The sequence below is a fragment of the Homo sapiens genome, chromosome 14, assembly GCF_000001405.40.
Source record: "Homo sapiens chromosome 14, GRCh38.p14 Primary Assembly".
Taxonomy (NCBI): Eukaryota; Metazoa; Chordata; class Mammalia; order Primates; family Hominidae; genus Homo; species Homo sapiens.
Window position 1 is genome coordinate 85,147,796 of NC_000014.9, and position 72,089 is coordinate 85,219,884.

General features: G+C 36.8%; 1 long non-coding RNA gene across 6 annotated transcripts, besides 1 other annotated feature; it reads right to left on the bottom strand.

The window, feature by feature from the left end:
• Positions 1–849: 849 nt before the first annotated feature.
• LOC105370604 (uncharacterized) lies at positions 850–46,907 on the bottom strand. 6 transcript variants are annotated; one of them, XR_944102.1, is made up of 4 exons: positions 45,480–46,907; positions 44,425–44,468; positions 43,512–43,634; positions 850–1,161 (listed from the first exon to the last, which is right to left on the bottom strand). It is a non-coding gene; the product is annotated as an uncharacterized LOC105370604 (long non-coding RNA). The 6 variants fall into 6 exon arrangements; XR_944101.3 differs by lacking the exon at positions 850–1,161 and adding an exon at positions 24,302–24,807; XR_944100.2 differs by lacking the exon at positions 850–1,161 and adding an exon at positions 41,133–41,760.
• Positions 30,976–31,514: an enhancer, noted in NCBI's record as "OCT4-NANOG hESC enhancer chr14:85645115-85645653 (GRCh37/hg19 assembly coordinates)". NCBI's record gives its function as "activates a minimal SCP1, AML or CMV promoter by ChIP-STARR-seq in primed H9 embryonic stem cells {active_cell/tissue: H9 hESC(primed)}" and the evidence as "EXISTENCE:reporter gene assay evidence [ECO:0000049][PMID:30033119]".
• Positions 46,908–72,089: the final 25,182 nt, after the last annotated feature.

Here is a 72,089-nt window from a genome sequence, read left to right on the forward strand (position 1 = left end):
CAATCAGAGTCTCTTTAAACTTGAATCTGGATAAGACCACCAAGAAGGTGTAGAAGCTATGGAAGGTAGATAGAAAAAAAGGCCTGAAAAATGATCTGTAGGGTTTTAAAAATTCAAGATGTAAAATTCATAAGGAGGATCCAGCAAAAGAGATTGGAAAAGAGTAAGAGTGATGGTTGAATTTTTGTGTCAACTTGACTGGGCTAAGGGGTGCCCAGATAGCTGGTGAAACACTCCAGATGCCTTTGTGAGGGTGTCTTTGGAAGAGATTAGTATTTGTATCAGTAGGCTGAGTAAAGAAGATCAACCCTCGCCAAGGTGGGTGATCATCATTGTATCTGTTGAGGACCCTATTATAACAAAATGATGAAGAAAGAGTGAATTTCCTATCTCTATTTGAGTGGGACATCCATCTTTTCCTGCCCTCACACCTCAATGCCTGAGATTCTCAGGCATTTGGACTCTGGACATGAACCAGGACTTATATCACACCTCACCCCAGTATCTCAAGTTTTCTAACTTGGATTGAATGACACCACTGAATTTTTTCTGGTTCTCCAGCTTGCGGATGGCAGATCACACAGCTTCTCAGCTTCCATAGTTGTCAGAAACAATTCCTAGAATAAATCTATTTTAGTTTTGTTTCTCTGGAGAACCTTGATGAACACAGTCAGGTAGCATGAAAACAGGAGAGTGTGTTGCCCTGTAAGTCAATTTTGAAAGTATTTAAAGGAGGTAGTGATCACTATGTCAAAAAACATGGAGAGTTTAAATAATATGAGGACAGAGGTTAAAAAAGAGAACATACTGCGATTGTATTATGTACCACTTGAGTCACTACATGATCACAGAAACAAAGTAAAACTATAAAACACAATGTAAAGAAATAGTAATTTTGTTCGACTTTTCGGGTTTCTGCAATTACTTATGGCAAAGTGTCTTGCATTTCTGTCAACAGGTAAGCTGATTTTTCTTGTCTCCTGTCTCTCCCTGGAATGCTGTTTTCCTCTAGAATCGCCTTTTTTTTCCCCCTCTTTTAGGCAGAGAAGGGTATTTCCTTTCTTCCTCTTGCTTAACTGTCTGCCTTCTTGTCCAGGGAATAAAGCCAATGAGAACAGCACTATGTGATCCTGATCTTCATTTACTCAAAACCTGTGGTGTCTTGGAAAAAGTAAGGGCTCATTAGTTTTTATTATTTTTAGAAAGAGGGAAGAAGGGAGATAGAGGGGAGGGGTAAGATGAGAAAGCGGGGGGGAGATAATAGGGGAAGAAAAAAAGGAAATAAGAAAAACATAGATTTGTCTACTAAAATTGTCATTAAGCAAATTTACACAGCATTTAGACATCTGGAGAACTCTTCAGGGAAACAAGGAATGATACCAAGAGCAACCCACATATTTAAAAAACTGTCCTTATTCCCAGCAGACAGCCATTTGTTATCTACTTTATAAGAGTTCCCTGTTAGCACTGCAATTAGTCAAGGGTCAGTCTGTGAGGTCGTTTTAAAATCCCTTCAGCATTAGAAGCAGAATGTTTAATCTTAAACATGTAAGTATACCTGGCAAAAATGCTCTGACTTTACCTTGAACTTCTTCATTGCTTTCATTGTCAAAACAAAATTCAAAGTCTACCTAAAAGAACTATGAAGCTTGTGTTTTTAATGAAGTTACATAAATTAAGAAAAGTTATTACCAATGCTCAAGAATGAATAAAAAAGACAACAATTCTTTCTGAAATGAACTTTCTGAAAAAATTCTATAAATGATTTCACTTTTCTCTGTATCTCACCTCCCCAGTACCCTTCTCTTCTTTCCAACTAAATTTCTGAAGGAAAGTTTATCCATAAAACCAAATAAACTACTTTTCTATTTTTTTCTTATATAAATTAAAGAAAATTCTGTGCTGCCAGCCAAGGTGAGGCACCATATTCAAGATGTGAAATTATCCAAATTCTACACCATCTTGAAAAGTTTCCTTCAAAACGTAGACAATAGCATTTATGGGACTTCTACCCCAAATTAGTTTATAGGCATATTTCCAGATTACAGGCATGATTGTCTAGAGAGGTGAGAATAAAATACGAATGAGATTCTTAACTTTCTTAAACCTTCTCAGTACTCATTTAGCAAACATCTATTGAGCATACACTGTGTACTCAGCCTTGTTCTATGCAAAGGGAACTTTATGCTAGGAAAATAAATACAAATATATAGCTTATAAATTCATCACAATCATCATCAATTTTATTGTCGACATCATTGTTAAAACAGGTAGTATTTATTGATCATTTAATTTGTGTTAAGTAGCATGTAACATATATTAAATCACGTTTTATCTTCCCAAAATAAGAAAGCTAAAACTTGGACAGTTGGAGTAACTTGGACAAGGTCACATTTCTTGTACAAATGGTGCTAAAATTCAAATCCAGGCACTCTGCTACAGAACCAGGATTCTCATTCACAGTGTTCATTGCCTTCTAAGATAAAAGCTTGAAGTCACACAGACCTAGTTCTAAAGTATGTTCTGCCATTTATTAACGAGTACACTCTTGACAGAAAAAATGTAGCCTTTAACCCTAATTTTTTTCTGTAAATGAGGACAAAGTATCAACTTCTTGTGTTGTCTTGAGGGATAAGTGAAAATGGATTTTCAAAGGGCGCACCATAGCCTCTGAAACACAGGAGGTATTCAGTAAGTAGTAACTGTTGTTACCATCTTTAATGGTGGTACATCTCTCCTAATTGTCAAAGTGAGCTCGGTAGACGGTTCCTGCTTTTTTAAAAAACATAAATCAGTCCTCCCATAATTTCAGAGCTGAATCTGAAGTAAACACATTGAATTCCCACATTCCCCAGCAATCCATTCTCATCTACTTTTCCAAAACCTGCCATGTACTGTATTTATTTCATGAAGTTCTTCCTTCAGCACTAAAGTAACTAATTCAACTGCTTTAAATTTAAACTGGTTGACATATTGATTTATAATTGCTCCGGTACAATTTATCTGTGTAAAATTGTTTTCAACAAATAGATGTTAACAAGTCTATCTTAGAAAAATCACATCTAGATTTTCTTAAGTTGGCAAAGAGGGCAAATTCTTCAAACGAAGAGGGGCTTTATTATATACGCACATTACTGGGGCAGAAATTGTAAAGGAAGGAAACACGAGAATAACATACAATCTATTCTCCAAAAGGATTACAATTTATGATGAGGGAGTAAAATAAATATAACCTGAATTACATGTAAAGGCATTTGTTATAGGAGAGCTGAAATTAAAAAAAAAAAAACACTTTGTCATCATGAAATCAACACTCTGTAGCAGGAAGTGTCTGGATTTTAAAGCCATGTGGGTTTGAGTTCAAACTCTGACATAGGTATTATACGTGATATGATCTTGGCTGAGTCACTTATTTTCTCTGAACCTGTAACCGTGTCTGAAAGAGGAAAAGTGTGGAACTTTCCTCAGATTGATCTGTTGATGAAATGAGATCTAATAAGGTGGATTAGAAAATATCTTACCCATTATACCGGACACCTAGCAGTACTCTGCTCACAAAATCAGTTTTTTTCTTTCTTTTACAATTAAAAAATATTGACCCAATATATTCTTGCAGATTATTGGACTTAATAGGAATCATTTATCTGGGCTTTCTGAACTTTCTTCCAGACCTAAAAGCAATGCACAGATATTCTTTAGCTGAACTGCAATTTGCTCTCTCAGCTTTAGCACTTTTTGAGGCTCACCAAAACACAAAAGCAGCCATATGAAAAATACATTTATATCTTCTGCAAAATCTCTGTTGAAGACATTTTCTATTATGTCCCTCAAAGTACCTTTAGTTAATGTCCATCTATAAATTGTGTGTAGAATTCAATGCCAAGAAAGTGTCTACTCTGAAGGATTGAAATACTTCTCTTTGTCTATCAAGAGAATGATCTGAAAGAGATGATGCCACAATGGGTGGACAGGGAGTATCTTTACTTCCTTCTCCCCCTGCAAGAACCTCTATCTTCCCCTTAGAAAACCAACTCCATGGCCGGGCATGGTGGCTCACACCTGTGATCCCAGCACTTTGGGAGGCCGAGGCGGGCGGGTCATCTAAGGTCGGGAGTTTGAGACCAGCCTGACCAACATGATGAAACCCTGTCTCTACTAAAAACACAAAAATTAGCTGAGCGTGGTGGTGCATGCCTGTAATCCCAGCTACTCGGGATGCTGAGGCAGGAGAATCGCTAGAACCCAGGAGGTGGAGGTTGCAGTGAGCCCAGATCGTGCCATTGCACTCCAGCCTGGGCAACAAGAGCGAAACTCCATCCTCCCCGCAGCCAAAAAAAAAAGAAAGAAAAAAGAAAACCAACTCCATAAAAAAAATTATGATGATAGTTCTTAATATGGAAAATGTTTGTTTTCTCAACATTATTCAAAGACTAAAAAAAGTCTCTTTATAAATCTTGCTTAGCATATTGATGTGTAGCAAACAATTGAGGTAAAACAGTGTATTTCCCAGGCAAATACAATTTCTAAGGAAAGGTTTTTAACTGGGTAAAAGACATTTTACTACTTCTGGTTTGGTATATCCAGAACTGTTCCTCAAAAGATGACACACAAATGTCCAACAGGTATATGAAAAAAAATGTTTAACATCACTAATCATCAAAGAAATGCAAATAAAAGCCATAATGAGATATAATCTCACCCCAGTTAAAATGAATTTTATCCAAGAAATGTAATAATGGATGTTGGCAAAGATGTGGAGAAAGGGGAACCCTCCTACCCTGTTTTTGAGAATATGAATTAGTAAAGCCACTATGGAGAACAATATAGAGGTTCCTTAAAATAACTAAAAATAGAACCACCAAATGACCCAGCAATTCTACATCTGGGTATATATAAAAAAGAAAGAAAATCAGGATGTCAAAGAGACACATACACTTCCATGTTGATTGCAACACCTAGATAGATGGATAAATAAAACATGTTACATATATACAATGGAACATTATTCAGCCACAAAAAAAAAGAGTGAAATCTTGACCAGGCACAGTGGCTCACACCTGTAATCCCAGCACTTTGGGAGGCCGAGGCAAGTGGATCACCTGAGGTCAGGTGTTTGAGACCAGCCTGGCCAACATGGCGAAACCCCGTCTCTACTAAAAGCACAAAAAAATATTAGCCGGGTGTGGTGGTGGGTGCCTGTAATCCCAGCTACTCAGGAGGCTGAGACAGGAGAATCGCTTGAACCCCGGAGGCGGAGGTTGCAGTGAGCTGAGATCGTGCACTGCACTCCAGCCTGGGTGACAAGAGTGAGACTCTGTCTCAAAAAAAAGATCTAGTGTTTCGTAGCAAAATAGAGTGACTGTATAGTTAATCAATCAATCAATCAATCCATCTATCTATCTATCTATAGATCTATAATAATATAGTTTATTGTATATTTCAAAATAACTCAAACAGTGAAATTGAAATGTTCCTAACACAAAGACGTGATAAATGCTTGAGGTTATGGATACTCCAATTACCCTAATTTGATCCTTACACATTGTGTGCTTGTATCAAAATATCACATGTACACCATGAGTATATACAACTATTATGTAGCCATAATAATTAAAAATAATACAAATTTTAAAACTTTTAAGAAGAAATATTCTCCATTCTAACCTTTGCTGTTTAGCCCAACTGTCGTTCTGCATCTTGTCACACAAATGACAAAAATCTAGAGTCACAAGTCGTTATAAACATGTTTCTATTCTTCCCTCCAGTATTAACATGCTTACAAAACTTTTTTACTTGTAGAAAACATTTTTCTTTCCTGATTTAAGTCACAATCAAATTGCACAGAATGGCATAAGTTTCTCAACTATATTTCTCAAAACAATAACCAAGTTGGGCTTTAGTGAGAAAGTCTCAGAAAGCTCCTTTTTTTTTCTTCCTCCTGCCCTCAGTGTAGAGAATGTTAAGACTTTCAGATATTACTGCCATAAATAAAAGTACATCTAATTTAATGCCCAACTGAGGTAACTATCTTGTTTCAACTTCCTGTTACAATCACCTACTTACTTTTTAGTCTGCTAGACTAAATAAGTCCTTAGGACAAACCATATCAAATCATCTTTTTTTTGGCTAGGTGAAATTAAATTAGAATACATAAATGGAGGAAACTATAGAAGATTATTAGAGATTTAGGGTTGGAAAAAATGTTAAAAGTCATCTAATATAATCTTCAACTTGATTTATGAGTCCCTTCTAAAAACTCTTAAGTTTGTTGAGGGTAAAGGTCCCCATCATTTATTTTGTTTTGTGTGCCCCCACAGAGCATGACGTTCACAGATCTGCACACAATGGGGTCTCAATAAATATTTTTGACAATTGTTGAAACATATAATACATAACCTTGTTGGACCTAACCTGTCAGTGCCTATTGGTGGATATAAATTATTTCCCATGCGGAATGTCCACTTTGGTAAACCCTACATACTGCAAGCTGATGCTCAAACCAAGAATAGAAACTCCTTCCCAGAACTTACTAAATCATGGTGGATGTTAAGTCAAGAACCGTAATGTTACTTTAATGTAGTAGTTTGCATGTTAATATGATATATTTCTGCTATTAAATTTTAAGAGGCTTTAGGAGAAAAGGTTTTAGCTCTGGATAGAAGACATTTTACTACATCTGGTTTGGCCTTTCAAGAGATATTCCCCAGAAAGTCCTGCAGTCCTCTCATGAAAATCTAGAGAAAAATGTCTTGTTTTGTTCTGACCTCTATTAAGTGAGAAGTTTCACGTAAGGCTAAACTTGCCTGTCTCTGATTCAACTTTCTCACGGTAAAATGCATAGAAGAATGTGGAAGGAAATGAGGGAAGTGTAGTGGGGTTTAAAGATATAAAAACGAAAACCAAAGACTGGTCTGAAGAGAAATGTTTGTTATTAAAGATATTAAAAATGAAACAATGCATTTATTTCAGTGCATTTACAATTACTGTTTTCTGAAACAGCATCACCTTGACAAAAATCTCCACGAGCCCTAAGCTATAAACACCAATCTCCAAATTTGCAAGTGTGGTAAACTGGAACATACCCACATAAAGACAATATAGGTGGCTTGTGACCACACCTGTTACATCTTCAACCCCATGAACAAAACAGAAACTCATTGACCACAGAATTCTCATCCGGAGCAATATTTGCATCTCCAAAGTGCTTTGAGCAAAGTAGAATAGAATTTCACGGCTAAATTGATAGAATATCCATTTGTTTTCATTGCTGAGTATTGTTTCATTGTTGAGTATTTTTGTTTGTTGATCTCCTTGTTGCCCCAAGGAAAGTAGCCAACTATCGTACTAGAACCTCATTCTAAAGTTTCCCTCAGGGTCCATATGAAGGTCTCTATTATAGATTTAAATATATCAATAATGTTCAGTGCTTTCCTGTGGAGAAGTACCATAGAATCATAGAATAGTGGTTAATTTTTTTTTTTTTTTTTGAGATGGAGTTTCTCTCTTGTTGCCCAGGCTGGAGTACAATGGCATTATCTCAGCAGCTCACTGCAATGTCTGCCTCCCAGGTTCAAGTGATTCTCCTGCCTCAGCCTCCCGAGTAGCTGGTATTGCAGGCATGCGCCACCACGCCTGGCTAATTTTTGTATTTTTAGTAGAGATGGGGTTTTGCCATGTTGGTCAGGCTGGTCTCGAACTCCTGACCTCAGGTGATCCACCCTCCTTGGCCTCCCAAAATGCTGGGATTATAGGCGTGAGCCACTACACTCAGCCAATAGTGGTTAATTTTATTAGTTCAGAATTAGACAGGCAGTTCTTTATTAATTACATAAATTTGGACAAATTTAAACTCTCTGAGCTTCAGTTTCCTCACCTGTGAAGTACAAAAGATAACAGCCATGTAGTTGTTGTCAGGATTAAAACATATAATGCATATTAAATGGTTCATGTATTTATTGTCCCATTTTAGGAGCCTAACAAATGTTAACTAATTGCATTGCTATTATTAAAGTTTAAATGAGGTATACTTTTGAACTGTGCATTCTATACATGGTGTGCATGTACATATGTTTGCCATTGTTTCTGCTGTTATGAAATAGAACGGCTGACATTAATTAACTTGGACCCAGATGTGGAACTTTAAAATTTTTAATTTACAGTTTGTAATCCTTCCTCAATCTGACAAAATGACCTCTTATTCTGATATGTCGTTAGATACCCAAAGAAGAAGTTTAAACATCCGAGTTATGGTTCCAGATCCGCCACAGCAATCTTTATTTGTGGTCTCAGTTTCCTCATTTGTAAATGAGTACAGTAACATTTACTCTACAAACCAAATAGGGTAGTTTAAGATTACGATTGGACCAGATTATAAAGGTGAACTCACTCTGATACTTTCTGTCAGTGGAAAAGTCATGGGCCTGGAAATCAATGTGGTTTGGCCCCAACTTCTATCTAGTATTAATAGTATTCAATATCCAGGTTACCGGCTTCATGTTGCTAGGAATCCCTAAAATGAGAAATAAGATGGAGGACTGACAGCAAAATGTCTGAAATCATCTCATTCACTAATATCCTTATTTACTGGTGTGCACCTTATTGGAAGCACTATCTTTCAGTTATTCATTATCTTGACTTTTCCCCACCATGTTTCTAAACTGTTCTCATTAGCTGCTGAGCTAAGCTCTCTGCAGTAGATATTCAGGGGAAGGTGGTTTTCAGCAGATGATGGACATTTACTCCACACCATGACTTTCATCTTTCATTTTCTGCAACTTTGTTAGTGAAGTTCAGGGAAATCCCATTCACAGCATTGAACACTGACTTGTATGCAATAATTATGCAGTACATATTATTTTGATGAAAATGAATTCAGACTAAAAGATTCCAAAGACAAGACATAACTTTAAAAATTATACTTTTTTTTGGAAGGATTTTTGCTCTGCCACCCAGGCTGGAGTGTAGTGGTGTGACCTCGGCTCATTGAAACCTCCACCTCCTGGGTTCAAGGGATTCTCCTGCCTCAGCCTCCCAAGTAGCCAGGCCACTATGCCCAGATAATTTTTTTATTTTTAGTAGAGACAGGGTTTCATCATGTTGGCCAGGCTAGTCTCAAACTATCCTGACCTCAGATGATCTGCCCGCCTTGGCCTCCCAAAGTGCTGGGAATTTTACAATAACTATTAGTGTTGAAAATTTGCCATTCTACAAAAAGTCAGTAGATGTTTTTATTTTGATATATTTATGAATTCCTTTAAAAATTGCATTTTGGCATAACAATTATTTGTACTAAATCAAACTTCTGAGGTAGTATAGTGCCCTTGGTTACATGTTTATTTTTAAAAAATAAAACAACAAGTGTGATTCCTTTCTTTCTTTTTCCTCCCTGGTAAAATTATATGCAAGAAAATGCATAATTTGTTTTATGGTTTATTGCCAATCCAACCATAAGTATCTCTTCCTCTCACCCTCCTGGCCTCACCTTGCTTCAACCTGCTGAGTATTTTCTGTAATCTGTTTATTCATCATGTACAATTGGCAAATGAGATCACTAATTAGTTTATGCATTAATTACATTTCCATCTGTGTTCCTTTTAGAGAAACAGCAACAGCAATGGAAGCTAATTAAGACTAAAGCTGGCCCATTACCTATCCACTGCTTCATTCTCCTTTTAATCCACATGCTCTTTCTTGCCAGATATGTGTGGGAGAACCACACCTTGCAAGTAGTTTAAATGAATCCTTGTGAAGTAAACTTTCACTCTGATTCTCAGTTCCAGTTCACTTTAAGCAGCCAACTGTTAAATGTAGATATAGGTAAGGGTATAGATAGATGCAAATATAGATATCAAGCATTGAAAGTATATAATACAGTGTTATATATAGACAAAATATGTATATGCAAAAGCAATGAAAATTACTTATATGTTACAAATATATAATCTTTTATTGCTCATTTTAATAGTTTTCCTTTGAGAAAAAATACATTTCAAATTTAAATTAAATTAAAATTTATTTTAATTATTGAAAACAATTAAAGGAATAACTTCCTACGTCTAATTTCAAGGATCTGAACTCAATATGCTCAGCTTTCCAGAAAGAGGTATGTAAGTGTGTGGGGGGGGTGTGTGTGTGTGTGTGTGTGTGTGTAGAAAGAGAGAGATGTTGCTGAGATACATTAATTTTTAAAATTCATTTATTTCCTCCCTAAAAAAGCAAAAAAAAAAACCCAAAAACCCCAATAATACATAGTCCTTGTAAGCACTATAATTTGAAACTTTAATTTATCACTAAAAGTTCTCCTCACTCCATTTCTACTCACATATGGCAGAGTAACAACTGCTTAAATGTGATTTGTGCCTTAGAATTTTTTCTGCTTTACCCAACAGGATAATAGATAAGTAGGTATATAGGTAGATACATACCTACATACACTAATCCGTACACGTATATGCACATGTTGTTAAAACGGAATTGGCCAAAAACCACCAGCAATAAACTAGCGTTCTGAGAAAATCAAATTTCTTGACTGAAAGCATCGAGGGCAGACACTCTGGAGGAGCCATGATTTGCCATGTGACCAGAGGGGGAGAGGGAAGCCTCTAGCCATCAACCTGGGCTCCCACTGACCAATACTCAGAAGGCTCTAAAGGACGCTGCTATCGGTTCTAGACTGATTGCTGTCTCTGAGACAAGGTTAGAAGTGGGATTTACCAGATACTAGAAGCTATCGAGAGGCCAGATGAGTTTGCCACTGGGACTCCTCACTAGAAGGTCATCAGGCAGGTCTGAGGGCATCACGAGAAGGAATCAATGGACACTCAAAGAGGAGTCATTGTGGCATTTTCCACATGAATGCCAAGGCTGCATGATCTTAGGAGAAACAATGCTTCCTGGCAACTTGGCAGCAGATTCTATATGCACCTGTCCTTCCAGCCAGCCTGATGTAACAGCAGGGCTGCTTTTCTCTGTTTCATCCAAGTGGATTTTTACCACTCTCTCTCCTCAGTCCCAGATTTTTATTCTTGTAATATATATATCACAAGAGTATATAAATATTAAATATAAATATTTAATGGTCATTAATAATAACCAGAGGCCTTTTTGTACACCTTAGTGAATTCAGATTGCTAAATATAAAAAGTTGCACAAAATATGTATAATATGACCTAATTTCCTATTTTGTAAATTAATAATATAGAGTATGCCTTATATATACAAAGTATTAAAAAATATGTGTGTATGTGTATATATATCACGATTAAAAATCTTTATATAAAATGTATTTATAATATGTAGATATAGTTTTACTCTTGTGATATATATACACATACACATATATGTTTTTACACTTTGTATATACAAAGTATACTCTTTCTATATTATTAATTTACAAAATAGGAAATTAGGTCATATTATATATATTTAGTGTAACTTACTTTTTATATTTAACAATCTGAATTCACTAAGGTAGTACATAAATCCCTGTAGTTATTATTAATGGCTATTTAATATTCAAGAGTAAATTAAAACTGTTTTCCACATTTTCTCCAATTGATTTCTATTTAAAATCATACTGATATGTACACTAAATCATTCATATATATATACACATACATATATACACACATATATATATACACATATACAATACAAACACACGTACATATCCTTAAACACTTCAGTAAGTATTTTTAAGTTATAAATTTTTAGAAAGAAATTACTAAGTGAAAAGAGGCGTATTTAAGTTTTGATTACTCCTGAAAAGTTTTGTAGCCATTATGTTTCCCCTAAAAATGATGGAAAGACATGTTCGCAAAAATTGGATTTTATAAATCCTTTAATTTTTGGCAATCTGATGGGTGTAATTTGTATTTTATTATTATAATTTGGATTGACCTGATCACAAAAAGCTTAGCATCTTTTCATGCTTATTATACAATTATCTGCTTGTTTTCTTCAGCCACTTGCCTTTAATATTTCACTAAAGAAAATTAAGTTTCAAAGAAATAATTCAAGTAGCCTCATTATTACTTACAAAGAAATGTAAATGTTCAAGTAAGATGACCTCAGGTCAAATAGTAAAATCCTGCTTAAGTGATTTTTCTTTCAGTGGTCACAGTCCAAGGAGAAGTTTATTGTTTATAACCCATGCCAAGATCAACATGTTTTATGTTTAATCTTACCACTTATTCATGGTGCAAATTCAGTTTCTCCATTGCAAAGTGGACTTGATACAAATTGCTTTTATACAACAGATAATCATAGGATAAAATAAGATTAGAAATGTGAATTGCTTTGGTGGTGAAATATTGTAATTATTTTAATTTAATTGTAAATTCTATTTGTATACAGTTTTATAGAATATCATCCTATAAACCTAATAGAAGCCCTAAAGATCTCATCTCAAGCCAAGGCCATCTTATACAAATTGTCTTTAAACTTTCAATACAACTATTGGCCATGCTTTTCTTTGTGTTTCTTATGGCTTTAGATTATGTCTTCCTTCTTCCATTTGTTAATTCATATCAAAGTATCTAAAACACTCTAATATATGTAGTAGATACCCTCTAAAGAGATATAAACTAAACAAAATCTTCTCCTTTCCAGAGGTAAAAAACTATTTCCATTATTTGACACTTATAATTGAGAATAACTATTGTCAGATTTTTTTTATTTTATTATTCTTATTCTATTTTTCAAATCTCATCTAAAATCAACTTTTAAAATACAACTTATTACTCTTAATTTACATTCTTTTCAAGTAATATATTTCACTTAATTTATTATCTGAGTTTTTTTTTATTTGGCCCACATTTATTAAAATTGGCAAATTTTAAAATGTTACAAAATAAAATTTAGCTCTGCTCAATATTTTGGGATGCAATGTGTCTCCCATCTCAGACTGTGAGTATGCTGGATTTTCTTCAAAACTTTCTGTGTTTTTTTACTTTACTTTACATTGGTCTACTATCTCATTTAAATGTTAGATGATCCTTTTAACCTTAAGATAGTTAGAGGTTAATTAAATTTAACAAACTCTAAATGATCTTTAACTGCATTGAGAAGAAGGATAGATATGAAAGAAATATTAGTTCTCAAAGATCCTAGATTGTAGATGACAAAATATTAAACTAAGAATAGTTAAAAGTTAAATACTGAAACCCAGGTATTCACTGAAGTGATGTATGTGGCACATTATTGCAGTTGATCAAAATTAAGAGGAGACCTGCCCAAGGAGAATCTGAGCTCAGATGCACCTAGCCCGGCCTCCACCCAGTGGTCCTTCCCTACCCAACCTGGTAGCTTAAGACAAAGGGCATATACTCTTGGGAGTTCTAGGGTCCCACTCACAGCTGGTTCCTCTCCATACTACCACAGCTGATGCTCCCTGGAAAGCACCACCAGCACAAAAATAGGGCATTAAATCACCAAAGCTAAGAACCCTCACAGAGTCCATTTCAACCCCCTGCCACCTCCACCGGAACAGGTGCTGGTATCCAAGGCTGAGAGAACCATAGATGGTTCACATCACGGGACTCTGTGCAGACAACCCCCAGTGCCAGTCCAGAGCTTGGTAGACTTGCCGAGTGTCTAGACCCAGAAGAGAGATAACAATCTCCACAGCTCAGCTATCAGGAAACCACATCCATAGGGAAAGAGAGATAGTATGACATAGAGAGAACAGCCCATGGGACAAAAGAATCTGAACAACAGCCTTCAGCCTTACACCTTCTCTCTGACAGAGCCTACCCAAATGAGAAGGAACCAGAAAACAACTCTAGTAATACGACAAAACAAGGCTCTTTAATACACACACAAAAATCACACTAGCTCACCAGCAATGGATCCAAACCAAGAAGAAATCCTGATGTACCTGAAAAAGAATTCAGGAAGTTAGTTAGTAAGCTAATCAGGGAGGCACCAGAGAAAGGTGAAGCCCAATGCAAGAAAATCCAAAAAACGATACAAGAAGTGAAGGGTGAAATATTCAAGGAAATAGATAGTTTAAAGAAAAAACAATCAAAACTTCAGGAAACACTAGATACACTTACAGAAATGCAAAATGCTCTGGAAAGTTTCAGCAATAGAATTGAACAAGTAGAAGAAAGAAGTTCAGAGCTTGAAAACAAGATTTTAGAATTTACCCAGTCCAACAAAGACAAAGAAGAAAGAATAAGAAAATATGAACAAAGCATCCAAGAAGTCTAGGATTATGTTAAACTACCAAGCCTAAGAATAATCTGTGTTCCTGAGGAAGGTTTGGAAACTATATTTGGGGAAATAATTGAGGAAAACTTGCCCAGCCTTGCTAGAGACCTAGACATCCAAATACAAGAAGCACAAAGAACACCTGGAAAATTCATCACAAAAGGACCATCACCTAGGCACATTATCATCAGGTTATCTATAATTAAGACAAAGGAAAGAATCTTCAGAGCTGTGAGACAAAAGCACCAGGTAACCTAAAAATGCAAGGCTATCAGATTAACAGCAGGTTTCTCAGCAGAAATCATACAAGCTAGAAGGGATTGGGGCCCTATCTTCAGCCTCCTCAAACAAAACAATTATCAACCAAGAATATTGTATCCAGTGAAACTAAACATCACATATAAAGGCAAGATACAGTCTTTTTCAGACAAACAAATGCTCAGAGAATTTGCCATTGCCAAGCCACCACTTCAAGAATTGCTAGAAGGAGCTCTAAATCTTGAAACAAATCCTGGAAACACATCAAAACAGAACCTCTTTAAAGCATAAATCTCACAGGACCTATAAAACAAAAATACAATAAAAAGCAAAAACAAGAAATAAGAAACCAAGGTATACAGACAACAAATAGAATGATGAATGGAGTGGTACCTCACATCTCAATACTAACATTGAATGTAAATGGCCCAAATGCTCCACCTAAAAGAGACAGAACTGCAGAATGGAAAAAAAAATTCACCAACGAACTATCTGCTGCCGTCAAGAGACTCACCTAATACGTAAGGACTCACATAAACTGAAAGCAAAGGAATGGAAAAAGGCATTCCATGCAAATGGACAACAAAAGGGAGGTGGGGTAGCTATTCTTATATCAGACAAAATAAACTTTTAAAGCAACAGCAGTTAAAAAAGACAAAGAGGAACATTACATAATGGTAAAAGGCCTTGTCCAGCAGGAAAATATCACAATCCTAAGCATATATGCACCTAATACTCAAGCTCCCAATTTATAAAAAAATTACTACTAGACCTAAGAAATGAGATAGACAGCAACACAATAAGAGTGGGGGACTTCAATACTCCACTGACAGCACTAGACAGGTCATCCAGACAGAAATTCAGCAAAGAAACAATGAATTTAAACTATACCTTGGAACAAATGGACTTAAGAGATATATACGGAACATTCCACCCAACAACCGCAGAATACACATTCTATTCAACAGCACCTGGAGCTTTCCAAGATAGACCATATGATAGGCCACGAAATGAGCCTCAGTAAATATAAGAAAATTGAAATTATATCAAGCACAGACCACAGTGGAATAAAACTGGAAATCAGCTCCAAAAGGAACCATCAAAACCATGCAAATACGTGGAAATTAAATAACCTGCTCATGAATGATCATTGGGTCAAAAGTGAAATCAAGATGGAAATTAAAAAATTCTTCGAACTGAACAACATAGTGACACAACCTATCAAAACCTCTAGGCTACAGCAAAGGCAGTGCTGAGAGGAAAGTCCATAGCCCTAAATGCCTACATCAAAAAGACTAAAAAAGCACAAATGGATATTCTAAAGTCACAGCTCAAGGGACTAGAGGAACAAGAACAAACCAAACTCAGCAGAAGAAAGAAAATAAACAAGATCAGAGCAGAACTAAATTAAATTGAAACCAAAAAAATACAAAAGATAAGTGAAACAAAAAGCCAGTTCTTTGAAAAGATAAATATAGATGACAGACCATTAGCAAGATTAACCAAGAAAAGAAGAGGGAGAAAACAAATAACCTCAATAAGAAATGAAATTGGAGATATTACAACTGACACCACAGAAATACAAAAGATCATTCAGGGCTACTATGAACACCTTTACACACATAAACTGGAAAACCTAGAAGAGGTAGAGAAATCCCTGGAAAAATACAACCTTCCTAGCTTAAATCAGGAAGAATTAGATACCCTAAACAGACCAGTAACAACAGTGAGATTGAAACTGTAATTTAAAAATTACCAACAAAAAAAGTTCAGGACCAGATGTGTTCACAGCATAATTCTACCAGACCTTCAAAGAAGAGTTGGTACCAATCCTATTGACACTATTCCACAAGATAGAGAAAGAGGGAACCCTCCCTAATTCATTGTATGAAGCCAGTCTCACCCTAATACCAAGTGAGCAGAATAAACAGACAACTCAGAGTGGGAGAAAATCTTCACAATCTGTACATCTGACAAAGGACTAATATCCAGAATCTACAAGAAACTCAAACAATCGGATCATAAAGTATGCTAAGGACATGAATAGAAAATTCTCAAAGAAAGATATACAAATGGCCAATAAATATATGAAAAAAATACTCGACATCACTAATGATCAGAGAAATGCAAATTAAAACCACAATACAATACCACCTAACTCCTGCAAGAAAGGCTACAATCGAAAAATCAAAAAACAGTAGATGTTGGCGTGGATGCAGTGATCAGGGAACACTTCTACACTGCTGGTGGGAATGTAAACTAGTACAGCCACTATAGAAAACTTTGTGGAACTAACTAACTCAAATGCCCATCCATCAACGAGTGGATAAAGAAACTGTGGTGAATGATGGAATACTACTCAGCCATAAAGAGGAATGAATTAACAGCATTTGCAGTGACCTGGATGAGACTGGAGACTATAATTCTAAACGAAGTAACTCAAGAATGGAAAACCAAACATTGTATGTCCTCACTGGTATGTGGGAGCTAAGCTATGAGCATGCAAAGGCATAAGAATGATACGATGGACTTTGGGGACTTGGGGGGAAGGATGGGAGAGGGGCAAGGGATAGAAGACTACAAATAGGGTGCAGTGTATACTGCTCGGGTAGTGGGTGCACCAAAATCTCACGAATCACCACTAAAGAACTTACTCATGTAACCAAACACCACCTGTACCCCAATAACATATAGAAAAATAAAAAAATTTTAAAAAGAAACAAACTATGGATACATGCAATGTAGTAGACAGAATAATGCTCCCACCTCCCCCAAAAAGATGTATACTCTCTAATCCCCATTACATGGCAAAGAGTCTTTGCAGGTTATTCTGGATTTTTCAGGTTGATTCAATCTAATCACAGAAACTCTTGAAAGCAAAGAATTTTCTGTGGCTATAGTCAGGGAGAGATGCAGCAGAAGTCAGAGGGATCCCAAGCATGAGAGATACCCTATCTGCCATTGCCGGAGGTGCACCACATTAAGTATAGGAAGGATGTAGGCAGGCTCTAGGAACAAAGACTGGCTCCTGGCTAACAGCCAGCAAGGAAATAGAGACCTCTGTCCTACAGCTGCAAGACACTGAACTTGGCTGACAACCTGAATTAACTTGGAAATGGATTCATCCCAAGTCTCTAGAAAGGAACACAGGCCTTGTTTTAGGCTTCATGAGATCCTAATCAGAGGGCCCCATTGAGCCACCGTTCCGAGACTTTTGATACTGAGAATGATAACTAAGACAAGAAATGTGTGAGACAATAAATGTGTGTTGTTTTAATTAAAAAAAAAAAAGTAAAAGGAGACAGCTGAGTTGGCAGAGTTAGGGAGCAACTGTGATCGTCTTGGATTAGTCTTTGAGTAGAAGAACATTAGAGGCACAAAATGTATGGAAATTCACTTATGGAAAAAGTAGAAGGTAGGTACAGTGATAAAAGTTAAGTATTTGACATGATAGTAAATTAGAAAATGAATATGACTAGATTTAGGAAACCTAGGTTAAAACCAGGAAGTTTTCCTTTCAGTTGTGTGACATTAAGAAACTCTTAAGTATATTCAATCTCAGTTTCTCCAGTGTAAAAAGAAAGGAAATTTACAACACATATTTGGATAGGTAGCTCTCATACACTGCTAGTGGGAGCAGAAATTAGCACAATCACATTGGAAAACTATTTGGTCACATCTACTAAAGCTGAATATATGCATACTACCTGAGCCAGCAATTCTTCTCATAAGGGTACACTCGAAAGAAATGATTCAATGGGTTCGCAGGGCAATACATACAAGAATTTTTATAGCAATATTATTCATAATATCTAAAAACAAGAAACATATGTAGTTAACAGTAGAATGGGTGACTTGATAGATTAATAAATGGAATACTGCACAACGTGAGAATGAATAAACCCTACTACATGCCATGAAAGGCTAGATTTTGAATTAATCTCACAAACACAATGTTAAACAAAAGAAGCCAGATGCAAAAGTACAGACTATGGAAATCTATTTATGTAAAGTTCAAAAGTAGACAAAAATGCTCTATGGTGTCAAAAATCAGGAATGTGACTATCCTAGAGGTCTACGTTATGGGGAGTACGAGCAGGGGTCTAAGCAGTCTTCGGAGATTCGTTACATGCAACAATTTGGATAAATCTCAAAGGCTGTAGGCTGAGTGAGGGGAAAAAACTAATCTCAAAAGCTCACAGACTATATTAATCTATTTATATAGCATTTGTGAAGTAACAAAATTACAGAAATCAACAGATTAGTGGTTTCTAGGGATTAGACATGGAAACTGGTGGTCAGAAGGGAGTGGGTACAGTAATAAAAGATAAACATGAGATATCCTTGTGGTGATGGAACTGTTCCTGTATTGACTATGGTGGTAGATACACAGATCTACACCTCTGATAGAATGCGTAGAACTACACACACACACACACAAATGAATACAAGTAAAACTGAGAACATTTTTTGTAAGATCAGTGGATTGTACCAAAGTCCATGTTCTGGTTGTGATATTACACTATAATCTTGCCAGATGTTACTATTGGGGGAAACTGCATAAAAAGTATAAGGGATCTCTTTGTGTAATTTCTTACAACAACATGTGGATTGATAATTTTCTCTAAATGGAAAGATTAATCAAATTTTGTGGCAGCAAGAGTTTGATAATATACTAATATTCTTAGCAACCAAAAAAATGTTTTTTCAGTTTTAAATTGATGAGATCCCTCATTTAATCTAAGTCTATTAATGCATAATCAACAAAAGCGTAAAATTCAATTAGGATTTAAGTAATATATTAACATTAGTATTTCTAAAGTTGTACTTCTATGCTATTAAAGAATCTTGAAGAAAGAATGTGTTTACTTAGGTGTGAGTCTGGGAATGTGTGTGTTAGGGCATCACTTATTACAGTAAACAAAGGGAACAGAGAAAAATTTGTCTGTGGACTTCCAGCCCTATTACAAGGAGTGAGTACACTGTCCAGCCAACATAAATATGTCCAGTCCATCTGGTAAACATATCCCTTTAGTGGAAAAAGTGCCTTAATTTAGTTTTTGAAAACTACATTTCTGATTATAAAGTAAGAAGTAGTAGTAAATTTGGAAAATCAGAAACATAAAAGGATGTTTAAATTGACCTTATAAACACTATTTTCATACTATTTTGTTTTAGATATGTATATTTTTGCAATGAGTTTTATGTTGTATGCAGTACCTCTTTCACTTATTCTGTTTGAATATTTTTCCCTGACATGAAATTGATTTTTTTAATGTTATTTGTAATGGTTATATAATGAACCCTATGACAGAAATATCAAAATTAACCAGTCTTATATTTCTTGAGTTAAGGCTACTAAATTTCTGTTTTCAAAAGTAATGTTCCTCATTCCTTAAGTATGAGCTGTACATAGTGACTTCCTTCCAAATAATACAGTATGCAAAGGGAGGGAGAAATGTGTAAAAAATAGAAAAACCTGAAGAAAAAAACTACCTCAGCCAGGTAATAAGATTGACAGCAAGAATGGTAACTCATCTTGATAGAGTTCACATTTGATATGATGTGGTGAAAACGATACTCTGTCTTTGTGGTCTTCCTCACAAAACCAATAAACCCGGTCTAATCATTACAAAAACATCACACAAATCCCAGTTGAGGTTCATTCTGCAAAGTTCCCAACCAGTACTTCTCAAACTATTCAAGGTCATTCAAAAGCAAGGTGAGTCTGAGAAGTCACCAGAGCTAACGAGAACCCAAGAAAATATGACAACTAAATGTCATGTGGAATCCTGGAACAGAAAAAGGGACATTAGGTAAAACTAAGGAAAAATAAATAAAGTATGTACTTTAGTTTATAATAATATGTCAATATTGGTCCATTCATTGTGACAAATGTACAATACTAATTTAAGATGTTAATAATATGGAAACTGAATGCAGGATATATGGGAACTATCTTTGCAATCATTCTCCCAGCCTAAATAAAAAGCCTGTTTAAATATAATGTGAAGACTTTAATAAAAAAAAGTTTTCTAGCAATTTTTCTAATGAAAGTTGCTCGAAAGAATACCATTTGGTCTGTAACTTTGAACATTGTACTTCTCTGGAAACATGTTAACAAATTATTTTTCAAAAGTTAGTACTTTCTAGACTTGTGCTTTCATACAATTATGTGGACACCTTTATCATCACATGTACAGTGCGTGTTTTCTTTGGAATGACAACAAACAAATTGCTCTTTTTCAATGGTAAAGATGTCAGTCAGGGTAGCAATTTATTGAAATACTTCATAGACATTTGTATTTCTTTTTTAATATTTTTTTGGTCACCAATATAAGTATGTTTTAATTTTTTTTTCCTTTTTTTCGGCTTTTAAGTTCAGGGGTACGTGTGCAGGATGTACAGGTTTGTTGTACAGGTAAACGTGTGCCATGGTCGTTTACTGTACAAGATCATCTCATCACCCAGGAATTAAACCCAGCATTCATCAGCTATTTTTCCTGATATTCTCCCTGCACCCGCCAACCCCACAGGTGCCCAGTGTGCATTGCTCCCCCTGATGTTTGTATTTCATAAGGTATAAAGTATTGTTTCTCCTCTACTTCTTAAGTTTGCATTTAAAAAAAAAAAAACTCTCCAAACATATTAAGGCTATTCTTCCTTCATTTGTTTCAAAACATTTTCTTTAATTTCCAATTGCAGTTATGGTCCTTTCTGAAGCACAACAGACTTAAATTTCTATATAGGCTAATTTATAGCATTTTTTCTTTGTGAATTCTGATATCTTTACACAACCGTGCTTCATCCTTAATTTAAGTAAATTTCCATCTATTTTGTTCTGATTTTTATTTTATTCATTATATTTTATTTATAATTGTTTCTATTTGTATGTGGTTTGTGGAGCCTTTAATTAAAGAAATTAGCAACTTTGCGAGTGTTAAGTATAAATAATGCTTATTTTCCTACAGAATCTGCCTCCTGGTTTGTTCACAACATTGTCTATTTTGTGACTGCTTTATTTGATAGATCTGTAGATTTTTGTTTCAATACTGAAATCCTTTAATTTTTATAGTTTCATTATACATGTATGTAACTGGTGATAAATAGTAGAGTACAGAGTAGTTTTTATACTTACAAATTTTTCTTTACAGTTCTCAATAATGGAGTCAGTCACAAATTCATATTGGTGAATTCAAAAAAAAACTATGATTTTTACTAGATTTGCATAAGATCTAAAAAAAGAAGAATTGGTTTATCATATTCAATTTTCCCATCTGTGGACTTGATATGTCTCTCCATTTTTAAGTCTTCTTTTGAATCTCTCAGCAAAAATATTCAGATGAGTTCAGTTTAGAAGCATTCTTGTTAAGATTACTTCCAAGTATTTAAATTTTTGCTCCTGTTATGAATGGACTCTTTTTCAACATTATATTCACTAACTGTTGGTGATATAAGACACCTGTCAAGTTTTGCACCTTTACTATTTATATAAATAAATTGAATTTACCTCTTAGTTCCAATAGTTTGATTCTTTTCTATTTTCCAGAAAGAAATTCTTTTCATATACAAGTAATGATAATTTTGCATTTTTCTTAATGTTAACCACAGATAGGATTTTAGTTTCCTGGTCTATTACACTGCTAGACAGGCCAAAACATATTTTAAAGCAATAAGCATTTTTTGTCTGATTTTAATGGGATTGCTATTATGTATTCGAAGTAATAAATAACCTCGTATGTTGACTTTGATAATTGTATTAAAATGCTTTCTCTCTTTTTCTCTGCCCTGGAAAAAATGGTCAAGCATGGGAATCCCTTGTAACACTAAAGTCTGAAAGAACATATCTCTGAAACTGTCTTTTAATCTTGTATTATTAAAGGGCTTATAGTTCCTTTGACACATTTTTACCGGTCTCGATACCGTTATTGAGCCCTTTTAGTCTACCTAGAATGGCTTTGTTTGCTTGGTTCTTGCACTTCCTACAGAGTTAAACTCTGTATGACACCCTCCAGAAAGCCGTTAGAGATATGCTGTTTCCCTTACCCAGCACAAGACTAAAACTCTTTCTGCATGGTCTGAAATATCTTATAAATAGAGCTAACCATGCAACACACAACTCTGAAATTATTTGCCCACCTGTCCCTAAACATCACCTCTTCAAGGGATAGGGACTTCATATTATTCAACTGCCTACTGGCAGGGACAACCACAGTGCCTGACAAAATGTTTTTAAACTATTCTAAAGCAAAAAGTTATCCTAATACTGGAAAGGTACAATTCTAAAGGCAAGTCATAGATATTATGTTCTATTTGTCATGTGTCTCCACTTGAGTTTTCTAATTACAATTCATCCTCCTGTGGATAGCTTTTATCCCCAGTTCTTACATTTATAAAAGAAGTTTCTACCAGTTTACTAGTTTAGTAATTACAACATACTAAGGATTTTGGAAAAATAACCAAGCCCTCATAACAAACCTATAAAGTAGATGTTATGATTTTGATTTTATAAATGTGGAAATGGCTCAGAAAGTCTTGGTGAGTTGGAGAGCTCAGAGTTGAACCCAAGATTTTTCTGACTTCAAAGCTGAGACCTGTGACTCCTCTGTTTGTACACTCTTCCACTGTAGTAAAAAAAAAAATTTTACTCCCAAGATAATGACTACTTGGAGTTCATTGTATCAATATAAAGTAGACCAGAGATGACACTCCCAGACTGAAGTCTAGAGAAAACCTCTTAAGTTCTTGGAATGTGAGAGTGCACAAGTCAGGGGCCAAGAATATTCATGTTGAAGAGATTGTTTGGAATTGTATTGAAATGATCTACTGAGCTCCAAGAAAAAAAAGCTGTAGTAATATTTAATCAAGTTAATTTAGAGATTCACTACATAGACTTCTATTTAGGAGGCTAAACTACTGGCCCAGATAATTGAGAAGAATTTCTACCTTTAAATTTCTTCTCTTTTAAATTTAAACAGGTACTGGCTTCTTGAAATAAACTTTATTGTCTTTCTAAAACCGAAACTAGAAATTCTTAGATCATTTAAAACCACCATTTCAACTGTGAGCGATCGCAGAATTATCCCGGTACCATTCAGAATTGACACGCATCACTGAAGTTTGGGACTGTGTCATGGAAAAGAAGCTTGTCCCCAGCTACCACCTGCAATCAATCACTTTTCTCATTTTGGTTTAAATTACCAGTAGAAATAGCATTTTTAAAAATTTCAACTGATCTTCATATCTTGATATTCTCAATGTAGTCATTGTCTTTTCTGTATCCTAACTCTGTTTAGAACAAGTTGGATTTTCTGCCAACTGGTTGATTAACTTAAAAATCCTGAAATACCACTGTTTTTCAAATTTGTGTTTCATGTTTTCATTTCTAATTTACTATTGAATAATTTTTTCCCACTGACTTCTAACAGTTCCTAGGCACTGACAAACTTTGTTGACATTTTAAATCTTTGGTCAATTGTTTTATTCTATCTACTTCTAAAAAAAAGAAAAAAGAGAGAGAGACAGAGCAGAATACTACTCTGGAAAACAGATCATTTTATTTCTAATATATACTGTTCTGCTTTACATGAGCCACCTTTCTTATACTTCTCTTCTGCACTCAAACTGTATCTAACATCCTGCTGTCTATTTAGTTTTTACCATTGACCTGGCAGAAAATCCTCATAGGAACAAAAGATTTGTCATGTTGGATCAGATTCATGTTTCATCCCAGTCCACATTGTTTCTCTTACTAGAGCTAAATGATACTTTATCTTGAGAAAAAAAAAAAAAAATGAGGCTTAGGGAATACAGGATATCTTTTAATATGTAAAAGACTCTCATACAATAGATAGAATATGTTCATTCCATGATAGTGGAGAGCTGGTCAAAATACAAGTTACAGGGAGCCAATTTTTATTTGATAGTAAAGAAGAACAACAAGAGCTTTAAGAAATGCACTGTGCTGCCTCTGAAAATACAATTTGTCATGACTAAAGTTTTAAGCCCACTTGGATAGACTGCTTTTCAGAGATCTTTGCATGTACGTTCAGACTGTAAGTTAGTCTGAACAGGGATCCTGCCCAGCTCTTGTTTCTGCTTGTCTGTGCTCTTCTCATTTTGTCTAACCATATCTCATATCTCTCCATGTGGTAGAGAACTTGGTTGCTGCAGGCCCAGGCATAACAATCCAGTGGAGAGAGTATTTCTTTTTGCCATTGGATGTTCATATTTCACTTCAGGTAAAGCCCTCAGGCCCTACTTGGTTCTTGAGCTCCCGTCTTGAATCAGTTGCTATTGTCAGGTGGATGATTGGCTAACATTGGTCCATACCTGTGGCTTAGAAGGAAGAGGTGAGGCTGTGATTGGGAGACTACTGACAACATGGCTCATGGAAAGCAGGTGCTAGGCAGATAAAAACAACATAAACCAACACAGAGAGATCAGACTAATATTATTTCCACATAGATTTGAAAAATTAAAATTAAAAATATTTTTTCCTTAAGAACTAGTAAATAAAAAATTGCTCTTTCCAAACAGCCACAAGAATTCAGACACACTACTAGAATTTGATTTCAAATTACTCAAGTTTGAGCAAACACAGAACAGACTGAGCCCTCTTATTATATACCCAATGCCAGTTGCTGCCAGTATTTAATAATATTTGTCTACAACATTTTAGTCTGAGAAAGAATTCCCATCTTTCTTTTATCTAAACTCCTTTAAAAACTGCTTTAAAGCTTTTACTTCTCTGTGTGTCACAGGTGTGCTGGAGGCAGGCTTAAGACTGAAAGCCTCTCTCTAAAACTGTCAACTCCTGCTTTGCTCAAACCTGCTGACCCTGGGCCAACATAGAGAGGGGGGGGGGAAAAAAAAAAAAGCAAGCCATCTGATTATTTTGGTTTTCTCCACCAGGAAATATAGCACTTTGCCTTCAAATTAACAAATGATTAATCAAGACATAGCACTATTTGTGAGAGTTTAGGGTTTTGGCTGACACTGAGTAGACTAAGAATTGGAAATGACCCAGTACTAGAAAGCTTGACTTCAATGTCCCAGGATTTCTGGTAAGTGGCCAGGTTGAGTGAAGGACAGAGTAGATGAGAAAACTAGAAAAAAAATAAAGACTGTTGAGTATTCAGGAGCTCAGTTTTTGATTGAGTAGTTTCTTGACAGATTTGCTAAAGGGGACGTTTTAGAGCAAAGTTCCAAATTAGCTTTCAGTGAAAAGTGCCAAAGTTTGTATTTAAGATATACAAGAGCTACCAAATGTGTTAACAGTTTCAAAGGTATCAAGAAAATATTAGCAATATGGAATAGCGGTGGATTACTTTATTTTTATGGTTGATAATGGTGTCAGAAAAATACAGGAAGCTTTGTGAATGTAAAAATCCAGTTATCCAAGAAACATAATTTGTTTACTGCCTTTGGATTCAGCTCCTAATAGAAGAAACTGTTAATCCATTAAAATATTATCTTTTACACTTGGCAATAGATAAATACATAAACCTTCTTAGGTTCTTTTTCTTGCTATTCACTAATAGTTTTATATTTCTGAGTTTGTGGTAAATGCAGGTTAGATGGGGGCGAGGTGAAGTAAGTATGATGTCCATGCAAAGTAAGCATTATTATTTGTTTATTGACTAAAAATATTCAATAATTAGTATTTTATCTTTTCAAAAAAGCTGACATTTTATGGCAAAATTTGTGGTTTTGGTGGGAAGGTTTTGGATTGTTGTTTTAGAAGGCACATGATAATGGTCTAGGACTCTATACAGGCAAAATTTTTGAACAATTCTATTTTTTTAAATACTAATTCAATATTATTCAGGTACTATGAAATTCCCACAGGAGCTTCAGTGCTCCACTTTTTCGTTAGGGTAAGCCTTTAAAAAATGGCTTTAAACACATTTAAGAGTGAGTCATATACAGAACCCTATAAATGGTCTGTCTCTTAGTATTTTGCACTGATCTGACCCAGGTTACCCAGGGCTTCACCCTTGCATTGTAGGGTAACTTGGAAATCTCTGGAGATGTGGCTTTTGTACAGATCAGGATATGCTATATATCAAAACTGCCAAATATAGTTTCTCTGATCCTAGGGTTTCATTCTACTAGAATGCGGGTAAAGAAAACCTTGATTTACAGTCTCAGAAATGTGGAGGGCTCCCAGGGAACAGAGTGGCTTATGCCAGACCCTCTGACCTACAGCTGGACCTCGTTTAGGCAAACAGACTATAACATTTGCAAATGGACAATGATCATGAGATGTTCCATACTCTTTGTATTTTTTTAAAATGATATTAAGATTTTGATACCCTCTAACATCAATGAGGAGTCATAAAGTTAACTTTAACTGGAAACTACTGAAAGGTTGAAAAAAGTGATTCCAAATATTTATATCTAAATTTACCTTAATATTTTGCCATAGTTGAGTGTATAGCTCCCTGAATTCAGATTAATAAACAAAGCATTACTAGCACCCTGGAAATCCTCTGTTTTAGTTAGGGTTCTCCAGAGAAACAGAAACAATAGGATGTGGGTACATTCTTTACATTTATAAAGAGATTTATTGAAGGAACTGGTTCATGCAGTTATGTAGGCTGACAAGTCCTAAGATCTTCAGGCTGAGTCTTCTAGACCAAGGAGAGCTAATGGTGTGGTTGCAGGCCAAAGGCCAGCAGGCTCCAGATCCAGGACTAACTGATGTTTCACTTCAATTCCCAAAGTAGGACAAAGCTGGTGTCCCAGTTCAAATGAAGTCAGGCAGGAGCAATTCACTATTTCTCAGAGGAGGGTCAGACTTTTTGTTTGTTTGTTTGTTTGTTTAATTTAGGCTTTCAACTGATTGGATGAGGCTCACCCACTTCAGGGTGGGCAATCTGCTTTACTCAGCTTACTGATTTAAATGTTAATCTCATCCATAACCACCCTTATAGAAATACCCCATATAATGTTGGGCCATTTATATGGGCACCCCATGTCCCAGTCAAGTTGACACATGAAATTATCTATTACACCCCCTCAGCGTAAATGCATAAACACACACATACACACACACACACACACCCCACCCCCCACACACACCCCTACCTTACAGTATCTACATTTTTTTGTTTGATCTTTTTCACTCAACAGTATACTTGTGAGTTGTTGCAGTCATTTTATTATTAGTTCTGTACCCTATTTCATTTTGGGGAAATATACCAAAATATACTTATCTCATTTTACTATTAATGAGCATTTGGGGAGTTTGCAATTTGTGCTGCTCATACTTTTTTTTTTTTTTGGTTGACCATCTATGGAAATTTCTATAGGCATATACTTAGGGATGGAATTGCTGGGCTATGACAGTTGATTATGATCAGCATTAGTATATCTTCTGTAAACAGACCATTCAGTCCAGGAAAACTTCCATATTGGATGATGTAGCAGAATTTCCAGGATGTCTAAGTTTCTGTTGCTCAATCCTCTTACCAAGAAAATATGTGCATGAGGATAATGCCAAAGATTACAGAACAGATGCTCATCTCCCTGGATTATCAATTTTTATGTCATAAAGACCTCAGATACCAAAGCCCACAGGCCAATGCACTTATTTGGAGGTTGTTAAACTGATATCATATGTTTATGCAGGAATATCGCCAATTTGTGGTCCTTTGCATTTTTTGACTAATTCAATAGGGTTATTTTTTTCTAACTGCTTTAAGAATTCAAAATTTATATAAGTACTATTCAGTGTCAGAAATTTAGAAAATATAGATAAAATGAAATGAACGTTAAAAATCTTCTGTGAATTTATAAATTAAAACTTTAATCATCTTGAAGCCCTTAAATGGCCAAGGGATATATCCCTTGCCTCAAACTATACTTCTGGTTCCTTAGCATGGACCTTTATGATATGACCTCTGCCTTAATGTTTTTCATTTATGGCCTCATTCTCTGTGAACCACTTCTATTTCTAGGACTATTTCAGGCTATTTCTCATTCTGGGTATTGAACACCAACCTTCTCCCCTTCCTGTGAGAGGGTATTACAAGCCCTATTTTACAAGACAGAAAAGAATCAGAGAGAATAAGTCACTAGCAAGCATCACACAGGAGAGCCAAGTTCCAACCCACATCTCTCTCTTTCCATGCTGAATTATTTAGCCATTCTTCTCCATTACTCTTACTGTCCCTGGTAAAGACTTCTCTGGCCTCCCAAAATTGTATAAGACATTTTTTCTTTGTGTTCCAATAGCCACCTGTGCACATAATCTTAATACATTCACTTCCTTGCTTAAAGTGTTACCATCATTTCATTTTAAGCTGCATGAGGGTAGGCTCTGCCTTCTTGACAGAAATCTCAAATAGCTGCCATTCATCATCTCATCTTGTGGTTTTGCTTTTTCTATGCTCTTTACTCTCTGAAAATTATATCAATGGCATGTTTACTTGTTTATTATCTGTTATGCAGGCTCCTCACTGACTGGGGATTTTGCTGGCCTGCACACCACTGTTTCCCCAGCACTCACAGATGTGCTGGGCACATGGCAGACCCCAGAGAATAATTAAAATGAATAAATAATGGGCACTAATATATTTAATGGGTAAACACACTATGCACATTTATATTTGTACTCTTTACGAGGGCCCTAGATTTCATCCTCATGCAAATAAATCATTGAAGGGATGGGATTTACATGGTTGTTTACCTTTTCTAAAAAGAAAAGGGCGGTAGTCCCCATGCTGTCCAGAGGCCATACTGAATGCTTATTTTTGTGAGTCTGAGATATGAGTGTCTTTCTTGACATTAAAATATTAATTATTAATGTAATTATCCTTGAATAATGCTCAGTGGAAACATGTATTAGTCTGCTCGGGCTGCCACAATAAGATACAACTGGGTGCCTTAAACAACAGAATTTTACTTACTTATAGTTCTGGAGGCCACAAGTCCTCGAAAGAGGTCCAGCAAGGTTGGTTCCTGGCCAGAGCTTTCTTTCTGGCTTGCAGACAATCCCCTGATCACTTTGTCCCCACATGACCTTCCCATATGCATGGAAAGAAAGCAAAGGAGCTCTCTGGTGTCTCTTCTTTAAGGTGGCTAATCTAATTGAAGCAGGCCCCACCCTGTTGACCTCATTTCACCTTAATTACCTCCTTATGGATCCTGTCTCTAAATATAGCCATATTTAGGGTTTAGGGTTCAATATAAACATTTGGATAGAACACAATTTATTCCATAGTCGAAGGCATACTATTGCAATCTGTCAGGCATTCCAGTTGTGATAAAATCCTTCCTTCTTGAGCTAAGTACAGGCATTTCATGTGAAAAATCTTGTCTAAGAGACATTTGAAGGATTGTTTGATGTGTTAGAAGCTCTTTCAGTATTAATCTGCTTCAAGTACTCCTGCATGTCTGCCTATTGCCCCAAATCACTGGGTAATATGGGAGGTAGAATTTGTGGTCTTCTATGAAAGATGGAGATTTAACGAGCCCCAGAAAATTAGTCATTTCAACCATGTCGTGGAGGAAAGTGATGAAATAGACATTTCTGGGTGGAATGGCATAATTGATTTCCCTGAAATTGCTTACTGAGGCTATTGATCAACAATAATAAAGGGAAGGGAGTAGGACTGTTGGCTTAGGTAGGATGCTGAAATCATCTCTTTATTTAAAGCATTTTGCAACTAATAAGACCTTCTTTAGAAAATAGAAGGTTGTAAAAAACAACAACACTTACAAACACCCATTCTCAGCAGTACAATATTGTTCCATTGTAATCATCTTTATTTCATGACAAGGTTATTTATCACAACTTTGCTTTCCAGCCAATAAAGCAAGGCCAAAATAATGTTAAATTGTTGTTTTTCCTCGAGGAAATAAGAACAATGAAACAAGATAAAAGTATTTCATCTATCTTGAGTTGTCAAATTATTTTCTACCATTTTTAGAATTTTAATAAAATATTTTAAATATGTTATCCTGTTATCTAGAGTGATTAATTTATCAATTCTCTTTCTCTTTGGAATACTAGTCTGTTCTCCCCTAGATTTTTAATAATACTAAATTTGTATGGAATTTAAATGTTTGATAGTATACATACTGTGAATTTTATATTTTTATGATTCTTTTAAGCATTTAACACTTACTGAATGCCTATTAAGTCCCTTGTATTGTATTGGGATATTCACAGGTAATATCTTATCCCTACATGCATGACAAGCCATTAAAAAAAAAAAAGTACTAAATCATTTACAAGACAGCAAAAGAAATTCATATTTAGGTATAAACAAAGTAACATTTAAATTACTATAATGGATTGAAATAACAGAGAAGTCTTCACAGATGAGGTGATATTTGAGCTGAGTGTAGAGGAAGAATAAGATTTCACTATGCTATAAAGGTTTGGAAGAATATTTAAAATTGGTGGTATTAAGGCATGAATTCCTGAAAGAGAATAATACACCCAAAGTGAATATAATGGCTTACAGAGGAACTTGAATGAGTAGGGAGTGGCAGATGAGATTTGTAAGAAATCAGAATCTGCCACCCCAAAATATATCTCTTTGGCATAAGGATTATTTTGAATTGATTATTTTGAGAAACTACAGACAGGAGAAGCTCTGAATATAGAGTAGAAGTTACTCTTTGGTAAAAGAAATTTACATTTAGAAAGAAAATCTCCATTTGTAACGATGTCTCCCTCTCTGTACCAGGAAAGAAGAATGACTAAATCACTAGAGACTCTTACCAATAGAGAAAGCTCTTAAATCTGCATAACAAACCTTACCCTTGTTTGCCCTGCTTTTCCTGGTCACCTCCCCATCACTGGCTCCCACAACACCCTTCTTTCTTTGTTTCGGGGAACAATGGTAATACAAGGTTGAGTTCAAAGCTGCTTCTCTGAAATGCACTGACTTCTCTGGGTATCACCAATGTATACATGAGGTATACATGTCATTAAACTTGTTTGTTTTTCTGTGGTTAACCTGTCTTTTGTTAAAGGGTTTCATCCCAACTAATAAATATGAGTGTTGGGGAAAGAATTATTTGCTTTCTCCCTTACAAATCCAAACAGTAATTAGATGAAAGGCTGTGAAACGTCTTAAATGCCATGTAAATGAGTTTAAATTTTATTCAATAGACCAGGAGAAATAACTGATGAATTTTTTAAGTATGGGTAATCAACCATGTTTCATATAATCTTTAAATGCTAAAATAAAACTTTAGCTTTAATTTTAAAAAGTGTGTTGGTGGGGTGCTTGTGGGAAGGAGAAAGAAAGCGGAAAGAAAAGTCAGGTGGTGAGTGTGGTCCTTCACATGAGAGATAATGAAGGACAGTTATTCCAAATGTAAAAGTACAAATGTTAGAGTAGGCAAATGTGAGCAGGGCAGGAGAGGTCCCACCGAAAGAATGTCAGGCAAATACAGAAGTGTTGGGCTCTTGGCTAAACTTCACCCTCAAGCCTGGAACTTTGGCCCTGGAACCTCAGCTCTATGGGAACTGCTGACCCATATACTGAAGGGCTGGGCTCCCAGCTAAACTCTACCTCAAGCCTGGACTCTCAGCCCTAAATGAAAGCATCTGACCCTATTTTTCCTACCCAAATGATTGGCTTTTTGGCCTGCCCCACTCCCTATCCTGTGCCCATAAAAACACAGGCAGCTGATGCAAGTGGTCAGGGATGCAAGCTGCTGAATCTCAGGGATTCAAGCTGCTGAGTGCTGGGGATACAAGCAGATGAGTGGTAAGTAGAGAAGGAATTGAGGGTCAGTGACTACACATAACATGGCTCACTTCAGATGGCGCAGTTTCACAAGGGAGCCTAGCCAGAGACAGCTGGGCTTCAGGGAAAGATCACCTTCTTCCTGCACCATCCCCTTTCTAGCTCCCCTTTCACCAAGAGCCGCTTCCACTGCTCAATAAAGTCTTCTGCATTCATCATCTTTTAAACAGTTCCTATGACCTGACTCTTCCTGGACACTGAACAAGAACTCAGGCGTCATAAATGGCAGTTGCAAGAGGCAATCAGCCTGACCCTTCACTGAGCTGTTAACACTTAGCTGTCCATAGACTGCAAGCTGAGTTAAATGAGCCACTCTAGTTCCTGCCCACGGAGGGGGTCAAGGTCAAGGGAACACATACCATCTCAAGTCAACCATTAGGTAATGGTCATGCAGTTGTTAAGCTATCTCTCTAAAATAATAATTGGTCACATCTGGCATCAAGGAAAATCAGTCTCCCAATAGACAGAAAACACCTGAAGCTGGTGATCAGCAGCTTCCCAGTAAGATCGCAGGATTTGGGCAAGTGGGTCCAAAGCATGTGCACTAATAAGCAAAATGGCAGAGTTTAACTGGTATATGACCTTTCTCTAGGAACACTCGATTGGTAAGGGGAAAAATCCCTCAAGTGAGCATGTGCACTACTTCAGTAAACACACCATGCATGCACTCCCCTCTTAAGTGTTGGCAGGCTACTGCACATGCGGACAGCCTGCCCCAAGGAAAAATCAAGGGAGGAGAGATGCAAAACTCCCGAAGCATGCCAATGTATAAAACCCCAAGTCTAAGGTCAAACAGGGCACTTGGATTGCTCAAGTCGCCTGCTTGGCCCTGTTCTTTTCTTTCGTTCCTGCTCTAAAACTTTTTTAATAAACTTTCACTGCTTCTCTAAAACTTGCCTTTATCTTTCACTGTGCATTATGCCCCACAGATGAATTCTTTCCTCTGAGTAGGCAAGAATCAAGTTGCTGCAGACCCATAAGGATTTGCTGCTGCTAACATAAAGACCCCAGAAGACTTGCCAGAACTGTTATTCTCAGAGTCAGCCAAAAAAATCTGAAATATGAGACAAATAGTTGAATTTTCCTAGGAAATATATCCCAGCATTGCTGCAGGACTTACAAATATTGTACAGTGAGGCTGCTAGACTGGCAGTTCTCTCTAACCACCAAATATCCCAGATCCATAGTTCTCACTCATTAGGATATATCAGAATCACCTGGAGTTGTTGTTACAACTCAAGTTTCTGGACCTCACCACCAGAATTTCTGATTCAGTAGCTCTGGGTGGAACCTGAAAACTTGTCTTATTAAAAAATACCCAGGTGACGCTGATGCTACTCTAGCGATCACACTTTGAGAGCCACTAATAAGCAAAACATGGAAAATGGGAAACTATATATTTTTTCAAAAGTCATATACTTTAACAAAATATAGCGATGTTTTAGAAGAATGGTCTTCATAATTTTTTAGTAGAATAAAATAATGAAATATAAACATTCAAAAATAGAGGATTTATTAAGAGAATAAGGTAGCTAAGATTTAATAACATGTAATCATAAAGTATTATAATATTTAAATAAAGGACAAAATAGGATAGTTTACAAAATAGGATAGAATCTATGAGCTCTTTGAAGTAAAAACCTGTTTCTGTTTACATATATGTACAAATATAGACACATAACTAGAACAAAGAACCAGAAAGATGTATCTCAACATGTTAATAGTAGCCATCTCCCGTGTGGTGGGATTATGAGTTATATTCATTATTTTCTTTAGACTTCATATATATTTTCCTAGCATGTCAATAAATATAACACATTTGGGGTTAACAAAGATATGTTTTAATATTTATGCAGGGGATGGCTTTGGATTATTAGCTTCTTTTGGAAGGGAGGTAAGCAAAAGACAAGCATCTTACATCAAAAGTACTAGCTCATCAGGACATAGAACTAGTTCTATTCTAATGAATAGAACTCATTAGTTCTTTTTCTGCCATTTTAGGGATTCTGATGCAGAAAGACCTGAGCCAATAAGGAACACCCCTCTTTGTGTTTAATTGACCATTCATCCAAGCAGCAGAATGAAATCCCAAGGGAAGACCTTACAATCACAAATGCATGTTAGCCATGAGGAGCTTACATTAATGCCCAGAGAAAGTGGAAACACTCAAGGAAGAGGCTAAAGCCATAGGAAATAGGAAACCAAGCTCCCTGAAGGAAGAGAGAGAGGCATGGGAGAGAGAAAGGAAAAGCCAAGCAACGAAATCCTGGGGGAGATTTAAGGTTCTTGTGGCACTTCAAATTATGTTAGCTTTCCTTTCACACAAGATTGAATTTAGCTGCCAAGAATGAATCTACTATTTCTTTCTTTCTTTCTTTCAAAATAACATTAAATTTATTTCAACAGGCTGTCTGAGCTACTCTGTTTTGTTATGAGCTGATGAAAATACATCATCAGCCAACGACAGACCCTGCCTTTCCCTCACTCCAATTTAAGGCCTGAGTACAAGCAGCTGCAGTATTCCTGTCAAAAGTCAGGCGCGTCAATGGCAAGTCTTCTTCTACTAAGATTAAAACTTGGCCTCTATTCCTGCAGCCCAGAGTCACCCATCAGGAAAGGTGAGATCTCTTACCACCTTTCTCAGTGAAGAGCCATTCATTCCATCAGGGAGGTATGGTAATATCCTCGAAGCCAGACACAGGAGGACTCTGATCTCATCTGTCCCTACAGGGTTATCAGAACCAGACTTAATCTGAACTTGACCGAAAAACTGTGGAGAAGAGTAATTGTTGCTTATGACTCATTACCTGAACTGCACTTTTCTTGTGCAGGACTTTAGCAGCAGGAATTTTCCCAAAATGCTATATCCTTCTCCCTATGACTGTTATCATATGGCATTAGTGTAGTCTGATCTAACAAAATCTGTAGCAAAATGCTGTATATGAACTGTCTGCTTTAGAAATCTAGGTGAGGTGAACAGCAAATAATTGAGCCCCACTCTCTGCCCACTATATCTGAATTTCTGGTAATAGGGCCAGATAATCTAGAATTTGAAAAGACACCCCAGGAGATTCTGATGCAACTACATTCTAACTACTGCTGACAAAATGATTAAGAACCTAAGTGTCCAATTCAGACAATTTTACAGCTTGCTTTTTTTCATGAATTTGGAAAAATTACTCCTTTAGAAACTTAATTTTCTTATCTATAAAACTGGGATGAAAATACCTGAATTCCTACTAAAATGCTTGGCTTTCAACTGTATATAAACCACTCAAGCACATAGTAAGTCAGTAAGTGTTAGTTATTGTTATTTACTGTGATAAGATCATTTTCTTTATGTGCATAGCAGCTGGGTGAAAAAATGATGGACATTGGAGAAAACCAGAGTTCAGCTTTGATCTTTGATAAGTATGCTTAAAGATACCGGGACAAGTTTTGTTTTAGTTTAGTTTTTTTTTTTTTTTAATGTATTGATTTTGTGCCTAATATGTGACAGGTAATATTCTAAATCCTTGATAGATAATGAAGAATGACATAAATAATTTGCTTACTGTCATGGTATTCCTCACCTACTGAAGAAATAAGCAAATTGCAAAACACACAAACGCACATAATGGAATAGTTTCAGATATGAAGTCTATGAGGCAAATAAAGCAAATATTTGGATAGAAGATACAAAAGTTAGGTAAAAGATAACTTTGGATAAGGTAGCCCCAAGCATTTTGTAAGGAGGTCACATTTGAGCAGATCTCCAATGATAAAAAGGAGGTAGCTATGTGGACTTTGGTAAGTGTAATAAACATGGCTTAACATTAAGGATGGTAAACTTCATCACTTGGATAAGGTATATTTGCCAGGTATCCACATTGCAAAGTGACTGTTTTCCCACATCTATATTCTTGTAGCAATGACTGACTAAGCCCTGCTCACTTTCTTCCAGCCGTATTATTCCAGAAGATGCCTCATTCAAATGACAAACAGGCAAGGATAGTTTAAGAAGAAAAGGGTTGGGTGGAAACCTATAGGACAAAATTTCCATCCTGAAATGCTCTTTGGATAATCTTAAATTCAGGGAAGATATTGACTGAATTATCATTACTGAACCCCAGACAAGCTATTTCCTAATCCAGTTGAGGCTTGCTAAAGTAGAAATCCTTGTCATTCTTAAGGCTTATTTCTTCCTATCAATCCAAGTGAAATCATACATTCCACCGGCTAAGCATATACTTAGGACACAGTTGGATAAACCACAGATATGGTTGTTGTCACAGGTGCAATGCCACCAGACATCACCTGCATGCATAGCAGAAACCAGGACAGACAAAGAAGAATGGAGCAAAATCCACATAAACCAAACTCTAATCATGAGTGTGATTCCATTTGTTCTTTTTTACTCCCAGGCCAGTCCTACAATTCTGAAATATTTTGGATAGCTTTTTTCCCCTCAACTATTGAATTATGTTTTCAAAGTACTAGGTCAGTAGTTCTCAAACTTTAGAGTGTATTGGAATCCACTGAAAGGTATGTTAAAGCAGGTTGTCTGGCCCCACCTTAGAGCTTCTGATTCAGCAGTTTTGGGGTAGGACCCAAGAAGTTGCATTTCTACCAAGTTTCCAGGTGATATTGATACTGCTAGTACAAGAACTACTCTTTAATAACCATTGTCCTAGATGAATCATTTGGTTCTAAGTCTTTTAATTTAAAAAACAAAGACTCTGGCCGGGTGTGGTGGCTCATGCCTGTAATCCCAGCACTTTGGGAGGCTGAGGAAGGTGGATCACGAGGTCAAGAGATCGAGACCATCCTGGCCAACATGGTGAAAACCCATCTCTACTAAAAATACAAAAATTAGCTGGGTGTGGTGGCACATGCCTGTAGTCCCAGCTACTCGAGAGGCTGAGGCAGGAGAATCTCTTGAAACCAGGAGGCGGAGGTTGCAAGGAGCCGAGATTGTGCCACTGCACTCCAGCCTGGTGACAGAGCGAGACTCCGTCCCAAAAAAACAAAAACAAAAAAAAAACAAAAAAAAATGAAGACTCCGATATTGGTGTTTTTTATGAGTTTAAGTTTTCATAGGTTATAGTTTGAAAAAAAGAGATATGTGTGGCTGGATTATACTGGAGTCTGTGTGTAGTAAAAGCCCAGTAGCCCAGCATCAAATCTGTACAACTCTTAAGGTTGACCCAGAATCTGAGTTAACCATGGGGGTAGATGGGGCCTATGCTGAAATTGCTTTGCTTTTCAACTTCTTCCTCTACTCAACCCTGCTCCCCTTCATTTCTCCAAAGGAATGACTCTTAAGAGTACACCTCAGTAAAATCCCTGCATGCACATATCTACCTCAGCTTCTTAACTGGGGAATAAAAACTGCTCAACACTTGAATTGATGGTGTCAGTTTTGTATGCGTCCATTGGTTAGTTTTAAAAGTTGCACAGAGTCTAAATTCTTGCAGCTCTGAGATGTGGCAATTGGTTTTAGTAAAATACTATATAAACTCATGTTCGTAGAAAATCCCAGTTTGAGTTGAAACAGTCGAAGTCAAAATTCTATTAGGCTGGTGCAAAAGTAATTGCGGTTTTGCCATTAAAATTAGTGGCAAAAACAGCAATTACTTTTGCACCAACCTAATAGATGATAGCATTATTTTTGCTCATATTATATCTCCTGACAAAAGTAAATAGATTTAGCATATCACTAAACTACTCCCCTCCACTACTTGACTTCATACTGTATAAAGATTTGGCCAGTTTAATAGTTCTTTCTGGTTTAAAAAAAAACAAATTTGGTGGCAAACTGTTACATTATATATTAGGCAAATAGATAATTTTAAGAATATATATATATACACACATAAAGCATATTTATATCTATATATATACATAAAATATATATACACATAAAGCATATATATATCTATATATATAAATATACATAAAACATTTTACTGTTCTGAACAACCCTTGGTATGTAAATGCCTCCCCCTAGTACATACACTTAACTATTCATTCAGCTGGAGAACTTAGTGTGTGTTTTTTAATTGCATTCATATTTATAGCTTGCCTTTCAAAGTTACTTTGGTCTATTAAAATTCTGTTTTATATGCTTGCCAACGTGACCTGTGTGTGACCACAAACCTCCCTAGAGAGGGAGTTTACCTCTGCTGTTCTTTCCTCTTTTTCATTTTTTCCCTGAAAGCAGGTGTCACATCTGTCACGACTTGGCCCAGTAGACTGTGCTAATTAACTTATAAATTACGTCCATGTGGCATTGCCTCTCTCCTGTGAGGCAGTCCTAGTTGTTTGTTATGCTACGTCGGAACAGGGTTAAAGAGGGCCACCGATTTTGCATAATCGCCGACCTAAATGTTTGGACACTGGAGAGCTTGTACTGTGTTTCTTTGTATTCCCCACTGTGTTTTTCCATAACTGGGGGTCCATGTGTACTCGTTGAATGATATGACTAGTTGAGGGAAGTATCTTTGAACACATTGTACAGGGTGGTTTAGGGAGCAAAAGAGGTCAGTTGTAAGCAAGATCACAGGAAACATGTAATCACTGATGATATAGGGAACAGAAATTCGACTTTTTCCCTTTTGCCACGCAAATTTGACCACTATGTGTCCAATCCTTTAGCACTTTGCTAAGAGCCCTTTAGCACTTCGCCCTGAGTTGGGTTGTAGCATTACAATGAAGGCATGTACCCTAGGCGAATGTTTAGTATTTGAGAATTATTACTGCATTTCTCCTTCAAAGGAACAGATTCTTTAGCATGGTATTGGCCATAGGATAGAACGCTGTGAGAGACACCAAATTGGGCCACTTAATTGTCTTTGCTGTTCTAGTGGAATCAGTATGCATTTATATATTTCATCCAAGTACTCACATCAACCTGTTGAATGCAACCTAATAGCAATCCACAGTATGACTCTACAAATGGCCAATTGAATCTTGAAGTTCGACTTTTGGGGAAAAAGTAGGTAACCCTTATGTCAGTTTCAATAAGTATGATAAACTTATTCTAGAATGAAGGAAGCTTAGCTCTTTTTCTCCAGATTGCTTTCTTTGTAACACTTATTTAGAAAAAGGATTATGAAATGCCAAGGGAAGGCAAATATTAAATCATTTCTAAAATGGCTATGTATTAACATTTGTAACCAGTAGCTACAAATTAATATCTTGTAGTCTAAGTTAACATTGAAAAAAAGAAGGCATAAGTACAGCAATTATTCTCTTATTGTACCAGGAAAACAGTATACTGGTCTTTATATACCATTTGTACTAATTGAATCCAGGCAATATTGCAGAAATAATCAGCCAATATGCAAATACTCAAAGAGCCTACCTAACTCCATTTGGATTTAATAATAATTTATTTGAGAATCAACTCTTTTTCTGCCCTGATATTTTTCAATGCTTGTTGAATTAATCTTTTAGGAAGGAATTAACATATGTAGATAGAAGTATTCATCAAGGCTAATTTTGAAACCTTGTCATATTTGACAAGATTTCTATCAATTAAGTTGTCTATCAATCAAAGGTAACCCCAAAATCTAGTGACATTAAGTTATAAAAGCCACCAATCTAATCCACCTTATTTAGCAAATTCTTATAGTGTACGACATTAAAAAAAAAGTACAGGTAGTACAGTAGAGTGTAATCTGAGCTGAGCCAGGAAACAGCTCTATAAACAAAAATGAATCACCCACACTCTCTAAGGCTCTATTTCATTTCAGAATTGGGTATAATAATAGCTACTGCAAGTTTGTTGACTTATTTTGGGGAATTAATATAATAAAGCATTTCAAATATTGGAACCAGATGTATGAATTTATACTAATATAAGTCTCTGCCAATCTACCAATTTTATAGTTTTCAAACCAGGGAATTTTATCATCTACAAAAATACACATTTTATAAAGTTTTACTTTTAGACATTTTTTGCACACGTATTTCCTTACAATCATACTTGGTATGATTTTGTTCTGTGTAGACACCCAAATCTTATCTCAAACTGTAATCCCCTGTGTCAAGGGAGGGACCTGGTGGGAGGTGATTGGATCATAGGGGCGGTTTCCCCCATGCTGTTCTCATGATAGTGAATGAGTTTTATAAATGGCATTTTCCCCTGCATACTCTCTCTGCTGCCACCTTGGGAAGAAGGTACTTGCTTGTCTTCACCTTCTGCCATAATTCCAACTTTCCTGAGGTCTCCCCAGCCATGCAGAACTGTGAGTCAATTAAACCTCTTTCTTTTATGAATTTCCCAGTCTTGAGTATTTCTTTATAGCAATGTGAAAACGGACTAATACAATAATTTCTTTTCCTAAAGATTTTCCCTACTTAACAGTGAGTATCCCTGATGCTCTTGATGAGTTTGTGGTAAACAGGCAGTAGGGTTTGATCTTCAATGATAACTCAATAATTTGAAATTGACTTTATTGCATAAACTATATAAATCTTAGTGCTCTAAATATTTTTAACATCTTGATGACTTTGAAAATATAATATTGAATCTACTTACTCCACCAAATTAAATCTTTACTATATTATTATTCCAGTGATCATGTTCACACTAAAATGTGTCTATGGGACTTTATATACTTCATTTTTTGCAATTTCTAAGTCCATAAGTGTTTCAAAAGGGAAAGTTTTAGAAATAAAACAACAAAATAATTAAGGTAAAAACTCAATCACCTAACAGTGGCTACCATTTTGAAATGAAGATCAGCAGTATAAACTAGTAAAAATGTTAAATTATTAAATATTTTAATAAATTACAATTATGTTGTTTTTTAGTATACTCAATAATATTCTTAAGTAGAAGACTTTGGAACATCCTTTAATTAGAATGTAAGGATATGAGGGAGAGTTGCAGTGACATGTCACCTCATTGATCTCCAGGGTTGATTCAGCTGATCTGGCTGGTTAGGCAAGTGTTCCCTTCCTTCCTCACCTCTCCATGTGCATGCCTCTCAAAGCTGCATGTTTGGTTGAAGAGGATGACCATCCCTGACAGAGGAGGGCTGGTGTTCACTCAAGGGTATACAAGTAGCTCCGCTTCCCTGCTAGAACTTTCAAACAAGCTCTCATAATTAGAATCTAAGAATGTTACTGATATTGCCAGGTTATCAAGTGAAGCTTCCTGGAGTGGGTCATCAAAGTAAGCCAATTTGTCTTATGGAATATAAATAAACATTTGAAAGTAGTTGTTTATGTTTAGCTTGTTTAATTTTAACAAGTTTTGTCTTGGTGAATCCCTGAGATTTGGAGGCAATAGAGAGAGAAGTACTCTTTTTCTTTCATCTTTATTTTCTCGTAACATGCCCATTTCTCTAGTTGTCTCCTCTTTACATCGTTAGTGATGAAGAATTACTAGGAGTTACTCATGAGTTACTATGATCTTCATGACTGAATATGGCGTGCACGTACTTGAAAATGGAATAATGCCTTAGTGGCATGTTTTGGCACAATTCCTAGTGCAAAAGGATGCCAAGTGTAACGTTTCTTATTGTCTCTGAAAAACAAAACAAGAAATGCCAAGTATTCACCCATTCCAAAGCGAGGTGTTAGCTCATGTAGGCATGGAAGGGAGCTTTTCATTCTATTATTAAAATTAAGGTTGGACAAAACCAGTATATATGGTCACCCTACATTATTAAAAACTAATTTTGCAGCCTTTGCTTATCTTCAGTGTTGCAGATGTTATAAAGGGTGAACACTGTACCATTTAAAGGCTGAGAGATTAGAGAGAGAAGACCACTCGGAGACAGAATTACTAATGTGCTTTCAGTCTCCTGCCACTTAGTAGATGAAGGTAAGACATGTGCTACTCCTTTACGTTAAGCCAAGAGAAATAGAAAGAGGTAAACAGGTGTCAAGGTAACTGATTTGAATGTCTTGCTGGTGTCCCCTGAGGAAACTGGTGTCTGATCATCGCTGGAAGAAACCTAAAAGAAGAAGTTGGTTATAACTTGAAGATCCAAGAGCAAAAGGTACGCTAGAGCAAGTTGTCATCCAAAGACAGCAGAACAAGGGCCATGTTTCCAATAAACCAGGTATAAGTGCCAGCGAAGGCAAATGAAACCCCATCCTAACAGAAGATAGGCCCCTAAAACCCCAGGGCCAGCACTGTGGGGACACTTAAAATTGGCTAGCCAGACAATTTCTGGCTTATGTCAAAAGAACCAACAGGAGGATTCCTATGGGGATACACCAGTAATCCATAAAAGCATCCACCACCCACTGACAGCGATGAAAATGGTACTGGTCATGTATGACCTTTTCTGCTTTTTCTCTCATCTCTGAACCCCTGCTTCCCAACCCTGTGGAAACCTATGGCAGTTAGTGAACGGAAGAGAAGATTAAATGAGGGGAGACAGAAGAAGCCAACCATGCATCCTCTCGTAGAGCAAATTCCAAGGATTAAGTTGGCTTAGCCCAGTGCTTGGCACATAGAAGACATTCCATCAATGTTAACTGAATACATTCTTCTTTCATTCTTCATCCGTTTTGTCTTTGTTGGATGCTTTGCCTCTATATGATTTTTCATCGTTAATGTTATTTTTGTTATCCTCATCCTTTTTTATTTGAAAAGAGGGAATAATGCCAGTAAAATTATTGAGTCTTCTTAGAACATCATTGTCTGCCTCTCTGACTATCTAAAACTGGATGAAATACCACAAAAGCCTGAAATGTCATGAGAAGGCCAAGTTTCAATGAGAAGCACTGAATCAAAGAACTGTGAGTTGGGATGGAAGGATCAAGGAATGAAGGTGCCTGTAGATCCTATATAATTAGGCTATCGCTCCCTGGCAAACAGCTTGTCAGAGGTGAGGTGCTGAGCAAGGATGCTTATGGGCAGGTAGGAACAGTGGTGGCCCTGATTCTGTTGCAACTTAACCTGATAACAAAGTTAAGCAACTTAACCTGATGATGAACTATGACCTGAAACTTCTCTCCTTCATCCTCTGTGTTTCTTTTCCCAGCTCAATTCCACCCCTCAAAGTATCTTAGCTAAGACAATATTTAAATGTATTACCTGAGGGAGGAAACGGGGCCAAAGGAAATGTTGGCAGGGCCAGGGCCAGGGCCTGGGCCAGCATGGTTATTTGGTTCTAAATCTATTAATACAAGGAAGATTGACATAGACCAGCAGGGCCTCGGTCTCCTCACAGAACTGTGAGTCTTTAAATTATGCTTTAAATTATGCTGTTTACCTCTTTCTATTTCTCTTGGCTTAACGTAAAGGAGTAGCACATGTCTTACCTTCATCTACTAAGTGGCAGGAGACTGAAAGCACATTAGTAATTCTGACTCCGAGTGGTCTTCTCTCTCTAATCTCTCAGCCTTTAAATGGTACAGTGTTCACCCTTTACAACATCTGCAACACTGAAGATAAGCAAAGGCTGCAAAATTAGTTTTTAATAATGTAGGGTGACCATATATCCTGGTTTTGTCCAACCTTAATTTTAATAATAGAATGAAAAGCTCCCTTCCATGCCTACATGAGCTAACACCTCGCTTTGGAATGGGTGAATACTTGGCATTTCTTGTTTTGTTTTTCAGAGACAATAAGAAACGTTACACTTGGCATCCTTTTGCACTAGGAATTGTGCCAAAACATGCCACTAGATGCAGAGCTAAAAGATGATACACTGGCTCATGCCTGAAATCCCAGCAGTTTCGGAGGCCGAGGTGGGCAGATCATGAGGTCAGGAGTTCGAGACCAGCCTGACAAACATGGTGAAACCCCATCTCTACTAAAAATACAAAAATGAGCTGGGCGTGGTGGCATGCACCTGTAATCCCAGCTACTCAGGAGGCTGAGGCAGGAGAATAGCATGAACCTGGGAGGCAGAGGTTGCAGTCAGCCAAGATTGCGCCACTGCACTCCAGCCTAGGTGACAGAGATAGACTCCATCTTAAGAAAAAAAAATGATACACAGGGGAACAATGTTAACTATATAAGTACCAGCAATCATTTGGAAGTGCTTGTTGGTCTCACTTATCATAGATTTAATAGCCAGAAAAAAATTTAACAAGAAATAGTTTTAAATTCCTTTTTCAGATGTTAGGCATAACAAGACAGGTCTCAAGACAGGTGGTTTGGTATAATGACTAAGAGCTTGGGTTCTGGATGCAGACTGCCTGGGCTCAGGTCCAGGCTTGCTTCACTTACTCTGTGTCCTTGAGGAAGTGGCTATCCTCTCTGAGCTTTATTATCTACAACAGTAAACAGAGATAATCATACTGTTACAAATCACATAGGGTTTTGTAAGAAATTAATTGGGTAACAGAGTTAAGTGCTAGGACTCAGTAATCACTAGTTCTAATCATTACTTAAAATTCAATCATTATTTTAACAATATACTATAGTGGTACTATATTTGCTCTTTGTACTATGTCTAGTGGTTAAGAAAATATATCGGCCGGGTGCAGTGGCTCACACCTGTAATCTCAGCACATTGGGAGGCCAAGGCGGGTGGATCACGATGTCAGGAGTTCAAGACCATCCTGGCCAACGTGGTGAAGCCCTGTCTCTACTAAAAATACAAAAAAATAAGCCGGGTGTGATGGTGGGTGCCTGTTAATCCCAGCTACTTGGGAGGCTGAGGCAGGAGAATCGCTTGAACCCAGGAGGCAGAAGTTGCAGTGAGCCGAGATCGCGCCACTGCACTCCAGTCTGCGTGAGAGAGTGAGAGTCTGTCTAAAAAAAAAAAAAAATCATTTGTCAAAATTCACAGCAAAACCCTTCTTCATAAACCAATTCCAGGAAGCAATACAGTAATGGATCTTCCTAAAACCTGAAGTTATTGGGATAGTAATTCCTTTCTTAAACTCTAGGTAAGACTTATCCCAATTTAGAGCTTTGTAAAAAAAAAAACTTAAAATTCATTCCACTTTTTGTCCTTAGTAAAAGAACCCTGATTTTTCACTAGTTATTTTACGCCCAAATGAAGATCTACATTTCCCAGCCTCTCTTGTAGTAACAGCTGGACAAGAAGTAGTAAGCAGAAGCTGTTGGGTGAAACTAGGCAGGAAGGCTCCTCAAGTGAATGGACAGATGATTTGGGCATTTTTGCCCCCTCTTATTATCCTGTTCCTGCCTCTCTGCCTGGAACTTTGTTGTGAGAGTTGGAGGGTCAACAGCCACAAAGTAACAGTAAGGATTGAAGCCATGCTTGAAGAATGATAGAAAAGACAAGAAGTTGCCTGAACATGAAGTCACCATACCTGATCTTGACTCTGTTCTTTCAAATTCCTTTTATGTGAGAGAGAAACAAATGACTCTCTTGTTTAAGTCACTGCAATTTCTGAATTCTAGGAGCCAATGCAATTGATGTAAGCATTTTACGCACATTTTATGTGTGATGTCACAACGGAAGCTGGCTTGGGTGTAAAACATAACTTTCTGATTGGGCAGGAGAGGAACAAGCTAAGGGATGGGACTGAGCTACAGTGGCTCATGTAAGACACAGTTGCAAAGGGCCTAATCAGTTCCTCATGACATCGTAATCTAGGCAACCAGGAAATATGCAGAAGACAGGCACGCAGTAGCAATAGTTGCTGAAAATGTGACGCTACCTAAAAAGCCTGCTGTCAAAGAATAGAACTTTGCTGGGATATGGTGGATTAAAGATGGCCACAAATTATTTGAGATACCTCCCTTTACGGAGAGGGGCCTATGTTTTTTCCTCTTGAATGTGGGCAGGCTCTTTGACTACTTTAACTGATAGGATGCAGCACAAATGATGTCTCAGTTCCAGGTCTTAGCCTTAAGAGACTGGTAGCTTTTACTTCCTGACTCTGAGAAGACTTTTATTCTTGGAGCCCCAAGCTGCCATGTAGGAAATCTATCTACTCCTCTAAAGATATCATGTGGGAAGGTTATAGATGACATGGAGAAGGAAGGGGCCCAGCCCAGCCATTCAGCCAGGCAGCCATCTCTGGCAATGTGCCTGGCAACTAAATCATGCTACCTTAGACCCACCAGGCTAGCTCAGCTGCCAGCTAAATACCAAGTCAAGACCACGTGGAGAAGAAGAATTGCCCAGCCAAGCCCTACCTAATCTCCTAACCCAGAAACTCATGAAATATAATAAAATGGTTGTTGTTTTAAGCCACTGAGATTTGGGGATACTTATAATGCAGTAACAAAACTGTAACATGGGGTAAGTGAACCACCAAGAGCTAAGGCTTAAGACAGGACCCTGGATATCACTGAAAAAAACAGAAAACTAGTAAAACTAATTTGGTGGTATAATTCTGTTTGGGTCAATTGGACTGGAAAAGTGCATTTTAATTTTGTGGATACATTGTTTTTCAGTTAGTTAGCCTAAAAGGCACCAGAGCCCACCAAGGAAAGCATATATAAATAAGTACATAAAAGAAACACAAGAACCCAACATAAGAATCCAGTATCTGAGAATATGATAATGACAAGACCACAGACCCCAGAAAGGAAATTCTACAAGATATGAGTGAAGAAATGAGAAAAGCCTGCACTGGTCGATGGAAGCCATTAGTAGAATCAGCTGTAGAAACCCCAAAAGGGCTGAGGCAGGAAATAAGAGGCAACTGTTTAAGTATAAGAGATGGAACGAAGCTGGGTGAGGTGGCTCACACCTGTAATCCCAACACTTTGGGAGGCCGAGTTGGGCAGATCACTTGAGCCCAGGAGTTTGAGACAAGCCTGGGCAAAGTGGTGATACCCTGTCTCTACAAACAAAACAAAACAAACAAACAAGAAAAACAGAAATTAACCAGGCATGTTTTCACACACCTGTAGTTCCAACTACTTGGGTGGCTGAAGTGAGAGGATCTCTTGAGCCTGAGAGGTGGAGATTGGAATGATCCATGTTTGTGCTACTGCACTCTAGCCTGACCAACAGAGCAAGACCCTGCCTCCAAAAGAGAGAAAGAGAGATGTAGATGGAATGTATCAGCAAATTAATTGTAAAGGTAAAGTTTACATTAGTAAGATTTAAGTTAATCTTGGTGATGTAATTTGGATATTTGTCCCCTCTCAAATCTCATGTTGAATTGTAATCTCCAGTGTTGGAGGTGGGGGCTTGTGGGAGGTGTTTGAATCATGGGGGCAGATTCCTCACAAATGTCTTGGGCCATCCCCTTAGTGATAAATGAGCTCTTGCCTTCAGTTCATAGAAGACCTGATCATTTTAAAAAGTGTGTGGCACCTCCTCACCACTCTCTCTCGCTCCTGTTCTCACTACGTGATATGCCCTGCTCGCCCTTTGCCTTCTGTCATGATTGGAAGCTTCCTGAAACCTCCCCACAAGCAGATGCCATTATGCTTCCTGTATAGCCTGCAGAATCATGAGCCAATTAAATCTTTTTACTTATAAATTACCCAGTCTCAGGTATTTCTTTATAGCAGTGCAAAAACAGCCTAATACTTGGCAACGAGGTAATGACTTCGTTTTATTTAAATCACTCAGTGACAAAGGATTTACTAGGGTTCTTCTGTCAGACAGGCCTCCTTCACTTTATAAATACATGCCTTCATTAATTAATCTAAGCCTTAGTTTCCTCATCTACAAAATATCCCCTTACTCCTGCCTCAAAAAAATTAAATACATTAATAATAAAAGCTTTTAGCCAGTACCTAATACACAGTAAATTGTCAGTAAATATTAACATTTTCTTAAAAATAATGGCATTCAAATGACCATGGGATGAGTGCCCCAGAGGAGTTTTGTGCAGGAGAGGGAAAGAGAGTTGAGGATACCTGAGGCAGTCAGTTGGGAGAAGAAACTAATAGGGTATGAAAGTAACCAGTGAAACTAATTGACTTCCCTTCCCCTATGTCTGCCGCCTCAACCATTTTCTCACTGCTTGTTCCTGGAGGAATTGTTAAAACTCCTGAGAAACACAGAAACAGAGCTACAACAATCCCAATCTCAAGCCCCAGGGATTCCTGGAATAAGGCAAAAAGAACAGTTCTGCTGTAATGTGAGAATATTTTGTTGGGTTAAAATATTTTGTACCTATTTCCAAGATGACCTCTAGAGGCAGTGCAATGCCATTTACCACCAGTGAAGGTGAACTCAGTGGAACCTTCAAAAAACTGGGAGACTGAGCACTAAAGTAAAAGCACCAAATGTTTCTCATAACTGCCTTGGAAAGAATACTTGGGCATAGGCTGTGGGCAAGGTGGATGGACGGAGGCTGCCAGGAGTATCAAGAATGGGAAAGGGCTTTTCATCTGGGCCCAGAGATGGTCCATGATAGCCTCTTGATTGACAGTTACTTTTCTAAAAAAGAAATATAAGGATACAGGAATGTTTTACGAAACACGAAGGCAGGTAATTAGCCAAACTTGGAGATGGAACAGGAATCTAGATAACACCTCCTGTGTCCTGGCCTTCTCTCTGTCTCATTCCACTTCTTCTGCCCTGATTCAGACTTATTTTCTTTCTCACAGCTGCTGGGTTTCCATCTCCTCAGCTCAAGAGATGGGCTGCCTTTAGGTGTCAATCTCAGTTTCCCAGAAGATGGAACAAGAGAGGCATAATTTAAGGTTTATGTCCACTTCTATCTAATCAACAGTATTCAGAAAGCCCTAACACACACATGGCTGCTATGGATTCAATTCTATGCCTACAATATTACATGTGAAATCTCTATTGTGACACCATGAGCACTATCTTTTAGGAGTGTTACATAATATTGTAGGTGTGAAGTCTTGCATTAACACTGAAATCCACATGAACACCAAGGACAAATTCAACTATGTTTGGTTCATATTATTTTCTATTGCTTTCCACAGGTAGACCAAATATCCAAGCTATCCTAGCGAATTACTTACAATGAAGGGTTGTCTTGTCAATCTTTGTCACTCTTTGGCTTCTCTTCCATCTCAACTGATTTCTTTATTGCAGTTAATTCTTTTTTTCATATTACTTAAGAGAATGATCAAATTAGAAAACATGAAAAGCACTTTCTTGTTTTATTTCATCTTTGCTTATCTTTTATTGTAATCCATATGTTGGAATGACTTACTTGTCATTTTATTTCGTGGATTAGAAGGCTCTCTAATTTGAAGCTACTTCAATCTAAATCTAAATCTAAAAAAAATTTCTCACTCATAAGTGAGAATTGAACAATGAGAAAACTTGGACTCAGGAAGGGGACCATCATATACCAGGGCCTGTTGGAGGGTTGGGTGGGGGCAAGGGGAAGGAGAGCATTAGGACAAATATCTAAGACATGTGGGCTTATACCCTAGATGATGGGTTGATAGGTGCAGCAAACTACCGTGGCACTTGTATACCTATGTAACAAACCTGCATGTTCTGCAAATGTATCTCAGAACTTAAAGTAAAAAAAAAAAAAAAAAAAAAAAAAAAAAAAAAAAAAAATTATGTTAGTCCATTTATAAGAAAGGTGTTTTTTTTTGTTTTTTTGTTTTTTGTTTTCCGAAGTCACTTAAACTGCTTCTGTGGTTTCACTAAAGTGTTTGTAGTAAAAAGAATTCCAGACTCACTCATCTTACCCTGATGTGGTTCTGTAAATCCACGCATAGCTACTACCTTTGGAACCCAAAATTTGTCCCAGACAATCAGCTTTGGTCTTTTATTTAGAATAGCACTATTGCATATGTCATTTGGGGCTTTCGTATGGTTCTATGTATGCAATTCTTCAAATGCACTGTCTTTCCTTGTTCTGCCAATTGAGTTAGAAAATATCCAAGCCAAAATGACAAGATTACACAAGATGATTCATGTGTAGTTCAATGGTTTGAGACAGGGGTGTTTTTGTAACTTGTGAACTCCAAAGATATTTTCAGCCATGATGGATGTATTCAATAGAGCAGTTCATTTTCGATTCAAATTGTGACTTTTGGTGTATTAATTCAGCAACCTGAGACCCTCCAGCAGCTGTGAGAAGTTGGTGAATCCTAGAGAGAGAACAAAGTATGAATGAAGCACCACTTCATGATATATTTATGAACCATCAACTACCACATTCTTCTCCATTTGATAACACTTGAGTCCTTTTGTTTCGCTCGTCTGAATTTTAGACTCTTTATCTGGTTCATGTCTGAGATCCAGGAAGCCTGAAATCTGAAACCCTACCCGGTTCACTCTGTCCTTTTCCTTTCTTTGACTATGAAGGGAAGCCGGAAACTTCAGTAACACCATGTTTCAATTATTTTTATTTTAGACCACATGGGCAGAGACTGCTCACCACTGTTTGACAGGATGTTGCTGTGTCTTCTTAGTGGGGGTCCACTGCTCTTCAAAGAAAGAGAATTGGATTCTTTTGACTCAAAAAATTGTCAGCCACACACATGCAGACAACACCTCACAGGGATACATGTCTGGGTGAGAACTTTTGAATGAGGCATGCTTTCCAGATATTTTCTCTTGTTAAGAGTGAAATGTGAGTTCTAGGGGTTTATCCTCCTAATATTACGAAAGCTATAGATCCATACCCTTATCTAAAACTCCTGAAGTCAGAGGTATTTTGGAATTCAGAATTTCTCAGATTGCATATACTACATGTTACATAAGATCCCAGAAAGATCTGGGCTGGACGATAGTAAAACATATTAATAATTCTGCATTATTAAATATGTGATTATATATATTCTGCATATATATACACATATACAGAGGTATACATATAGTTATATATACATACACATTATATATGTGTATGTGTGTATGTACATATGTGTGTGTATATATATAACTATACATATAACTATACCAAGGAGGCCAGACAAAGATTAAAAATACTCTTATATCCAACTTTTGTCAAGTTCACCACAAAACCAGAAGAGGACAGGTCAGGTTTTGTCCCCACATAGGCTATAACAGCTTTTATGTTTAGAGTGTTTTAGATTTTAAAATTACAAGTAAGGGATTGTATACCTATATTCAGTAAGTTTCAAGTACACTGTAGGTGTTCACAAAATAGTTATGGAAATAATGGCTGGTTAAATGAATAGTGAATGAATGGTCTGTCTCTTGTAAAGTAAAAAATTAAGAGAATAAAATATTTTATTATTTAATAGGATGTCCATATATACAAGCAGACTTAAAGGGGAAAGTTGTCCCAGGTGAAATGATTATTTTTCCTAGGCTACTACTGCATATAGCATTTGGGATCAGCGTACTCGCTCATACTCAAGTTTCATATTAGACGCGGAATATCCTCAATTTGCCCCTCTCTCTGGTTACTTTCCTAACCTTTTTCCTTAATGTAGCCGTTAAAGACAGGTTACATTTTCACCCAACGAAGCACAGTATGTAGAAAAAGACATGATTAAAAGTGCAAGCTATTCTTCTACAAAAACAACTGGTTGTGAAGAGATTTGCCAGTGTTTACTCATAAGAAATAGGTCTTTTGGTTTATGAAGTTTGTCACATCCTTTGTAATTCTCTCAGTTGAAGAATATTCTGTACAATTAAAGGGGTGTTATGCTTTTAAGATTTGTCTTATTGTATGTTTGATATTATTCAGAGAAGGAAAATGACTAGAACACAAAAGGATTCTGGTAAAACTTACATATGTTTTCTTCAACTTGAAGAAGTATCTTATGCCTTAAACTTGCTTTTCAGCCAACCACTTGCAAAGAGAGACCTCCCCTCTGGCCTGTTGACCAAATGAATTATTCTGGGGCTATTTTGGATTATACCTCTTTTGTCAACATATTAATTCACAGTGCTCCCTCTTATTTAAAAAAAAAATTAGTTTGGATCAAAATTATATAACTACCTGAATTAATAAAAATTATCATAATTTTTTTTCTAAAAATCTCATTGTTTTTCCAGCGAATATATGTCTTCTCTTAACCTTAGTGTTCTGTCACATGTTGGACATTTCTGGTTTAAGGACATCTCATGCTGCTGATAAAGACATACCTGAGACTGGGCAATTTACAAAAGAAAGAGGCTTAATGGACTTACAGTTCCACATGGCTGGGGAGGCCTCACAATCATGGAGGAAGGTGAAAGGCACACCTCACATGGCAGCAGACAAGGACAGAGAGCTTGTTCAGGGAAACTCCCATTTTTTAAACCATCTGATCTCATGAGACTCATTCACTATCACGAGAACAGGGTGGGAAAGACCCACCTCCATGATTCAATCACCTCCCACCGGGTCCCTCTGACAACATGTGGAAATTCAAGATGAGATTTGGGTGAGGATACAGCCAAACCATATCAGTGATTATATTTGATCAAATTTTGTAAACAATAGCCTTCTATGGAATGAATTAGCAAGTAATTTTTAATTTACTTGTAAAGCAGAGGTCCCCTCACCTCCAATTAGAAAAAAAACAAATCTCTGTCTTCACTTGCGGGACCTCTTAAAATGTGTTTTTTACCATTTACAAGATCCTGCACTAAAGCATCAATGTCCGTGTGGAAAGAAAGCTATTGGAACTCTAGTAAGAATGTCTGTAAGTTCAAAGTGACAGAGGAACTGAACACTGCCAAGATGTTTGCATTGCAAGGCCACATGAAAAGGCATCTTCTTTCCTTTTAGCCAGCATGTTTCAGCATCCCCACTGTCTGCCAAGATTAATAGAGGTGTAAAAGCCTTGTGTTCAACACTGAGTCTATTTATTAAGGAGGAGGATAGAGAGAAAGAAGTGCTGGGAAGTTATTGAGAAGCAGAGTTGTTCTGTTGCTGATAAAACTGAGAAAAAATATATTTTTCCCACTAGGAAGAAAGCAAAGATTAGCTACACAGACTGATGTTTCCACTTTTATCTAAAGGCTGTACAGATATGTTTACTAGCATGATAAATGAATAAAACATTCACCAGGGTGGGGGGCAGGAGTGGCAGAGTAGCAGTAGCATAGGTATTTCTTTCTTTCTAAAAAGAAAAATGATGTTGGCTCCCAAAATGTCACAAGGTGGCTTCAATCACTGTATCTGTATTTCATCATTAAAACTGGAAAATGAACCCATTGGCTAAACTTCTTGGCTCTCAGAAGGCATCCATTTACTACTAAACAGATTAATCCCCTTACCTGGAGTGGGAGACAGATAGATTAACTATATGTAGATTTTACCATTAAAAACAACAAAATAAGTCTTTGTCCAAAAGAAGGGAGTTTCGTAAACATGGACTCTACATGGAAACATTCCAGACCTCAATCCTCCACATTTGAATCTAGTAGGATTTGCAGACAAGTATTGGCTAGCCATAACCACAATCCCGTTAGCTTTATGGCACAAGAGCAACACTATCCCAATTCTTCTGAGATCCTAAAACATTTTCACGAATATCATAGCTGCCAATGCATACAAAGAAATGATCAAACAAACAAAACAAAAAATCCCAGCTCTCCCTCCAAAGAAGGTCACGGTTTCTCTTTGTTTTAAAATAAAACACGAATAATATCCAAACCTTTCTGGCCTCACAAGGGTCACATTTCTTTAGATCTGGAAAAGAAGATGGATAAATTAGTAATATATTGACCATGCTTTACTATCTCAAAATTAGAATACAGTTTGTCATAGATACATTCACAATTAGAATACAAATATGAGGGATTGTGCAAGAAAATCTCAGACATACGGTGATCTCAAACTGAGATCTTTCAATCCAAACACATCATTTTATTTTAAAGGAGGAAACTGAGGTGAATGAAGTAGCTGCTTATGAACTAAGTTGAAAGCAGCAATCATCTACGAAGACCCTATTCGGTGCTTTCTCTCCTCTCCACCTTACACCAGAGTGGGGAAAAGATCCGAGTACCAATGTCATGAATATATCAAGTAATCAGAGCACCAGGGAGAAGAAAACAGCGTTCACAGCTAGAGAAAATGCAAAGGTAGCACTGCATGTAAATACAAGAAAGACTAGAATAGTATGATTTGCTTCTCAGGCACAGCAGGGAAATTATCTAAGAGGATGTCAAAAGTATGCAAATGTGATTGAGTGCTGAATGCAAAGGACCCAAGACAATCTGAGAAGCTGGTGGTTGGGGTCTCAATGAACTCCTCATCTACAGGACTAAGAGGAAAGTTGTTCTTCCTGCTCAGGCATTTGTAAGGGCTGATGAGTATCAGAAAAGGTCAGTAGATACAAAGGTGTTTGTCATTTTATACTTACTTTTCCAATTCTCCTTCAAAGATTGAAAATATCTCCATTGGAGAGGCCTTATGTTTTTCCCTTTGCAGATTCTTGCAGAAAGTCAATTTTTTAAGTCCTTTTTGACCCCAGTAATATTCTGCACTGGAACGTATTCGTGATTTTCTTGTCATATTTTTCAAGAAGAGAATAGGCTCTGAATAAATATTGTTAGTTGCCTTAATGCTGGGGTCCAGTTATTTAGATTTACAAAAACTTTGAGCCAGAAGGTGGCTTAGAGATTATTAGCCTAGTAGGTCTCAAGCAGGAATGACTTTTCCCCCATTTCCCCAGGAAACATTTGGCCAAACCTGGAGGCATTTTTGGGTGTCACAATTGAGTGGGAGTGGTACAGCATCTAGTGTGAGAGGCCAGGAATCTACTAAACATCCTACAATGTAATGCACAGGACAGCCCTTTACAACAAAGAATTAGCCGCCAATTGTCAGGAGTGTCTAGGCTGAGAAACTCTTCTGAATGATTTTATTTTATAAACAAGTATAGGGTTGCTCAGTGAGGTGAAGTCATATCTCATGATATAGAGCCCAATCCTGAATACCTGTGTCGTGACTCTCTTTGTAGTGCTCTTTTATGTAGCGAGTGGAAGTACCATATGCTTTGTTAATTCTTTGGACTGGTTCAGATTTTCTATTTAGAATTCTCAACATTTTTAAGAGGAATGAACTCCATCCAGTCTGTTCTCTCAGTTGGTTAAGCATCCCTGAAAAATGATTCATTGCCCTTCTTTTTAAAAACATGTAAGGAATATTAAGGGGATTATGTTATACACCGTGGCCTTGGTAGGTTCTTACGAGCATCAAGTGAACATGAATACTGAAGCAATCATGGGCTAATTTGGGGGCCTGGAGAAAATTATATAAGCCCAAAATATAGAGTGAACTTTTCTCAAACTTAAGAAAAGTGCCTTGAGAGAGAGAGAAAAAAAAATCTTACCTTCTCAAAACAACAGGAGTAGGGAATGTTGACTCAAAGTTAATTCTCTAGAAGGTTTTTCATAACCAAACTTTCATAAGGCACAGTGTCGCTTCCTTCCTATCGCTTCTTTTTGGCTTTCTGTGTGGGGAAGATAAATATACAACTCTTTTTATCGTTGGAACTTGAATAACCACTTTTCCTTGGTTGGCATGTGGCCCCAAAACTGTGTAAATTATTAGTTGTTTAAAGAAGACTGAATCTCAACAAAATTATACTATTAGAGGTTTCAAAAAACTAGATCTCCGATCTAAATTTCCTGGATTTGGGTGACCTTATACTTCCGGTTATATTAAAATCATATAGGTCTAAAGGCATTCCCTCCTGTAAAGATTTAACACATTTAAGCAAATTCACACATTCCCTGGTGCCTCATGGTCCAAGGTTCTTCCAGGTATCAACTTGTTAAATTAGAAAGAGAATAATTTGTCTTCTGTTTTGTTTTTCCCTGAGAGTGACTCCTGAATATTATCTAGTCTTCCTTCTTTTTTTTTTTTTTTTTTTTGAGACAGAGTCTTGCTGTCACCCAGGCTGGAGTATAATGGTGCAATCTCAGCCCACTACAGCCTCTGCCTCCCGGGTTCAAGCAATTCTCCTGCCTCAGCCTCCCCAGTAGCTGGGATTACAGGTGCACGCCACCACGCTGAGCTAATTTTTGTAATTTTTGTAGAGAATTGTTTTCGCCACGTTGGCCAGGCTAGTCTCAAACTCCTGACTTCAGGTGATCCGTCTGCCTCAGCCTCCCAAAGTACTAGGATTACAAGCATGAGCCAACGTGCCCAGCCTTAGTCTTCCTTCTTAAAAGATTATAATTGGCCCCCATTTTAGCCTTATTTTAGCTTTTAAACAAAAGCATCGATCATTCACCTAAAACACATATCCCTAGTAAGTGTACTGATTTATCTCTTTCCCAATAAACTAGCTGTCCCTAATTATTTATAATTAGTTTTCTGCAGAAGGTATTATTATTTAATTTTGGAAACGTGGCATTTGCATAGTTTTCAAATTTTCTAAAACACTTTCTTTTTGAAAGGCTCTGTATAATTTAACTAATCTACTTCTGCCCCAATGCATAATGAACTAAAAATGTTTTTGATTACAATAATCCCATTGATAGGGACTGGGGTCAGAGAAATTCTAGACAGAAAACAGCAGGTCCTTGGTGAAACTCTACCCTCAAGCTGAAAAGCCTAAAACCATGGCCCCAAGTGTGAAATTATATCCCTGTTTTCCCACTCAAATGTTGTCTTTTCCTAAACCACCTACCACATGCTGTACCTATAAAAACCCCAGACTCAGCCTGTAGATGGGACTATGGCTGGACGTCAGAGAGAAGTGCCTTGACTTCAGAGGGACAGCTAGACAGAATACCTTCAAAGAAGAATCAGACCAGAGATGGCCAGACTTCAGGGGAAGATTACCTACACACCCCATCCCTGTTTTAGCTCCCCTTCCTCTGAGAGCCACTTTCATAGGCAATAAAATCCCCCACATTTACCATCCTTCAATTTGTTTGTGCAACCTCATTTTTCCTGGATGCTGGACAAGAGCTCAGGGGCCATGAATGCAGATACAAAAACCTGTTGCACTGGCCTTTTGCCCTCACTGGCAGAGGGCAGCCATCTCAGTGAAAAAGGCAAAGGGTCCACTGAGCTGTTAACACTTAAGCCGTCGGTGGATGGCAGAGCTAAAAGAGCACTGTAACACTCCCTCTGGGGCTTCGGGAGTTGCAGGCACCCACACCTGGATGCTGCCACAGGGCCTGCATGGAGTTCGCTCCTGCTGGTGCTAACGTATCTGGCTGGTTCCTGCACCTGCTCCCCTGTGCGCTCCCTCCCATGAAGGGTAGAATGCAGTGGGTCCAAGTTAGTGGAGTTTGATCCCAGTGGCACCAAAGTGGCCAGTCAGTTCCAGCACTCGTTTACTCCCGTTTCCATACTCGTTAGTTTGTGCACTCCTTCCCGCAAGGAGTTGAGAGTGGCGGGCTGAATAAACAAGGCTCCCCTGTCACGAGTCTTGCCAAGGGCCTAGGAAATATCCTGCTTCACCATGATACGCACGGCATTGATATTGTGTACCTTAACCCAAAAATCTTAGGCCTGGCAAACACAGAGAAGAGACATATAGAATAATAGCTACCTATTGATAATCCAAACATAACATAAAAATATGTGTCCCTAGTGGTGTTTTATCTCTAACAAGGATTAAATGCTTTCTCCTAAATGAATGTCATTATGTTTCAAAAGTTTGCTAATTATTGGGCCAGGCGCGGTGGCTCACGTCTGTAATCCCAGCACTTTAGGAGGCCGAGGTGGGCAGATCACGAGGTCAGTAGATCAAGACCATCCTGGCTAACACAGTGAAACTCCGTCTCTATTAAAGATGCAAAAAAAAAAAAAAAAAAAAAAAATTAGCTGGGCATGGTGGCGAGCACCTGTAGTCCCAGCTACTCGGGAGGCTGAGGCAGGAGAATGGTGTGAACCTAGGAAGCGGAGCTTGCAGTGAGCCGAGATCGCACCACTGCACTCCAGCCTGGAGAGCGAGATTCCATCTCAAAAAAAAAAAAAAAAAGTTTGATAATCGTCAAATGCATCCAAGATTTACAACTCCAAATAAACATTCAGTGTTAGAACTGGTCAGCAAAATGAAGATGTATTTTTATGAAATGCATCAAGGGTCATTTGCCTATAAACTATGTGACGTCAGTATCCCATATATATCGTGTGTTGCTTTATTTGATAAAGTTGTTAACATTTATTTTATTACTTATCTCAGCTTTCATTCATGACTCCAGAGAGACCTTTCCTCACTGCTGTGTCTGAAGCAAACTCACATTCCTGCCAACTTTCTCTAAGGATATTACACTGTTTACCTGCCTCTTCAAGATCCTTAGGCCTTACATCCCTGGTGCACTATTCTAACTCCGGTGCCAAACACGTAACAGCACTCAAGAAATGACTTGTTAAAGGAGTAAATCTGAATGTCCTATTTGATGTTGGGCCCTTAGAGGACAAGAGTAATATTTGTTACTTTGTGCATCTTTAGTGCCAAGCAAAATGTTCCACAAATATTTGGAGTACACTTAAATAGTTTCTCAAATAAATTATCACACTTGGAAAAAAACGTAATTCTTCTGAGCCTCTGTTCTCCTATATAAGACCTTGTTTGTTTGAAAAGTTAAAAACATTAAACAATAATAGATTTATTACTTTTTTTGTTTGTTGCAAAAATGTTATATGGTGTCTGAGTTAAAACATCACCTATAGAATGTCACCACTGCCTGCTTCCTAGACCCTACCTTCATCATATTAAATGTGGAGCAGTATCATTCAGCATGTTGAGCCTGGAGTCAGGCTGCCTTGGCTTAAGTCCCATATCTGCCCCTTAAAAGCTGTTGCCATCACATAAAATGTGTAACTTCCTTTGTGGGTAAGTTTTTTATCATCAAGTGGAAATAATGTGTATACCTATGACATGCAATTTACATATAAATATTAAAGAAGGAGTCAATATAGCTAAAGCATAGAATAATACATAGCACAAAATAAATTCTAAATGGGTAAACTAATTCTGAAAGCATTTCAGACAATGTTCCCACAGATATATAAGTAGGTAATTATGAGGCAGTTCCCACATTTAGATTGTAACCCCATGAGGATTATTTAATTAAGAATTATCCTACCTTTATTCCCTCTGCTTCTTGCTCAGTGTCTGAAATATCACACATCCATTCAATGCAACAAACAGTCATTGAACTCTTATGTGCCAGTTACGATCCTAGGTGCTGAGAATCCAAAGAAAGTTGGTGCTAAAATATGTGTTCTTGTGAAGTTCACAATAAATGGAGAGGACAGAAAATAAACAGACCAAAATAATAGATGCAACAAATGTAAATGAAAAGTCTTGTCTTGGTGAGTTCAGGCTACTGTAGAATATGTCATAGACTGAGTGGCTTAAATAACAGAAATTTATTTCTTCCACTTGTGGAGGCTGGGAAGTCCGAGATCAGGGTGCCAGCACAATCGGGTTCTGGGGAGAGCTCTCTTCCTGGTTTGCAGATGGCTGCCTTCTTGCTGTGTCCTCACACGATGAAGAGCAGAGAGGGAGAGAAAGCAAACATTTTTGTGTCTCTTCTTTTTTTTTTTTTTTTTTTTTTTTTGAGGCTGAGTCTTGCCCTGTCACCCAGGCTGGAGTGCAATGGTGCGATCTTGGCTCACTGCAACCTCCGCCTCCTGGATTCAAACAATTCTGCTGCCTCAGCCTCCTGAGTAGCTGGGATTACAGGTGTCCACCACCACGCCCAGCTAAGTTTTGTATTTTTTTTAGTAGAGAAGGGGTTTCACCATGTTGGCCAGGCTGGTCTTGAACTCCTGACCTCGTGATCCACCCGCCTTGGCCTCCCAAAGTGCTGGGATTACAGGCATGAGCCACCGTGTCTGGCTTGTGTCTCTTCTTATAAGGGCTCCAACCTTAAGACTTAATTACCTCTCAAAGACCCCACCTCTGAATACCATCACCTTGAGAATTAGGTTTCAACATAAGAATCAGGGGGTCACAAACATCCAGTCCATACGAAGTGTAAAATGAAAATGAATATGCTACCTGCAAGCTAAGAAGCTAGTCTACTTTGTTGGTGTGTGTTTGTAGCCATACCTGTGGGATGGTTGGGGTGAGGGTTAAGAATAGCGACAAGGGTGGAGGGGTGGGAGGAGGCTGGTTAGGCACAGCTTTTGCCAAAGGGGTGGCCACTAGATTAAATCATTAAGGATTAGCAGGAGATGAGAAAATGATTAATGGAGGTTTTTTGTTTTGGGAGGTATTTTTGGAAGTGGAAGCTTTGTGGAGGAGATGCTTCTCCAGGTGGAGCTAACAGCATATGTTAATATCCAGATTTGAAAACAGAGCATGACCCATTTCAAAACCCAATTCCTCAACTTTAAGTTACCATTAATGATAAAAAGATACAGCAGATTTGGTAACAATTTTCTGGGAGTAAAGATCATTAAATGTATGTTTTCAGTTTTTGTTTTTTATTTTTAAAATGTTGGACAAGAGCATACATTTATCCTTTCAATAACTTTCCACTTTCTTACCTAGTGTTACAATCCACACTTGAGTTTACCCTTTCAACATATTGATAGACCAAAAATCACTTTGGACATTTCTAGCTATATATATCCTAATGATCACACATTTTTTTTTTTTTTTTACCACTCTTGCTTATGATCGTATCTTACACACTTTTAAGATTGCGTACATAATTGTGAGGCACGCGGAAGAATACTGGTGCTTTTTTATTTCCTATTTGTTAAAATATGTATAGTCATGCACTGTGTCATGATGTTTTGGTCAATGATGGACTGCATATAGAAAAGTGATCCCGTAAGATTACAATGGAGCTGAAAAACTCCTATCATCTAGTGACGTTGTAGCTGTCCATTGTCGTAACATAGCATAAGGCATTGCTCACTTTTTGTAGTGATTGTGTTGGAAACAAATCTACTGTGCTGCCAGTTATATGAAAGTGTAGCATGTAAAATTATGCACAGTACATATGCTTGATGATAATAACAAACGACTATGTTGCTGGTTTATGTATTTACTATACTATATATTTTATCATTATTTTTGAGTGTAATCTTTCTGCTTATTAAAAAAGAGTTAACTGTAAAGCAGCCTCAGACAGGCCCTTAAGGAGGTATTCCAGAAGAAGGCATTGTTCTCACAGGAGATGACAGCTCTGTGCCTGTTACTGCCTCTGAAGACCTTCCGGTGGGACCAGATATGGAGGTGGAAAATAGTGATATTTTGATCCTAGTTGTAGGCTAATGTAGGAACAAAAGCTTATAAATTAAGGATATAAAGAAGAAAATGTTTTTGTACAGCCGTGTAATGTGTTTGTGTTTTAAGCTAAGTGGTACTATAAAAGTTAAAAGTTAAAAAAATGTAAAAAATTAAAAAGTGTATCAAGTAAAGATGTCACAGTAAGTAAAGGTAAATTATTATTAAAGAACATTTTAAAAATAAATTCAGTGTAGCCTAAGTGTACAGTGTTTATAAACCTTATAGTAGTGTACGGTAATGTCCTAGGCCTTCACATTCACTCACCACTCACTAACTGACTCAGTCAGAGTAACTTCCAGCCCTGAAAGTCCTATTCTTGGCAATGGCCCTATAAATGTGAACCTTTTTTAATATTTTATGCCATATTATACTGTATTTTTTAATGTTTAGATACACATACACAAATACTATTGGTCTCCAATTGCCCACATTATTCAGTATGGTAACATGCTGTGCAGGTTTGTACCCTAGGAGCATTAGTCTATCCCATTTAGACTAGATGTATAGTACCCTATGCCATCTAGGTTTGTATGAGCACATTCTGTCGTGTTCACACATTGAAAAAATTTCCTAACAATGCATTTCTCAGAACATATCTCTATTGTTAATTGATGCATGACTGTATTTTCATTGCATTTTTTGATTTAATTAAATTATTAGCCTATAGAACTTGAATGTCTTCTCTTGAAATTCAGGTAGAAGCTTTAGACAGATAACTACTCAAGGCCTGAATAATAACCCATCACAGCATATGCAGCATATAAACTGATTATACCAATGTTTCCAAGCTGTGAAAATTCTGATTAATTTGAGATATTACTTCATTTAATTTCATGGCTTAGCCTATAGAGACCCTCATTTATATGCAAAATAACTTTTTGTGTCAATGCTGTTGAATCTTTTTGAAGAGTTTTATTCAATGGGGAGGGATCCAAATTTAAGGTACAATTCAAATGGGTGGAGTTATTTTATCAGTCCAGATCCAACTGAGAGTGAGAAACCACAGAGTAATTTGAAAAGGGAAAGTTGAATATAAAGAATTATTAACTACAACAGTGGAGTAACTATAAGAAAGAAAAAGAGAACACTAAAGAATATTGGATGGCTGAGAGAGCGTACTCAAGGGAGGAACAACTTAGAAGGCAGAGTGGGGTGTGGGAAGGATCCCCAAAGCTGAGATTGAGATACTGTTATAGAAGGTGAGGTTGCAATTCACCTCACCTTCTATAGTGAAGAAGTTCTCTGGGTTGCCCAAACCAGAAATGTTTCAATCATCAGGAAATTAGAAAACGTCCTTTAGGAGGACAGGCAGGCTGAGGCCCACAGGTGCACACAGGCTCATTCAGGTGTTGGAGGTCTGTTCATCAGCAGGTTGTTTCAAATCTTGTTGTGCACAGAGTCTGTTTTGAGAGGACCATGGAAAGGAGATCAGTAGATTGGGGCCTGGGCTGCCAGCTAGTTGAGGTACTGCTTGCCCTAGAACAGAGCACCTCTGGAAGGGGTACAGCAGAAGCAAAAAAAAAAAAAAATATATATATATATATACACACATATATGTATATATGTATGTATATATATGTATATATATGTATATATGTATGTGTATATATATGTATATATGTATGTGTATATATGTATATATGTATATATGTGTATATATGTATATATATGTATATATGTGTGTGTATATATATGTATATATGTGTATATATATATATATAATTGAAAATAGTACCACATCAGAACCAAGAAGAGAACCTGGTATGTCTTTTCATTTCTTACTAATGAAAGTTAAACACTGTGCTATTTGCAATGGATATACGCGTAATGCATCCATTATCATAAAGCAGGTAATGAATGAATGAATTTTGAGCTGAGAGACAATCATGAATAACTAGGACAGCTACCTTCAAATTGCTCAACTGCAGTGGAAATCAACTACAAAGATACCTAATGTGCATTGCTCAGTTAGCACATGTGTAATCTATGGGCACTGACAGTGCTTCCTGACATTTATCGTTTGAGTGGATTTTAAAATATATGCCTTATTACAGAAAATAAGAAAAGACAAAACAACCCGGGTGGCAGTATTAAGAACATATGACATTCTATGTGTCTGCGGCACAGGATGAATTCAGGACCATCAAAAGTTGAATCAGAAAGAAACTTTTAGGAATCAGATTACAAACCGTTTTATTTGTCCTACAAAGGAACGTCAATTTAACTTTAACTACCATAAAAAATAGGGTAGATACTGTTTGAGATCATCAACTATACTTGTAGCTTATTATCTGTATTGCATCTAGCTAGATGGGATAATGTGACTAATTTTTACAAATAGAATTTTAAGTAATGTCATTCTAGGTTGTGGCAATTAAGAGCTTGTGTGTGTTCTGCAACCCCATAGCTTGAAGCAAAAGATTATATTTTTTATTTATTTTTTTTTAATTTTATTATTATACTTTAAGTTTTAGGGTACATGTGCACAATGTGCAGGTTTGTTACATATGTATACATGTGCCATGTTGGTGTGCTGCACCCATTAACTCATCATTTAGCATTAGGTATATCTCCTAATGCTAACCCTCCCTGCTCCGCTCACCCCACAACGGTCCCCGGAGTGTGATGTTCCCATTCCTGTGTCCATGTGTTCTCATTGTTCAATTCCCACCTGTAAGTGAGAACATGCAGTGTTTGGTTTTTTGTCCTTGCAATAATTTGCTGAGAATGATGGTTTCCAGTTTCATCCATGTCCCTACAAAGGACATGAACTCATCATTTTTTATGGCTGCATAGTATTCCATGGTGTATATGTGCCACATTTTCTTAATCCAGTCTCTTGTTGTTGGACTTTTGGGTTGGTTCCAAGTCTTTACTATTGTGAATAGTGCCACAATAAACATACATGTGCATGTGTCTTTATAGCAGCATGATTTATAATCCTTTGGGTATATACCCAGTAATGGGATGGCTGGGTCAAATGGTATTTCTAGTTCTAGATCCCTGAGGAATCGCCACACTGACTTCCACAATGGTTGAACTAGTTTACAGTCCCACCAACAGTGTAAAAGTGTTCCTATTTCTCCACATCCTCTCCAGCACCTGTTGTTTCCTGACTTTTTAATGATTGCCATTCTACCTGGTGTGAGATGGTATCTCATTGTGGTTTTGATTTGCATTTCTCTGATGGCCAGTGATGATGAGCATTTTTTCATGTGTTTTTTGGCTGCATAAATGTCTTCTTTTGAGAAGTGTCTGTTCATACCGTTCGCCCACTTTTTGATGCAGTTGTTTGTTTTTTTCTTGTGAATTTGTTTGAGTTCATTGTAGATTCTGGATATTAGCCCTTGGTCAGATGAGTAGGTTGCGAAAATTTTCTCCCATTTTGTAGGTTGCCTGTTCACTCTGATGGTAGTTTCTTTTGCTGTGCAGAAGCTCTTTAGTTTAATTAGATCCCATTTGTCAATTTTGTCTTTTGTTGCCATTGCTTTTGGTGTTTTAGACATGAAGTCCTTGCCCATGCCTATGTCCTGAATGATATTGCCTAGGTTTTCTTCTAGGGTTTTTATGATTTTAGGTCTAACATGTAAGTCTTTAATCCATCTTGACTTAATTTTTGTATAAGGTGTAAGGAAGAGATCCAGTTTCAGCTTTCTACATATGGCTAGCCAGTTTTCCCAGCACCATTTATTAAATAGGGAATCCTTTCCCCATTGCTTGTTTTTCCCAGGTTTGTCAAAGATCAGATGGTTGTAGATATGCGGCATTATTTCTGAGGGCTCTGTTCTGTTCCATTGATCTATATCTCTGTTTTGGTACCAGTACCATGCTGTTTTGGTTACTGTAGCCTTGTAATATAGTTTGAAGTCAGGTAGTGTGATGCCTCCAGGTTTGTTCTTTTGGCTTAGGATTGACTTGGTGATGCAGGCTCTTTTTTGGTTCCATGTGAACTTTAAAGTAGTTTTTTCCAATTCTGTGAAGAAAGTCATTGGTAGCTTGATGGGGATGGCATTGAATCTATAAATTACCTTGGGCAGTATGGCCATTTTCACAATATTGATTCTTCCTACCCATGAGCATGGAATGTTCTTCCATTTGTTTGTATCCTCTTTCATTTCATTGAGCAGTGGTTTGTAGTTCTCCTTGAAGAGGTCCTTCACATCCCTTGTAAGTTGGATTCCTAGGTATTTTATTCTCTTTGAAGCAATTGTGAATGGTAGTTCACTCATGATTTGGCTCTCTGTTTGTCTGTTATTGTTGTATAAGGATGCTTGTGATTTTTGTACATTGATTTTGTATCCAAAGCAAAAGATTTTAAAGGTAGAATTGCAAAATGAAAACAACCTGGGTCCCTGAGTCACTATGTGGAGCAGTAGAGCTGCAGAGGAGAGCTATCTAACCTACATTGGACTGTAACATTAGTGATAAATAGATCTGTATCTTGCTGGTTAAGTCACTGAGATGTAAGAATTTATTTGTTACTGAAGAACATCCTAGCCCAAAATTGTAGGTAGGAGGATAATGTGATATTGTGATATGGTTTTGGAAAATTGTTTTTTTCTCCAAATAAATGTAAGCTCACTTCAGTAAATTTAACTTGAATTGAAATAGAAACAACTAGCCAACAATATGTGCTGTTCACTTTATCCCTACAAGATGTTGCAATACTGTTGAGTGAGGGCAAGGATAATATAAATGAAATGGTGCCAATGAATGAGAAAGTTTTCGTGATTTGAGAAATTCAGATAATATAAAAGTCCAAGACCTTATATGTAATATAAAAGTTATGTATATTCATGACTCTTCTTGACTTATCACCCTTCTTGATGAACATTAAGATGGTAACTGAAATAAGCTTCCTGGTATTTGCTGAGATTTGTGATTACAGGAAGAGATGATGAATGAGAATGAGAATGTCAGGGCAAGGTGTCTGTACAAGTTGACAACCCATGGAGAATGCTCATAAACTTCTTATCATGCATCTTCAAGTGTGTTCTGTATAGTATCTGTTACATAATGTCATTATATTTATTGTATAAAACTATAATACATAGACATAAATATTCTATAATTTGTCAATATGACCATTGAAATCTGGAAGAAACATGGGTATTTTCAAAGGCCAAGGAGATACAAAGACCTAGGGATGAAATCTTACCAACATCTGGCAAATGAGACATAGGTCAATGTTACAAATATTATTATTATTAATATTCTTTATTTCAAATCACATATGGTTACAATTGCCTTATTGCTATTAAAGTATTTCCAAGATCTTTATGGCTTATTAAAACAGTACACTTGTTGTGTAATTGTAAAAACAATTAATTATTTGAATGGGATTACATCAAGTTAAAAATCTTCTGCACAGCAAAGGCAACAATCAACAAAGTGAAGAGACAATCTACAGAATGGGAGAAAACAATTTTCAAGCTATCTATCTGACAAAGATATAATAACCAGAAAATATAAGGAGCTCAAACCACGAAATAGCAAAGAAAAATTTTTTTTGATTAAAAAATGAGCAAAAGATTTGAATAGACATTTCTCAGAAGAAGACACACAAATGGTTAATAGGTATATGAAAAATGTTAAACATGACTAATAATCAGAGAAACGCAAGTCAAAACCACAATGAGATATTATCTTACCTCAGAATGACTCTTATTAAAAAGTCAGGAACTAACAGATGCTGGTGAGGCTGTGGGAAAAAAAGAGCTCTCCTACACTATTGGTGGAAATGTAAATTGCCAAGGTGGGCTGATCACGAGATTAGGAGATTGAGACAATCCTGGCCAACATGGTGAAACCCCGTCTCTACTGAAATACAAAAAATTAGCCAGGTGTGATGGTGCATGCCTGTAGTCCCAGCTACTCGGGAGGCTTGAGGCAGGGGAATCGCTTGAACCCAGAAGGCGGAGATTGCAGTGAGCCAAGATTGCACCACTGCACTCCAACCTGGCAGTGAGACTCTGTCTAAAAATAAATGAATAAATAAATAAATAAAATAAATGGAGGTTCCTCAAAACACTCAAAATAGAACTATCATATGATTCAGTAATTCCACTACTGGTTATATAACCAAATAAAATATATCAATATGTGGAGAACAACATATCTGTGCTCTCATGTTTAATGCAGCATGATTCACAATAACCAAAATATGGAATCCACATAAGTATCCATCACTGGATGAATCAATAAAGAAAATGTGGTAGATAGACACAGTAGAATATAATTCAGCCAATACAAAAGAATGAAATCTTGTCATTTGCAACAACATGAGTGGAACTGAAGATTATTACATTAAGTGAAATAAGTCAAGTACAGAAAAACAAATATTACATGTTCTCACTCATATGTAGGAGTATTTTTAAGCAGATTTCATGAGGATAGAGAGCAAATTGGGGGTTACCAGAGGCCAGGAAGTAGGGAGGAAATAAAGAGAGGTTGATTAATGGGTACAAATATGCACTTAGATAGAAGAAATAAGACCTGGTGTTTGATAGATCAGTAAGGTACCTATAGTTAACATTCATCACTTGTGCATTCCAAAATAGCTAGAATAATTAGGAAGTGCTTAGGATAAGAAAATATAAATATTTAAGGTGATGGATATATCAATTATTATGATTTGGTTATATGAATGTATCAAATTATATCAAATTATCACTTTTGTGTGTGTGTGACGGAGTCTCACTCTGTCACCCAGGCTGTAGTGCAGTGGCACAATCTCGGCTCATTGCAATCTCTGCCTCCCGGGTTCACATCATTCTCCTGCCTCAGCCTCCCGAGTAGCTGGGACTGCAGATGCCACCCACCACAGCCGGCTAATTTTTTTGTATTTTTAGTAGGGATGGGGTTTCACTGTGTTAGCCAGGATTGTCTCGATATCCTGACCTTGTGATCCACCCACCTTGGCCTCCCAAAGTGCTAGCATTACAGGCGTGAGCCACCGTGCTGGGCCCAAATTATCACATTTACACCAAAATTGTGTGCCTCTAGTATGTATCAATAAAGTAATTAATTAAAATGTTTATTTGGTATCATTAACACTACGATTAAATTTCCTTCTGTGCCCTTTACCTTTGTTTTTCCACTTTAAGTGCTCTTCCTCTAACTCTCTCCATCATAAGTTAAAACTCCAAAGCAATATTTATAAATGTCTTTAAATATTTACATCTTTATATTTATAACTATGTATTTCAATAACATAGTAATAATAATAGCAAACATTTATACAACACTAATTAACACTATGTAAGATGCATATTTCTAAGCACTTTACACATACTGATTTGTTAAATCTTCACAAGAATCTTATAATAATGGGTACTAAAATTATCTGCATTTAACATGTGAAGAAACTGAGTCACAGAGAGGTTAAGTAATTGGTCCAAGTCACACAGCAAAACTAAGCTGATACAAGCAGGATTTAAGTCTAGATAACTTTGATGGCAGAATCATTGCTTCTAGTTACAGAATTTGGCATCTTTGAGATTCTAGTAAAACATTAGTGACATTCTCACAAAGAATTGTCGTAAAAATCTGTATTTAATCATTCTACATCAAAGATTCTAATTATTAAACAGTTGGCTTTTCCAAAAAATATCTATACCTTTTACATTTGAGACACAGCATCTATCTGAATGATTACATGTAACCCATACTTAGGTCATAATTTATTCATCGGAATATGTTAATTTTTTTCCTCCTCAACTCTGCACTTTATTTAAGTCTATAAGATTTGTGACAAGATTTAAAATATCAAATATGCCTTGGTCCAATTGGTTATTTAATGTTTGTTTTTTAAGGGGGTGTCTTACTTGAAAGTAGATTTCCACATTAAATTATTAGATTAAACCAGCAATTGTGATGGTTCAAATGCTTTATCTAAAAGGATATTAGTCAGGACAGGCATCCTCTGGTTACATAACTGTATGGTAAAGTGACTTGTGTGTGTGTGAGAGAGTATGTGGCTGTGTGTGTGTATGTGGGTGTATGTATTTATACACTTCTTAAAGAAAAATAGGAAATAAAGAGTTGACCAGCTGGATTCACACACACACAGAAAAAATAAAATAATTAAATAAAGAGGAATGAAATCTTTAGAAGCAGTAAATACCTTGTGCCAAATTGGGGTAGGAGTTGAGGGCAGAGAGTGGGAGCATATGGTGAAGTGGAGCTTCTCAGTGATGTATCACATTTTTTCAAGTAACTTGTAAGTTTGCATTTTAATATTGGGAACAGCTTATGCTGGGTAAATAAGTTGATATGCATCAACTATTACATCAACAACTCATCGAAGAGACTGGGGTATTAAAGCTAAACTTAATACCTTTTATACTATATTAAAAAAATGCTCTTTAGTAGCCTTGGAGTGCTTACTTTTAAGCAAGGGAAGAATCACCAAATAATTGTGGCCTAAAAAAATTTAATAAGCCCTAGAGAAGATAGATATTACTGACTAGCTTGCCATTTCCTTTTCAAAATGAATGATTGTAGGTTTTTATTGGTTTAGTTTTCATCTGTTTGAGAATGCTTCCCCCATTCTTTGTGGTTGGTTTGTTTGTTTTAAAGACCAGCACCACAGGGAAAGGAGCAAAGCACAGCTTTTCTGAAAAGTCTTTTGTGTTTGCTCATTTTGGCCAAGGAATTAATCCCAGACCTGCCTGTTTATATGACAATGTTGATATCTGATTCTGTCACTCAAAAGAAAATACAAAACTTTCTTTTGGCATCAATAATTCTATTTTTCCCAGATTGGGTAAGACACAGACACTATTCTGAATTCCATTTTTTCCTAGGAAGAACGGTTACCTTTGATGACTTAAAATTTATATATTATTAACATATCTTTGATTATTTATTTGAAGAGACTCCAAAACCAGATGGAATTAAACCAAAAGCTTCACAATCTGGTCTTCTAATTAACCTTTTAAAATTTCAAACTATTTTGCCTGTTATTCACATTTTTTGCTTTTATGGTGGTTCTTTTCCCATTCTTACTGCTTCTAATCTTCTTCTTCATCTGTGGAATTTTAAGCGCTTTTATTTTAAAAGAATGTCACTTTTGTTACAGTGGTATGATGTACATTATAGAAGAGAATAAAAGATGCAAATAAACAAACATATTTTATCCTGTTGTAACTTTGGTTAAGTACTTTTTAACTGCTTTTAAAATTTCAAAAATTAGGTTCAAACACTGCCCACTTTTGTTGTTACAGCTATAAAAGACAACATGTGAAACAAAAGCTAATCTGAGAAATACCTTACAAAAGATATGTTTACAGAAAAGGCAAGTAGAAAGAAGGCTATCCAGGAACATGCATACCCAGATTTGCCTCTTGTCTCATTCATAAAATTAATTTTTTTTTTAATCTAAGCCTAGGCCTCAGAAAGTTTTGGAAGAAGTAATATAAAAGAAATTTTTAAGAAAAAAAATCTTACATAAAGCATAAAACGTTTTTAAAAGTTCCCCTAGTTCAGGTCATGTAAAATATCCATGTGTATATTTTTCCTATAAAAGCTTGGTTGAGGAATTAACTTTTTTAAAGAACTATATTTTATTTCTCTGCACATTGCAGAATTGTATTATTTTATTATAATTTCAAGCTTCTGCTTGGATTGTAAGGTCCTTGAGTTTAAAATCCAAGTTTTATTTAGTAATAGATTATAGAGAGCAATGAACAATATTTGTTGAATGAATAAAAAAAATTATCTTGTTAATCAAGACTTATCTATATCTACCTCTAATTTCTTTTATGTTCTTCCATGAAAGTACTTATGTAAGGGTACCCTCTTTAAGGATAACCATACTTCTTATTGTTGTATGTTGCTTTCATCATATAAATGAAAATAAGAACGTAATTTGGGGGAATAGTCCAGAATTAAAATATAGACTTAGCATTTGGTGAGTGGTAAGTACTGTTAAAAGCAAAACTTTAAGCAAATTAAATCTAACAAAATTTATTTGAACAAAGAACAATTCATGAATCAGACAGCACTCAGAATCAGAAGAGGTTCAGAGAGTCCACTTTGCAGCATTAGCAGTAGGCTTCTTATAGGTAAATGTGGGAGCAAAGTAAAAAAATTACTTGATTTGCTACAGCTAGGCATTTGCCTTATTTGGGTATAATCTTATGGAAAGTCCCTGCTTGGAGATTAGTTGGTAGTTTCTGATTGGTTAAGCTTAAGTTTCATTTTACTGTTTACCTTGGGTTTCAGTTTGCCCATGTGGGAACCCACAGTGCTGGAGCCATCTCAGCCTAATGGCTTCCCAATTACATTTTGTTAACAGTATGCAATAAATATTTGTTAAATGAATACTTAATAATAATGGCTAATGAAATTGTGGACTTTTAAAAAGCTTTTCACACTTCTTTCTCCAGCCACTGTGCACAGTTACTTAGCTTATAAGAGTGGATAGAGCGGGGCTGCGTAGTAAGTCTTAAGACTTGCTCCTGTAAGGGAAGGAAGGAAATGCTCCCCCTAGGAAGAAAAGCTTTGTCTCAGTATATACATTTCCTTCTTCTCTTGATGCTCCCTGTATTGAGAGTGTTTCTCATGTCTTCTGCCTTTTTGTTAATCATGTTTGGCCAGTACTCCTGGTCCAGACGTCCAGATCCTCTGATGTTCAGGCTTCTTGCCTGTGCTCCTGAACCCTGAATATGTGACGTAGACTATTTAATATCTGCCTACCTTTTGGAATACCACAGTTTGCTGTCTAGACTTTACCATCCTCAACTGACAGGTCTTCTAAGAATGCATGATTCTGACCTACAACCACTCTGATCGTCCCCCTTTGACCTTGTACCACTCTAATTTGTTCCCTCTGTTCCTAGCCAGCTCTCCTTTCCAAAGTCTCCTTGGCCTGTAGTTGGCTTTGT